The 72,089-nt window shown below is 35.9% G+C and overlaps 2 protein-coding genes, 1 long non-coding RNA gene and 1 other non-coding gene across 9 annotated transcripts in view; 2 read left to right on the top strand and 2 right to left on the bottom strand.

The window, feature by feature from the left end:
- Positions 1-13,551: 13,551 nt before the first annotated feature.
- Positions 13,552-23,077, top strand: LOC125494117 (uncharacterized). The gene is made up of 3 exons (XR_007270525.2): positions 13,552-13,953; positions 14,597-14,691; positions 22,735-23,077. It is a non-coding gene; the product is annotated as an uncharacterized LOC125494117 (long non-coding RNA).
- Positions 23,078-31,454: 8,377 nt separating this feature from the next.
- Positions 31,455-34,126, top strand: LOC104883039 (F-box/kelch-repeat protein At3g06240). The gene is made up of 2 exons (XM_010667478.4): positions 31,455-31,674; positions 32,798-34,126. The coding sequence occupies exon 2, from the start codon at positions 32,831-32,833 to the stop codon at positions 33,992-33,994; it is 1,164 nt and encodes a 387-aa protein (XP_010665780.2). The 5' UTR covers positions 31,455-31,674; positions 32,798-32,830; the 3' UTR covers positions 33,995-34,126.
- Positions 34,127-38,678: 4,552 nt separating this feature from the next.
- On the bottom strand, positions 38,679-45,322 carry LOC104883038 (F-box protein CPR1). 6 transcript variants are annotated; one of them, XM_057391230.1, is made up of 5 exons: positions 44,722-45,322; positions 42,122-43,249; positions 41,314-41,474; positions 40,520-40,586; positions 38,679-39,161 (listed from the first exon to the last, which is right to left on the bottom strand). In XM_057391230.1, exons 2-4 carry the CDS (start codon positions 43,225-43,227, stop codon positions 40,546-40,548), a joined length of 1,308 nt encoding a protein of 435 aa, XP_057247213.1. In that variant the 5' UTR covers positions 43,228-43,249; positions 44,722-45,322; the 3' UTR covers positions 38,679-39,161; positions 40,520-40,545. The 6 variants fall into 6 exon arrangements, with proteins under 6 accessions (XP_057247213.1, XP_010665778.2, XP_057247212.1 ...); XM_010667476.4 differs by having other exon boundaries at positions 41,307-41,474; positions 44,722-45,317; XM_057391229.1 differs by lacking the exon at positions 38,679-39,161 and adding an exon at positions 40,169-40,421 and having other exon boundaries at positions 44,722-45,320.
- Positions 45,323-71,186: 25,864 nt separating this feature from the next.
- Positions 71,187-72,089, bottom strand: part of LOC104883035 (hypothetical protein) — a 5,266-nt gene continuing 4,363 nt past the window's right edge. The window contains exons 2-4 of the transcript XR_008967381.1: positions 72,061-72,089; positions 71,888-71,974; positions 71,187-71,436 (exon numbers count right to left, since the gene is read on the bottom strand). The exon at positions 72,061-72,089 is cut by the window's right edge and continues 2,175 nt beyond it. This is a non-coding gene — a transcript (hypothetical protein). The remainder of the gene's footprint in view (positions 71,437-71,887; positions 71,975-72,060) is intronic.

Here is a 72,089-nt window from a genome sequence, read left to right as displayed (position 1 = left end):
GATTTTTTAAAAAATTTCGAGGCAAATATCACATATTGGACAGAAAGATACCTTAATTACAGAAAGGATTGCTAGATTACTATAACATCAGGTGAGTCACTGACTTGATGAATATTGCGGTAACAATACCACTCTGAATCAACCATTTTCTCTTCCTCTTCCGCATTGTGGGAATGTGATTTCCTCTTTTTCTCTCTTTTAGGTCCCTCACAGAGTTTTCTTGCCCCTACACTAGTGTGACAGTGTGATTGTGAGGAATAATTGTTTTTGTTGCAGGATGAAAGCAAAACAAGGGATCAGAGGCTCCTTATATAGAGCCTCAGCTAGGGTTATGTCGATTTTTCCATCGAAATCATTTTTTAATATTACTTGTTCAAAAGTAATCTTCAGGTTCACATTGAACTGATATAGGAAATATATCACAACTTGATGCACTTTTATGGAAATATATCTCCCCTGATTTTGTTAAAAACTTCATAGGGTTGTTCAAACTTTCGAATAAGTCCTACAAGGTTCCATTTGAGGGTGGAGCAAGGTAAGTATCCTCCAATTTAGGCTTCCACCCACCAAATTAAAATTTATGCATACATACATGTGTTGCTTGTTAAAATGCTAGAATTTGGTATTAAAGACGGTTGAAACTTAAAAGTCATGTGTTTTATGTCAGATGTAATATATTGATCTAGCGTCTGCTATGAACTTACATAGTCATGGTAGATTAATAGAGATGATTAGAAACTTATAATACACTTTGGATTGAAAATTACAGAAAATAAAAGATGGCAATTTTTTTAATATTGATGAGTGTTTTGTTGAGCTTTTAAGAGTTCACTAGGAGACAATGAAGCCTCTTGGAAACTTAAAGTTTGTTATGTCCTAATATTTGCTTAAGCTGGAAAATGCATGTAGGACATCTGACACAGTTATCTGAAGGAAAGCTAAGAAGAGTCAGGTAGCAGCAATTGGGAGCATCCAGAAGATATTTCAGACTAAGCGTGTGTTCATTAAGTAAGAATCGGTCAAAGAGATATTGCCACAGTAGCTCCTGCCTAAAAAATAGGACAAGACTCATGGTTGAGCAGAAAAAGGAGTCGCTCCCTCGATTTTAGGAGATAATGGCGGAAGAATAGGAATCAGTTATCAACGGGTAGATTAAGCAACGTTAAGTAGAAATTCATTTGTATAAATAGGGGGAAGAAATCATCTAAGAAAAACATAAGTTCAGATCATTTACATTCATTATATTTTTGCTATCTACAACATTCAAAAAGTACTAAGTCTAAGATGTAACTCTCTGATATAGTGGATTGGTGGACTCATTTCCACCCGCGGTTTTTCACTCTTATTCATGGGGTTTTCTGTGTCACCATCTTTGGTGTCTTGTTTTCATTGCGTTATTTATTTTGCAGCTAGCCACCCTTCCTGTTGCTAGCTAAATCTTAATTAGCTGTTGATCCTCAGCTAAGTTTTGCCTGTGCAGAATTTAGCATAAACAGTTTGGCGCCCATCGTGGGGCTCTACAGCTAAATTTCCACAAAAATCTCAAAAAGAAAATATACGCATATCATTAAAAAAAAAATGGTTGATGATTCTGTCGAAATGATGAAAGCCGCTTTGCTGAAAGCTCAGGAAGATCTTCGCCGCGTTAAATCCGAATCTCAGCAAACTATTGATAATCTCAGGAAAGAGCTGGAGTCCGTCAAAAGCAGCAAGGCGCCCAAGGATTGATCCCCCGGAACCTCAATCTCAACGATTCCAGCACCAGCAAAGACGAAGGGAACGAGGCCAGGTCCGACGAGGAGGAAGAGGAAACAGATCCTGCCGTTAAGAAGATGGCGCTCCTGGAGTCTCAGAATAGGAAGATACTCCGTATGCTGGCGAAGCTACCTGGAGCACCAACTACTATGGCTGAAGAATCCCCCAACGGCTATGTGCAGTTCCCCTTCGTTAATGAAATCACAAGAGCCAGGATCCCCAAAAAGATCAATGTATCCCAACCTCATAAGTTGTATGATGGAGCTGCAGACCCCTATGATCATGTGGCGCAGTACAAGTAGAACATGTGGACCTTATCCATTCCTGAGCACCGCCTAGAGGCAACTATGTGCAAATCGTTTGGAGCCACCTTATCTGGACCAGCTCTACAATGGTTGATCAGCCTAAAATCAGGTAATATCCCAAATTTTGCTGCTTTGATTAACAAGTTTTATCTGCAATTTGCTAGCGGCAGGGTCCTGGAGAAACACACAGGCGGCCTGTACCGGATCACTCAGAAAACAAACGAAGCTGTGAGGCAGTACCTGGACCGATTCAACAAGGAAATGATATCAGTCAAAAGCCTCGACATTCCTACTACCATTGAAGCATTAAGAAGTAAGGGGTTTAACATACATATCCAGGCTATATTATGAGCTAACAAGTACCCCTGTAGCACCTTCGAGGAAGTTAGGGCCAGAGCCATGTCCGAAATCCGCGTCAAAGAAGACGAAGTGTCTAGATATGGATGTGAGTCTAGCTATGACCGCAAGGCCCAAAGCCAAAAAAAGAACGATTGGCGTCACCAACCTTATCAAAAGCGCGAAACCAACAACGTAGCCAATAAGGCCACAGGTAAGTCAGCTGAGAATGATTATCCATCTATTGTTTCCTATTGCTTTAACGTGGACGCATGAGGCATAGTGAACTCGCTTGAAAAGTTGGGAACAATAACCAGATGGCCACACAAGAGCGATAGGCCAGATAGCGAAAAGTACACCACCAAGTGATGCAGTTACCATGGCGACCATGGTTATCGTACGGAGGACTCCAACGCCCTCAAGAAAGAAGTGGCCTGGTTGCTGAAGAAAGGTTACATAGAGCACCTCATGGGAAAGAAAGGGCAGCAGGGAGATAAGTCTGGCCCTAGCCAGATCAGTCATGTCCTCCACCTGAGCCTACACATGATAAGGTAATTAATTCTATCTCTGGTGGATCGAAAATATGTGGACTAACTTACTCTGCAGCTAAAAGATTCGCCCAAGAAGGCTCCAAAGCTGTACCAAAGCAATACATAAATGCAGAGGAAAAGAAGCTCAGAATTATGACCATCAGCTTTGACGAGGAGGATGGAGATGAAGAAGCTGATCATCATGACGGCCTTGTCGTGTCCCTCACCGTCAGCAACTGTCTAATTATGAGAGTGTTGATAGATAACGGCAGCTCAGCTAACATCATGTTCAGAAATGCCCTTGAAAGTATGGGACTGCAGGAAGCTGATATCATCAAAAGGGCAACCATCCTATACGGATTCAATGGCGAGCCAGCTAGAACGCTCGGAGAAATCAAATTGCCCACCTACGCAAAAGGAGTCAACCTGCAGACAAAATTCAGTGTGGTAGATTGTCCCTCGGCATACAACATCATCATGGGGACGCCATGGATTAATTCACCACATGCGAGCTGTGCCATCCACATATCATCAGACTATCAAATTCCCTACCAAATGGGGAGTACAAGAAATCAAAGGCGACCGGAAGCTGGCAAGAGAATGTTATAGCATATCCCTCAAAGCAAAGAAAGAAGCCAGCTAGCAATTACAGCAAGGTCTAGCACCCGCCAAGCCCATAGAGCAAGATGTAGATGAGGTAGTGCTGGACCCAGCAAGGCCAGAACAGACCGTTCAGATTGGGGCATCCCTACCAGCTGAAGAAAGAGAGCGGATCATTGAGTTCCTAAGAAAAAACATAAGCTGTTTCGTATGGAGCCATGAAGATATGGTAGGCATCGAACCTGACATCATCACTCATAAATTGAACGTCGACCCCAACTCCAAGCCTATTAAGCAAAAAAGGAGGAAATTCGCACCAGAAAGGAACCTGATAGTCAACGAAGAAGTAGAGAAGTCACTAAAAGATGGAAAGATCAGGGAAGTCAAGTACCCAGATTGGCTAGCAAATGTGGTGGTCGTTGGTAAAAAGAACGGCAAATGGCGAGTATGTATTGATTTCACCGACCTCAACAAGGCATGCCCATATGATCCTTTCCCGCTACCACATATTGATGCATTGGTGGACGCGACAACTAGGCACGAGAGATTAACTTTCCTAGATGCATATTCTGGCTACAATAAGATACTAACGGATCCGGAAGACCAAGAGAAGACAACATTCATGACAGAAAGAGGTATATATTACTATAAAGTGATGCCTTTTGGATTCAAAAATGCAGGTGCCACCTACCAGCGACTAGTTAACAAAATGTTCGAGAAGCAGCTGGGAGATACAATGGAAGTCTACATAGACGATATGCTAGTAAAAACAAAGCAAGCTGAAGATCATGTTGCCCAAATGCAAGATACTTTCGAGGTCCTAAAAAGGTATGGAATGAAACTTAAGCCCACCAAATGTTCTTTTGAGGTACCTGCAGGAAAGTTTTCTGGGGTACATTGTCACCCAGCGAGGCATAAAAGCTAGTCCCTGCCAAGTGCAAGCACTAATTAACATCCAATCGCCCCGAAACTTAAAAGAAGTCCAGAAGCTGACAAGAAGAGTAGCTGCGTTCAACCGGTTCATATCTAGATCTTCCGAAAAGTGCCATCTATTCTACCACGTGGTGATGAAGAACAATGGTTTCGACTGGACGACCGAACATGAAGCTGCATTGCAAAATCTGAAAACTTACTTGGCCCAACCGCCATTGCTCTCGAAGCCAGCTGCAGGTTAGACGCTTCAGCTTTATCTAGTTGTCGGCAGCAAAGCAGTTTGTGCAGTGCTATCTAGGGAAGCTGAAAGCCAACAACTTCAAGTGTATTACGTAAGTAAATCCTTGTTGGATGCCGAAATCAGGTACACATCACTAGAAAAGTTAGTGTTAGCTTTATATATGGCATCACGCAAGCTGAGACATTACTTTGAATCTCATCTTATTCATGTTATGACTAATTACCCTATTAAAGCTGTACTGAGAAAGCCAGAGTGCTCAGGGAGAATGGCCAAATGGGCTATATCCTTAAGCGCACACGACATCAAGTACTTACCTAGAACAACTATAAAATCCGAAGCTTTAGCTGACTTTGTGGCAGACTTCAATCCTGACCTAGCAGCCGCAGATGAAGAGGAAGTGCGTCACATCAACCAAGTAGGTAAGTCTGGAACCTGGCAGTTGTATGTGGACGGATCCTCATATTTTAGATGGGCTGGCTTGGGTATAGTCCTAAAGTCGCCACAAGGAGACATGATATTGCATGCTATATGTTGTGATTTTAAAGCTACTAACAATGAAGCTGAGTACGAAGCTTTAATTGCAGGCATGATATTAGCGTATGATTTAAAAGCTAATAACTTACATGTGTTTAGTGATTCACTACTAATAGTAAGCCAGGTAAAAGGAGAGTACGCGACCAAGGATTCCAAAACGGCGTCGTACCTGGACTTGCTCAAAGAAAAAGCCTAGTTATTCAAAGAGTTCAACTTAAGGCAGATTCCAAGGGACCAGAATACCAAAGTCGACGCCCTAGCCAACCTGGGATCAGCGCTCAGAAAATGCAACTTCAAGTCAATACCAATAGCTCACTTAGCAGAGCCAGCTATCACCAAGCAGGTAAACGCTACGCGACATGATGATAGCAGTGAAGAAAGTGCCAGCTGGACCCAGCCAATACTCGAATACTTGGAAAAAGGTATCCTACTAGAATACAAGCTGGAAGCTAGAAAATTGAGAATGAAAGCTACTAGGTATCATGTCATCTCCGGTATTCTATTCAAACGAGCTTATGTCAGCCATGACTTGCTGCAAAGATGCTTAGAGAAATACCAATGGAAGTCCACGCTCAAAGAATTTCATGAAGGAGAATGTGGATCCCACGCAGCAGGATGAATCTTGTCAAACAAGATTCTAGCTTACGGGTACTATTGGCCAACAATGCGCCTGGACGCAAAGAGGTACGTGCATAAGTGCGAAAGCTGCCAAAAGCATGCAGATATGTCCCATCAACCAGTTGAGGTATTACATCCCACCTTAACTCCCTAGCCTTTCATGAGGTGGGGCATGGACATCATGGGAAAATTACCTGACGCCCCAGGACAAAAGGTCTTTATGCAAGCATTAACAGACTACTTCTTTAAATGGATTGAAGCAGGGGCATACCAGCAGGTAAGAGACAAAGAAGTAATAGCTTTTTTACACACTAAAGCCAAGTGAGATCACCTGTGATAATGGATCACAGTTTATAAGTGATAAAATGAGGCAGTTTTGCCATGAGTGTAACATCAACCTGGTAACCTTGACACCCAGGTACCCACAAGCAAATGGGCAAGCTAAGTCCAGTAATAAGGTCATCAATGGTATCAAGAGACGATTAAAAGCCAAGAAAGGAAAATGGGTAGAAGAGTTACCTAAAGTACTATGGGCCAACAGAACAACACCAAGAGGCGCAACAGGAAGGACTCCCTTTTCCCTCGTGTATGGCTGCGAAGCTGTGTTACCTGCAGAAGTGACTATTACCACAGCTAGGTATGGCCTGCTGACTCCAGAAGCCAACAATGACGAGCTTAGTTATGACCTTCACACTATTGAGGAGCTAAGAGACAACGCGCTGGTAAGAATGGCTGCTTACGTAGCAGGTAGTGGCTCACAGCTTCAATAAAAACGTAAAAGCCAAAGTGTTTAAGGTGGGAGACTGGGCTCTTAGAAAGGTATTCCAGAACACCCAAGAACTGAATGCAGGCAAGCTAGGAATCAGCTGGGAAGGTCCTTACCTAATTGACCAAGTAGTTGGAAAGGGTGCTTATCGCCTAGTCACTAAGGAAGGAAAAACGATACCTGGAAGCTGGAATGTTTCTCACCTCAAGTTATACTATTTTTAACCTGGGGCGAGAACCAGGTTATCTACCGGCCGCAAACGCCAGAATATCAAGCAAAGGTAACCAGAGTTCCCAGCTGGGACATTGGTCCACCAGGTAAGCATAATCCTTCTACACTTATGAATTTATGCTTATATATTTTGTAAGAAAAATACTGACTTAAGCATCGGAGGGCCGTTAGTCATACCAATGGCCAACCCTGGTTTTACCCACGTGCAGATAGCGCAAGAAGGTTGCAGCACCTAGTCACAAGCTAAAGGTTGAAGCACCTGGATTTAGCTGTATGGTCGTAGCACCAAGGAAACGGGCCCAACTAAAGTAAAACTCGAGTACACTAAGTAATAATTCTAGCAAAGCTAACAATATGAATATGCATGCAAAAGAGTTATTTCTTCTAGTCAAAAGTCAAAAGTTCAAAAGCAAGCTTGTTCCTACAAGAACACTTTACCACCATAGGTAACGGTAAAAATTGTTCAAAACAAATGAAAGATATCTGCAGAAAATAACTAAGAAACTACGCTAGCATCATCTCCAGCGACCTTGTTCTTGTCACCTTGCAGCTAGGCAGCTGCATCTGGAGGTTCCGCCGTTGAAGCTTCAGCATCAGTTGACTTGCCACCGGCAGTTAAGGTTTCCAAGCTGCCATGGAATCCAACTTCTGATACCTATCAATGTAGGAATTGATGCCTTTGTCATCCAGCTTCTTAAAGCGTATTAAATATGCCAGCTTAGCAGTTTCAATGATATTCGCCTCAGCTTGGACGTCCATGACTCTTTCGTCAGCATCTTTGATAGTATTCTGAGCTGCTGCCAGTTCTTCCTTGAGGCGTTCAATTTCCTCCTTAGCATCTTTCACTTCCTTCTCAGCTGTGGCCACCTTCTGGTCCTTATCCAGCCTCTCCTTCTCAATAAGACGCACCTCTGTAGTCAGCTTATCTTCAGCATCTAGCTTTGCCTTCTTATCTCTCTCAAGATCTACTTCAAGGCTTAGATTCTCTTATTGGAGGCGGGTCACCTTAGCAGAAAGGGAAGCTACACTCTGTAAGCTGTCCTGAGCAGCAAGACAGTTTTGAGCAGCCTGATATACATTGAAACAAAGCATGATTAGTAATACAAACGTTGTAACCTGACGTCTGCCCAAAAAATAGTCAACAAGTCATGGCTTACCTACAGTGACAATTGTACTGCGTGATTCAAGGTAACCTCCGGGTCTTACCCCTTAAGCCTCTTATGCGCAGTCAAGAAAAGAAGATTTTCAGCTGAGGGCCAGATCCCACCTTCTAAACCTTCTTCGGCTAAGAATTCAGTAGGTAAGCTCACAATGAATTCATCCCTATCAACCTTGGAAGCCTCAGCTGGGATGTTGATGATAGCTGGAGTAGTAGATTAGTGTAGGTGTTTCTGAGGTGGTTTTTCAGAATGCGATTGGCTAGATGAGGCTGCTGATCTTTTCCTATTCTTAAGTCTGTCCATGGCATCTTCATCAGAGAGGTTGCTGGATCTGATTTGCGTTGTATGAAATATCTAGGTCAACCAGAGATCGGAGTAATGCCCAAAACTAGAAAGCGAATTCATAATAAATGTTTACCTGAAGACATTGAATCTGTGCGGGACGAGACTTTGGAATCTAGAGGTATAATCTCAGCAGGAGTAAGGTAAGTACGGTCTTCAAGGGGCAGCTTGAATAATCCAGCTAACCTTTCAGCTTGTTCAGGGATTTGCGAAACTATTGCACCAAGTCCTGCAAAGAAAACAAGGTAAGAACATAGTTAATTCATTTTTAGGAATAAAAGAAAATCGAACGAAAATATACCTTTGTTAGACCATCCCTCAATAAGAAAATTCCCAGCTTCGCCCAGCGAAGCTTTCACTACGAAGAAATATCTAGTCTTCCATACAAAATCAGAAGCAACAATCCCATCTATCAGCGGGGGATGGGGTGCCTTAGCCCTAAGGGTAATCTTCCCTATAGATGACTTCCTAACACTGTAAGTTGTTAGAAGCTCATTCAAAAAAAACGGAGGTTCCCATGTGTTGGTGATAGAATCTGTGACTGAGCAGGTCTTCCAAAGGGCTGACATTAGCTGACCAGGGGAAAGGTGAAGAACCTCCATAAAAGATTGAGTAAGAGGCAAAAAATTATAGTTGTAACCTAGAAGGAAAGAATGTTCCTAGAAACATATGTAATCTTCGTTCCGAGCAGGTTTCAGGTCTGCATGTGGGAGAAGGGATTATAATCTGGGCGCAATTAGGGAAATTCCCCAATCTTTTGAGTCCCTCGATGTCTTGAGCGACAATGGAGGAAGAAACATCTTCTATTGCTTTACCCATCTAAAGGTGAATCGCAGAATACTTCGAAAATTAAAAGAAAGGAAAGTAGAATTTTACCTGGGGGAGAAGTTTCAAGAAGCAAGAGAAGTGTAGCGTTTCAATGTCAATTAGGAAGCCTTAAATACTTGGAGTACAACGGCATAAATTTCTAACGGATAAAAATTTAATAGGCCTAAGAGTTTATCTTTTCGCCACTTGCGCCACATCAGGTAAAAGAAACTTATCTCCTTAAAAGAGATATCATCCCAAGGTAAAATTTCTTATCACTTGGGGCAAAGAGATATATTTTGCAAGCATAAGAGTTTTATCTTAATTTTTCTCATGAACTGATATTTTTTGCTACTAATTTACTGAAGTGTTTTTCTTCTTTTGGTAACTTGTGAATTAACTGAGTTGCGCCTAGGTTGGAATCACAAGTTAGGGGCAATTGTTATGTCCTAATATTTGCTTAAGCTGGAAAACACAGGTAGGACATCTGGCACAGTTATTTGAAGGACAGCTAAGAAGAGTCAGGTAGCAGCAATTGGGAGCATCCAGAAGATCCAGAATATATTTCAGAAAAAGCGTGTGTTCATTAAGTAAGACTCAGTCAAAGAGATATTGCCACAGTAGCTCCTACCTAAAAATAGGACGAGACTCATGGTTGAGCAGAAAAAGGAGTCACTCCTTCGATTTTAGGAGATAATGGCGGAAGAATAGGAATCAGTTATCAACGGGTAGATTAAGCAACGTTAAGTAGAAATTCATTTGTATAAATAGGGGGAAGAAATCATCTAATAAAAACACAAGCTCAAATCATTTACATTCATTATATTTTTGCTATCTACAACATTCAAAAAGTACTTAGTCTAAGCTGTAACTCTCTGATATAGTGGATTGGTGGACTCATTTCGACCCGCGATTTTTCACCCTTTTTCCTAGGGTTTTCCGCGTCACCATCTTTGGTCTCTCGTTTTCATTGCGTTATTTATTTTGCAGCTAGCCACCCTTCCTGTTGCTAGCTAAATCTTAATTAGCTGTAGATCCTCAGCTAAATTTTGCCTGTGCAGAATTAGGCATAAACAAAGTTCATATTTTATTTTGTACAATTTTCCAATTCCCATTCCAAAGTCCATTTATAGTTTCAGTCAACTCCATGAATCTGCCATAGCTATTGTAAGAGTCAGTTTTCATATCTGATCGAAACCTGACTTAGAATTACTCAGACCTAGTCGGCACCTGGCAAGATCATATTCTAACCTAACCACACAGACTTGCATTCAAACATGAAGCTAATCGTAACCCAATAGCAATCAGATTTTAATCAAAATTTGACTAGACCTTGTAAATACCCGATTTGCTTATGACCACCCCAAAATTCAACCATAATTCATGGTAACTAGATAAATCCAATCTGCTTTATTTGATCTAATTGTTTAAACCAACCTATTTGGACAACTAAACCCCACCAAATTATTAAAATTCAATTGTTATTCTATATTTACAAAATCATTTAAGTTTGTATATATTTTTGCTAGATGAATATGCATATAAATATATATAATATATATTCCTTTAAGGTATCTATAACATATGAGTAGAAGATCAAGTTACAAATGTAAAAATTGTTGTAATTAGTACTTGATCGATGAAACTCGTCTTTTTTATGTTTACATAAATTAGAATGAATTGCGATAAATTTAAAGAAATAAATTTTGGAAAATGTATCACATATGCCTCCTAATCATTATATCTCAGTAATATCCAATTGTTTTTATATCTACAAATTCTTTTAAATATATTAATTTTTTTTATTATATATATAACATATCATTCCTTTATAACTATTTATAAGTTGGTACTATTTAGAGTTATATTTTTAGATAACATATATTTCAAAATATTACAAGTGAAACATTTAAAAAATTTGAATAATACTAGTAATAGATATTTTTAAGAAAAGAAAAAAGTAAGTTTCTTACACTATTGTACTAACATACTCCCTCCGTTTCCTAAAGATCTTCCCACTTACTGTTCCTACAGATACCAAGGAAAATCAAGTTGTGTGGGGCATGGTGTGAGTAAAGTAGGAGAGAGAAATGGGTTAAGATAAATAAACAAATAAAAGGGGTTAAGGTAGGAGAGAGAAAGGGAGTAAAATTGAATTAATAATGTAATGGTGGACCATATGATAGTGACATGAGAGGGTAAATAGGGAAATTTGTTTTGCCAAATAAGGAATAAAGCAAAAGAGGGAAGATCTTTTGGAAACACCCTTAAACGGAAAGAGGGAAGATCTTTAGGAAACGGAGGGAGTACTAACATAAATCTATTAGACTTATTACTATTAAAATCAAACCAAAATGTAGTAATTACTTAAATTAAACAAAAACTTTACTCAAATTAACCAATAAATATCGCTTGAATCAACGAACTAAATCAAATTAAAATCAAAATTACAAAAAAAATAATAACAAAAATACCATCAAAAATTCACAAAGAAATCAATATTGAAATACAATAAAAATTGAATATAAATATAGAAATTAAGAACAAAATCACAACAAAAAAAAAACAAAAATACATAGAAAATATTTAAAAGTTTGAGAGACCAAATTATTCACACATACTAGAGAATGCATTCATTAAATCCACTTAATCCAAAAACGAAAAGTAAAACTGGCGCATCTTTGCATATTCATATTTATGAATTTTTGTTCCAAAAGATGAAACTAACATCACCTTCATTCCAAAACATACAAATGAAAAAATACAAGAAGAAATATCACCATTACCACTAACATCAGATCTAAAACTAAAACATACAAAAAAAAAAAAAAAAAAAAAAAGAGCACCAAACTAACAAACTGAAACTATCCATAAGAAAAAGTCGAAACTGAGAAATTAAAAACAGCTTTGTGGATGAAGACGGCAGGTATGAGACGGGGAGGTTGAAGGAGGCAACAAGTTGAATGTGCAGGTGGAGACGAACTTGGTGAACATCTTTGATAAAGGGAGGTAGGGAGGTGCGCATTTGGGCCTGCAAGTGGGCTGAACGAGAAGGTGCGAAAAACACAGCGGCTTCAGGTTTAAACGAACTGAATCTTCGACGAAGATGGTGGTTGAGTCTTCAACGAGGGACGAGCACCCAGTGAGGATGAGAGATTGTGGAGAGTCTTCGAGGAGTGACGAGCGAGAGGATGATAGATGGTGTTTGAGTCTTCGATAAGTAGTGACGGAGTGGGAAGGGGTGGTGCAGTCTTCGATGAGCAACGAGGTGGGTGGTTGAGAGTGTGGCGAAAGAGGACTTGGTGGTTGAGGCGATGGTAGGTTAAGGAGAGAGAATGAGAGAAGGAAGAGGAGTTGGGCAGATGAGAGAGAGATGGAGATTAGGGTTTTAGAGAGGAGAGATGGAAGAGAGATGAGGAAAATGGGAATTGGGAAATGGGTTTGAGAGATTGATGGTTAGATTTTGAACCTTCTCAAATCACAAGTTCTTATTCATTATCCATGATATTATTCTTTGGCCAATAGGAAAAGAGAAGGACCTAACACATGGATTGATGACCTATCACATGATTGTCAATCTTATATTCTTATAATCATACTAATTTTTGTTTTGGTTTAGTAACTTCTAACTTTAACAATTAGTCAATTATTTTATTAATTTTAAATTTTGGTTATCTTTATTGAAATTATTATGATTAGTGTTTAAGTATAGCTATCATTTATTAATTAGCATATTATAACCATTATTATTACTACTATTATTATTGTTATTGTTATTATTATGTTATTTTATTATTATTATTATGTTATTTTATTACTTCCTCCGTTCCATAATAAGTGAAACATTTCTCTAAAAAAGCTCTCACATAAAAGAGAGAAGTGTTTCACTTATTATGGAATGGAGGAAGTATTATTATTATTTCGAATCAGAATGTTTTTCATAATCGAGTCATTTATATAAAATATATAAATGCAATTTTGATCGTATATTCATAGTTAATATATAATACTCATTATTATTATCATTAGTTACACTATTAGAGCGCATTAAGATTGCGTATTTACTAGTGGAAAAAACCTTATATGTCACTTAATAACAGATTCGGTTTTGTGAAATTGCATCCGAAAATCAACATTAAAAATGGGAAGGAAAGATGAGAGGACAATCTTATGTGGTCCTCTTGTGGACCGCATCAGATTAAAAAAATCTGATGCGGTTTTTCTAAAATCTGATACGGTTTTTCTAAAATCTGATGCGGTTTGGTGGACCGCATCAGAAAAGTCGTTATTTTTCAGCTCCATTCTTCCCATTGGTAAATTGGCCCAAATCATTATCTCCAGCCCGATTAAGCCCGCTATTTTTTTTTGCCTTATTTCACAACCCAAATTATTGTTTCCCTCTCTCCTCCCAAGTCCGACCCACAAACCTTAAACACCCCACCAGATGGTGAAAGAGAGAGAAAATGAAAGAGAAAGAGGGTTAGGGTTGAACATTGATGAAGATGAAGATGAAGATGAAGATGAAGATGAAGATGACGATGATAATGACAATGATGACAATGAAGGAGGTGCTCGTGTTGGTCTTTTGCACCAGAATTTGACCTCTGCTAGTACTGCACTTCATGGTTTGCTTCGAAAGCTCGGTACTGGACTCGATGATTTGATCCCTTCGTTTATTTTACCGCTAGCGAAACCAGCAGTTTTCTGCAGTCACGCATAAGAAAAGTGCCGGCGTTAATAGATGTCTTCGCAAATATTAATTAGGCGACGACAACAGAGGAAAGATGACTTCCAGGTAAGATTTCTTTTATTTTTCTAAATTTGTTTTCCCCTCGTTCAGTATCTCTATGAATTTGTAATATCCGATTCACTTTGAATTGAAGTATACAAATTTTGAAGTATACAAATTGAAGTTAATACAATTGGTTTCGAACTCAATGTGGTATTAATTAGGAGATTTTTCCGTGTTTTTTGTTTCACATATATGCATTATGAAGGTTGGAGGGTAGACCGTTGATGATGTAATGGTGTCACATAAATCAATCCCATTCCAGATATCTTAAATAACTTACATTATGCATCAATTCTTTTCCATTATTATATCAGTAAACTTCGAGTCTTTTAGTTTCTTATGAAATCTTAGGGTTGAAATGCTTGATCAATATGAATTTGTGTTTGTAGATTTCCATTATTGAAATAATGCAGCAAAACAGGCAGGAAACTTTGTTTTTATTGTCAATATTTTACTGCTTTCTTTTAGTACTTGCCTGAAGTCAAGTATGTATTCAGTACTTAGTATAATATTTTCACTTGACATTGCTGGATTATAAGCTATTTTAGAAAATTACAGAAATTATCACAACTATGACTCAGTTAGCTTGTAATGGATCATTTACCGTAAAGTCCATAATTAATCTAACTATGAGTCTTTCCAAAAGCTCATCAAGCACCAAGCACCACTCTGTAATATGCTTTTCAATGGGCCCCCAGGACAGGAAAAACAATGGTGGCACGAGAGCTAGCTCAGAAACATGTATGACATCTTACCTCACACAGTTTATCTTTGATTTAGTCTTGATTTATTTATTGAAGTCATATAATATGATTAATAGTTTCTTGATCAAAGGTTTTCTTTTGTAGTTTGGGGAGTAACTTGTTGTTGCTTGTTATTTATCGAAGTCATAGAATATGATTAATGGTGACATCAGTCTTGAATCCTGCATTATTGATTCAGTGGTTGTGTTCTGACTTCAAGAGGGACATTTTATTTGTGTGTTAGGACATCAAGTTTGTAGATAGTGTTGCTTATTACGCTTTAGGTTTCGTTTTATTATATACTCCCTCCGTCCCAAAATATAGTTCCCATTTCCCTTTTTTCACGGTAATTTATGCAAGTTGACATAGTAAAGATTTTTTGTTTATTTAAATAAATGTTGTATGGGAAAAGATGATTTTAGGACAAAGAATGGAGATAATTGGTGAAAGAGCATTTGTTTTTATGATAAGGAGAAAGAAACTAGGCTAGTCCCTATAGTAGGACCAGCCTAAAGCATCCTTGCGGATGATGGAAAGACACGTAGGATCAGAAATATCAAACGAGCGATGAGGAGAGGAGACGGAATGCCCCTTGTGCGCCATAAAATCCGCCACTTGATTTGCTTCTCTAAAACAGTGATTGACAGCCACCGAAGAGAAACCCTTTAAAGCCGCCACTGCATCCAGGATCACATTGTTAATTTCCCAAGGAACTTCCAAATATTCTTGAGAGAATTAATACCACCAAATTCACCCTCAATAATGATATGAGAAATTCCAAGTGAAATTGCCGCTCTAATTCCTTCTCTCATCCCCCAAGCTTCTGCAGACAGGATAGAGGTACCATGATGAAGCCTACCCGCACCCAAATTCAAAACACTGCCTTGAGCATCCCTAATCACAAACCCATAAGAGCTACTGCCATTCGCCACTTTAGAACCATCAAAGTTTAATTTAAAAACATCCTGGGGGGGGGGGGTTTAACCCACCAAACCTCCCTAGTCTGAATAGACCGGACATGGCTAGTCGGGATAGAAACACGATCCTCCATACTCTGAGCATGAGACCAATTCTTCTGGAGGTTAAGAATCAGACACACTATTTTCGCAGGAAGCATTGATTCCTCTTTAAACACAATTTGGTTACGAGCAAACCATATATGCCACCAGTTTATGAAAACCTTACAAATGTCATCCTTACTCAGATTATCACGCAAACTGGCAACATAATCACTAAACGTAATATTATAATCAGGACTAGGGATACCAGGCCAGTTAAGAGAATCATGCAGTTTTGAGAAGACATTCTGGGCAAACGAACAGTCACAAAAAAGATGGGAAGCACTTTCTTTGTGGAAGTTACAAAAAACACAATCCTGCGGAATAAAAATATGACTACGCTCCAAACGATCTTTAGTCGGAAGACCATCTAGACAGATTTTCCAAATGAAGAACTTGATTTTTGGAGGGACATTAACCTTCCAGATCCACTCAAATTGCACCTTAGGAGCATGCCTCACACCATACCCTTGAAGCAGCTTGGCCCCTGATTGGACCGAATATACCCCATGAGCTTTTAATCCTCATACCAGATTATCATCAAAAGCAGACGAAGGGATGAAAAGCCCAGAAATATCCCTAACAACGTCAGCTGAGATAAAAGAAGTTAATTTGGAGGTCAGCCACATACTTTCTTGAGAGATGAACTCACTAACCTTCAAAGAGGCATTATGAGACACATTGGGATACAAATCTGCCAGCGGATAGGCATAGACCCAGTTATCAAACCAAAAAGAAATACTACGCCCATTTCCTACCTGCCATCGCAAACCTTTACTGAATAAAGGTCTAAGAGACATTAGCTTTTTCCATTGCCAGGAAGACGAAGAATCCGGGGAGTAGCTCCAAAAGTTTTCATTCTTAATGTACTTCCTGGTCACCAAATTAACCCACATATTGTTGGGATCTTTAAGAATTCTCCAAATAAGCTTCAATTGAAGGGCTACATTATTAACCTTAGCTTTACGGATGCCAAGACCCCCATAGCACTTAGGTTTACACACTTTATCCCACCCTATAAGATTTGGACTCCCACTATCCTGCTCCTTATTCCAGAGGAAATTCCTATTGATTTTATCAAGACTAGGAGAGTTAGAGGCTGGTAGAAGAAAACTCTGCATCTGGAAATTAGCCTTGGCCGATAGGTTCGCTTTTATAAGGACTGATCTTCCAGCTTGAGAAGTGAGCTAGCTTTCCATTTGGACAGTTGCTTTTGCGCTTTATCTACCACTTCTCCAAAAGTTTCTTTTGTTACTCTTTCCGTAATGACTGGGCACCCTAGATATTTACCCAGAGACAGAGAATGATCCATACCTAAAATGCGTTTAAACTCTCGACATTCAGAGGGATATATATTCTTAGTACATTGAAATGAGGATTTGTGATAGTTAACTAGTTGACCCGACATCCTGCAATATTCGTCTAGAATGTATTTGATCGTGACGCAGGATCTAGTATTAGCTTGGGCAAACAAAAGAGTATCATCAGCAAAGGTCAAGAACGGAGTCTTTACTCCCGATCTCCCAAGCTTAACCCCTAAATCCTTATTGTTTGCAAAACTCTCTTGGTGGACTCTCCGCACCAACAACTCCGCACATAAAATAAAAAGATACGGGGATAGAGGGTCCCCTTGACGCAATCCATGGGTGGGTTTAAATTGGTTGCCCGGGATTCCATTTACTAGAACAGAAAACGAAATTGTGGTGACACAACTTTGGCTACATTCTATAAAAGTTTCATGAAACCCTAACTTCCTAAGGGTCACAAAAATATAGTTCCATTCAATCCTATCATAAGCTTTTTCCATGTATAACTTAATAGCAATACAACCCTGCTTTCCTCCCTTGTTTTTAAACGAGTTGAAAACCTCATGCGCAAGGAGGATATTGTCTTGGATAATCCTTTCCGTAATAAAAGCACCCTGGAGAGGGTGAATGACCTTGCCTAAAATAATTTTTAATCTATTTGTTAAAACTTTCGCAATCACTTTATATATAGTGGAGCACAGGCTAATTGGTCGAAATTTAGAGGCCAAGTCTGGATTCTCAACTTTAAGTGTGATAAAGGTATGATTAATTTCTGACAACATCCTCCTAGAGTGGAAAAAAGCCTGAACTCCCCTGATAACTGAGTTACCCACAAGCGACCAATATTTTTGGAAGAAAAAAGGAGGAAAACCATCCGGGCCGGGAGCTTTATCAGGAGCAAGATCAAAAACGGCAGTTTTGACTTCTTCTGCCGAAACATGTCTAATTAACTCACAATTCTCTTGATCCGAAATAATTGGAGATATTAATTCGAAATCAACGTTTTCATCAAACCAACACTCTTCATTAGTTACAAAACGTAGCTTAAATTCCGAAGTTATAGCTTCTGCAATTCGTGCGGCTGAGTTATGACCTCACCTGCCGAGAATTTATAAAGCTTAATGGAATTCCTATTTTTTCTAATAGACGTTGTGGTGTGATAGAAAGAAGTATTAGAGTCACCTTTTAGCCAGAAATTGTTACGACTCCTTTGCTTCCAGTACATTGTCTGGAAAGAGAATAAATCTCGGCGTTTATTAAGCAGACGATCTTGCTTAGCATTAGCTATTGAGCATTCAGGATTTTGGATAAGATAATTTTGAACTACTAGAAGTTGGGCATCAACTTTCTCAATTTGCCTAAATATATTGCCAAATCTGGAACGATCCCACTCTTTAGCTTTTTCTTTTAATAACCGCATCTTTTTAACAAGGTAAAACATCATAGAACCTTGAAATTGATTACACCAAGTTTTTTTAACGAGAACATTAAAATCCTTTCGAAGTGTCCACATTTTTTCAAACCTAAAAGGTGGGGCTTTAAAAAACGATGTTTTAGCTAAATCAAGGGAAACTTGACAATGGTCTGATGATGTGAAAACATGATTTCGAAGCTTAGCTAGGGGAAACAGATGAAACCAGCAGGGGCTAGCTATTGCTTTATCAATTCTTTCTAGAGTATTATCACTACCCCCCCCCCCCTTTTCTTTCGCCACGAAAATTGTTGACCATAAAAATTAAGTTCTATACACTTAGTATCAACTAGTATTTTATTAAATCTTTTAAGCCTCGCATACTTAAAAACAGCTCCCCCCAATTTGTCTTCTTTGGAACTAAGTTCATTCAAATCTCCCAGAATAATAAAAGGCTCGGAAAGCCCTCCTACATAATGAACAAGGTCATACCAAAATTCTTCCTTATCTTTCTCATGAGCAGGAGCATAAATAAACAAGATAATGAAAGAAATATCATCATTTAAGTACGTAATTTTGCAGGCTAAAAAACGAGAAAACTTAGCTACAATAGTTAGTGAAAACGGGAAGTTCAGATCATCCTTCCAAAGCAACCAAATGCCACCAGCTAGCCCTTGGGTAGGGATACAATCAAAATACGAGAAACCAGACCTCCTTAAAGAAGCACTCGAGGGGGGAGGGAGGATTTGGTTTCACATAGCATTACAATAGATAGTCTATTTACATTACAAAAAACTTTAACTTCTTCTAATGCGTTTCTTCTCTTGCATCCACGAATATTCCAAAAGCCCAAGGACATGTTAAAACATTAAGGCATCAAAAAACATACTAGACATACCATCCTTACAGCCTTGTTCTCTTCAGAGCTGAAGAGGCTGTGTCGTCCTCACCATTTCCTTTCCTTCGCTTTGAAGCACTGGATAGGGAAGTGGGTTCAGTTAGGGGCTCTTGCTCAACACCCAAAGCCCCAATGTGCCTGATTATGGAGCTTTCAATGGGTTTAATCGAGTGAAAAGAATGCTCTGGGTGAGTATGGAACTCCCCCAAGGACTTATCTTCATCATGAATAATCATAGTTGCATTCTCAACACCAGATTCAAAATGGCATACATCACCATAGTTAGGTTCATTTAATTGAGCTAGGGGACGAAACTGATTCCCATCCATATAGTCATTAGGATAGATAACTTGTAGAGGGATGGGGACATCAGCATATCCCCAGCTTTGGGTGGAGCATCAGCCAACCTAAAACACTCACTAGCCTCACAGTGGCTACAGTCAAGCAAAGCTGCCTGAAAACATTCATCAGAGGAGAAATGAATAGGACCAACCATAGAGGCAGCATCATCATCAGAGTCAGACCCAACAAAACCAGTAGGAGCAGCAAACAAAATGGCCTTACCTTTGCCTTTACCATAAACAGAAGCTGGAGACTTTTTAACATGAACTTGCACATTTTCCTTAAAAACAATACCAACCTCTTTTTTCTTATTAGTAAGAGAATCAAACTTGCCAGAGGGACTCACAGATTGAAATTTCTTTTTAGGAAAATTTCTAGGGGTTGGCTTAGGCTTAGCTTGCACGACATTGGCCTTCTCAGCCCTGGTGTCAAGCTGATCTTGCCTAGCAACCAAAGAAGGAATCTCAACCATACTCTTTTGTTTCGGACTTTTCAGAAGAGAAATAGAAATAGCCTTTTTCGGAGCATTAAGTAATGGACAAGCATCAATAGAGTGATCCTTAGAACCACAAAAAGAGCACCCAGTTGAAAAATCCTCATACCAAATATTATACCCACACACCTTACCTCCAGCACGAATGAGTTCAGCATACTCAAGAAGAGGCTCAGTAATATCCACACGAACACATGCTCTTGCAAACCTTATCTTATGTTTTACCAAAGAGGTAGAATCCAACTTAATCAAAACCCCAACATTGTTAGCAGCAAACAGAATTGCAATAGAGTCAAAATTTAGGAGTTCAGTAGGAAACCTAGGGATACGAACCTAAAGGTCAACCCACTTGATCTCCTCAAGGAAGGGATCAAAGTTAGGCTTCCAGGATTGAAGCACAAACAGCTCTCCCTGGACATGCCAGGGTCTTTCAGACCAGACTAGGAATAGATCATTAGGATTAGAGAATTTAAGAAGAAGCCAGTGGTTACCCATTTCTAGAAAGTCAATCTCACCCTTAACAAATTTCCATTCAGCTTTTGTGCGAGAAACAATGGTTCGCACATCTAATGGTTCCCCCAACATCTTACCAAGGAGACATGACTTGGAGAGTTCCTCGATATCTTGCTGCACTTGAGAAAGCTCGTCTAGCACAACAGCCTCATGGAATGCAGCATCAGGAGGGGGATTATGCGCACACACAGTAGGTATAGCATTAGAGAGATCAACAGAGGGGGGCACACACGTTTGAAGAAGACTTTCCTTAAAATAAATTTTTGGATCATCTTCTAAGTGAGGGCCAGAAGACGAAGTTACATCTTTGAAAGACATTTTTGAAGAAAAGGAGCTAAAAAACCTTACTAACAGCACAAAAGAAAAGAAATTTATACTTAAGCAACCAAACTCAAAGCGAAAGCTAAGCAAGAGTGAGTAAAAAACACTGACCTTCAGCCCCCTTTTATAGAGGGAGTTATAATGCACACAAACTAAATTTCCAGCATATGTCGAAATACCTTTATGGGAGAGACTTACCATCATCATAAATACTAGGGTTTTGTTCTGATACTTTCCTCTGCACATCGTCTTGATCGCAGGCCAAGAAACGAAGAGTTTTAAAGAGAAACTCTTCCAGAAATTGAATGACACTTCAAAACCTAAACCCACTCTCTCACTCAACACTCGAGCTCTCTGCCACATAATAAATGCACCCAAATCCAGCACCCAATCAAAAGCCCCAAAGCTCAAAGAAAACCCTAGCATAGAAGGATTAATCTGGATTTTGTGGACCATAAATGTATAACCAGCCTGTAATTGCCCCTGAGCTATCTCAATAACTAGCTTTAATTAAGAACTAATCCTACGAATATAGGGTAGACTGAAATTGTGAAAGCTATGAACCCTAGCTTTACCAACTAAAAGCCAGTTTACGCTAGGCGAAAACCAACACGAAAAGATAATTGTACTTATACTCTTGCAAGATGAAATGGCTTTAACAATTAGCAGGAATTTGCAGAGGCTGATTGAGATTAAACGGAAGAAATTCAAGGGATTTGAAAAGGCTAGGGTTTCTCGGGAATAAATTTGGGGCTTTTCCCCTCTTTCTTTGTCTTTCTCTTTCTAGCTCTCTCTCATCTTTTTTTGGATAGTCAAATTTGGTGAAAGAGCATTGATTATAACATTTTGGTTGAATAAACAAAGGAAAAAATAAAATTCAAGAAGCAAATAAATGATGGGACACGATTTTTCTAGACAAATTACGGAAAAATGTGGAACTAAATATAGAAATGGAAACTATATTTTGGGATACCCAAAATGGAAATGGGAACTATATTTTCGGACGGAGGGAGTATCAGATATATGCTTTAGAAAAAAGGGAGATAGTAGTAGACAGGATGTTTCCGAAACTTCTAGCATCGTAGAACTTTATGGCATTTATGAATTTTTTTTCCTGATCATAATTCTGGTTTGTGTGTTATTAGGAATTCTATTATGCATTAATGACAATAGGAGATGTTGCAACACGAGGTGCACAAGCATTAATGCTAGTATGTTTGTGTATCTATATATCCTTCCTCTATTACTAACAAACACATTGATTCATTTTCTTTAATCCGAAAACCGCTTCGCATTTTATCCAATTCCACCTCGTGATTCACTTTTTTTTGTATCTCAAATTTTAAAGTGCAATATGCTCATATATTATATTTCCACAATACTAGCAGATGCGTAGGATTGTCTACTAGCTGATGCAAGATATTTGATGAGTATGAAAAGTTCATTTTTCAGCTGGTTGTGTGCTCTTGATACTCTCAGTGTACTCACTTGTATGTTTGTTTGGTTTGTGATAATAGTCTAATTGTTTTGTTCATTGACTAGCTAGACTATGATGAATGTTAAACCTTAATTTTTATGGGTTTTGCTAAATTACGCCCTAAAGTTTCCTAGTATCGCCCTAAATACTGTATTTTTATAGTGTATTTGTATATTTTTCTTTTTTCTCTTTCACCCTTTCCTTTCTCATTCCCCTACCAGGCTACCACCACCACCAGAGCTGCCGCTGCCACCACCACCAGCGTTGCCGCTGCCACCACCACCATCACAAGAACGTCGGCGCCGCCACCATGACCAATGCTTGAGATTTCAATTTTCACCCTCCCACCTTCACGCCATCACCAGGGTATATACGCCATCACCTTCACTAGTCTGCCATCACCATCCCACCTTCACAGCATCATCACCATCCCACCTTCACAGCATCATCACCTTCATGCCATCGCTCGATTTTTTAAAAAAAAAAAGAAAGAAAGAGGGAGGTGTCTGCGATGGACGCCCCACCACCGAGGTAGGCGTCCATGGCAGGTGTTCTACCACAGGAAGAGGCCCCTACCATGGACGCCTACCCCGGTGGTGGGGCGGCCATGGTAGACGCCTCCCTTTTTTTGATTTTTTTTTTTTAGAAAAAAAGGGAGGTGTCCATATCATGGACGCCCCACCATCGGTGGAGGCGTCCATGGCAGGCGCCTCTTCCTATGGTAGAGCGCCTGCCATGAACGCCTCCACCGTTGGTGGGGCGTCCATGGTGGACGCTTCCCTTTTTTTTAAAAAAAAAAAATTCAATGTAAATTCAAAACAAAAAATTGCAAGGAGTTTCTTCTGCGACCCTTTCAATCGTTTTTGTATGGAGTCCCCAAAAGTTTCATGAATGGCCCAGTTCCAATACTCTTTTGGACTGGTTCGAATCTCCGAATGCTCACTTCTTCAAAATCAATGTTCCAGGTTATTTTATTTTTCTGCTTTAGATTTCACCTTTTAGTGCATGATTTGTTTCCAATTGATTATTGTACACTTTTGCTCAGAACTTTTCTACTTCTATATAATTAGCAAGATGAAAGTACACTATAAAATGTAACTTTCGCATATGAGATTTAGTGGGAGTATATTATGTTTGATGTATGTCTAATTCGAGAATTATCTAATGCTTTTTTTATAAAAAAAATGAGGAAAAAATTGGTGGTGGTGGTCAGTGGGGTACGGTGGTGGTGGTGGTGGTCTGTCGGAGGTACGATGGTGGTGGTGGTCTGTCGGAGGTACGGTGGTGGTGGTGGTGGTGATGATGGTGTGGCGGGAAGTGAACTTTTGAAATTGGAGGAGGGGTTAGAGAAGTAAGTCAAGGGGAGGAGACAGAAAAGGAATGCAAGTATATAAATACGGTATAATACTATATTTAGGGCGTTAGTGGGAAATCCTAGGGCGTTAGTGGGAAATCCTAGGACGTCGTTTAGCAACCCAAATTTTTATTACTTCTCTGATTTAAGGTCACAAATGATCGAACTAAAATCCTTCATTTTGGTCTATTCAAACCCACAAATATTCCCTTCTGTGACGTGGTGTTTTTGGTGCTACTGGGGGCCGCCGTCACCAATCTGCAGTGATTGTTGTTGCTCCTTTGATGCAGTTGCTGAAGTAATTCTTGCTCTAGTGCAGCAGCAGTTCTTCCTTGGAGATTATCATTATTCAACTCGCATTACTTTTCTGAACTATTGCAAGGAGCTCAAGATCTAAAGAAACTAGACTGTAAAGATCAATAAGGAAGTTATTGGAATATATACTTATGTATATATATAGTTATAGTTGAGTATGATACTAAAAACATAGTAAATATTATTATGTATCTAATTATTTATGTTTATGCTTCAATTGAGCATAATATGCTTAACAAAATATTTATTGATATACTTCCTCCGTTTCTAAATAAGTGCAACATTTCTTGTTTGCACGTTTGCCAATGCATTATTTTAACCATTAATATCTTCAATTATCAATAAGTAAAAATTATAAAAAGTTGATATTAAAAAAATCCACATTCAGACGAATCTAACAAGATCCCACATGACTATGTTTTTCCTAAAATGTAAATCACCAAAGCTAATTAAAGTTGATATTTAGAAACGGAGGAAGTATATTATTGATTTTGTATTGATTAATAATGAAAAAATGCAAAAAAAAAAAAAAAAAAAAATTGGTTTTTGGGATGGTCAACCGCTGCGGTTTTGACCCAAAACCGCAGCAGTTAATCATTTACCGCTGCAGTTTTCGGTCAAAACCGCAGCAGTTAATAGATTAAATGATGCAGTTTTCCTTCAGAACTGCATCAGTAAATCATTTACTGGTCTGATTTTGGACCAAATCAGTAAATAAATAGGATTTGCTGCGAGCCCACCTAATGTGGACCAAAACCGCATTAGTAAGCTCGATTTTGACCGCATCAGATGGGTTTTTTTCCACTGGTGATTAGCTAGAATGGTTCCAATATTATTATATCGTACTAAAATATTTAAGCCTACTGATAAAATAGTTTGTTTATAGTTACATACATATAAAAAGATAAGAGAAGACCATAAACATTATACTTCACTAGTATTAAACTATAGTATAGCATAAAGACAATGAACTTAAATAATCTTATAACTTATAAAGACAAGGGAATTATATGCTTTATTTTAAAAGTGAATCGCCAACAAGTTCAACGGACACATGATACAACTCAGCTGTGTGCCAGAACTTGTTCGCAATTCATGAATTATATGCTTTAGTTCTGTTTTAGTTCCTGCTATTTCCCCATTGTCAAAAAAATATACTTCCTCCGTTTTTTTTAGATGTTAAACTTTTCAAATCACAGACTCCTAGGTAATTTTTGGAGAGGAGAGAGATAGAGAGAATGAAAAACAAAAGGGTCCATGTGAACATGTGATAGGAGAGAGATAGAGAGAAATTATTACCCAAAATAAAAGTGTAACATCTAATTCAAAATTTCCTAAAATAGAAAGTGTAACATCTAAAAAAAACGGAGGAAGTATATATGAAGACAAGGGAGTAACTGACTAAGTGTTAAGTTACTATATGGTTGTTAACAAGTTAGTATCTTGTAACTAGTTAGTACTTGTTAACTAATAAATTAGTTATGGTTGTTACTTGTTAATAGTTAACTTATACTTTCTCCATTTCATTTTAATTGTTATACTTACAGTATTCACAAATTTCACTTTGACCATCATTTGTGATTTATACGCGGATGAAAATATAGTCATGTGGGATCTTGTTAGATTCATTATAACAAGTATTTTATTATTATGTACTTTTTATAATTTTACAAATACAAAACTAAAGATATATATCCTCAAAGTTTTGCATTGACATGCATGAAAAGTATAAGTGTGTAGATTAAAATGAAACGGAGGGAGTAGATTTTACTTTTAAATAACTTATGATTAGCCTTTGTAGAGGAGAATAATTTGGGGGTATAATTTATTATTATTATTATTATTATTATTATTATTATTATTATTATTATTATTATTATTATTATTATTATTATTATTATTATTATTATTATTGTGCAACATATTAACCTTCGTTATAACCACTTATGCCTCATATGAATCGTCGTTGTAAACATATGAATGTATGATTGTCATTTGATATAATATTATAACATATCAAGAGTCGTTATACTAATTTATAATCAATAGAGTATTAGATTGACTTTACAATTATTTTAATACCAATTTTCTACTAAAATGATTAAACATATTGATAAAATAGTTTGTTTATACTTTACATATTAGTCCCAATATAATACATATATATCGCGTTATGTTTGTTATTATTATTGTTATTATTGGCATTGTTGCTACTATTACTATTATTTATATTGTGATTGTTATTGTTGGTATTCTGTCCTTTTTGTATTGCTATTGTTAACATTGTTAATATTACGTTATCATTTAAATTTTTTTTATTTATTATCATCATCGCTTTATGTTTATTGTTATTATCATTCTCATTATAAATCATCATAGTTATTTACAAACTTATATATCAATAATAATGCTTATAATAATAAATCATTTATATAAACTTTGGAATTGATCGTTTATTTGTTATTATTGTCGTTGACTATCTCTATTATATAAGTCAAGGGGGGAGCAATGATGTCCCCTTGTCAATTTGCATATTCACCCTTCCACAACAACTCATTAAACTCATAAACTTGCCAAAAATAATTCAATCAAATCTCTATTAAACCCAATCAACTCATATAATTGTCAATCATATAAACTTGCCAATAAAAAAGATTCAATCAAATTAAATTCACATCCAATCAATTAAAAAAATTCATTTACCAAAAATTAATACCATAAACAATAACAAAAATACACGGTATTCTCATTATAGAGACACCTCATATTCAATACCAGAAAATGAGAAATAGCGTGAATTTTTTTGACTTTAAAGTGCAAAAGTCAAAGCTAAATTTCTAGTGAAAAAAAATATATGGAACCTTTGGAAGTGAGCACAAAGCTCAAAAACGTTAATTTTCAAAGATTTGTGGACTACCCAATTTCTATAATCGAGGAAAAATTAGCAAAAAAAAAAAAAAAGAATAAGAAATTAAAAATTGAAGTTTGAAAATTTGTGCACTTAATAAGAAAAAAGAAATAAGGATGGAGAAAAGTTAAAGAATAATATTTGACAAAAAAAAAGTAATGAGCGAATTTTTGCGCGAGTTTGGGTAATTTTTGGTGTGTGTGTATTTGTACAGACTATAAAGTCATGGACCTCTCTTTCTAAAATTTATATGAAACATTATATGGTTATTGAAGGTGTATTAAGAGAAAAAGATACATTTATTTTTATGATTTATGAAATATTATTATATGATTATTAGTTTTTTTTATGGAGTTATTAAGAAAATTGTTAATCGCATGTTGGAAGTAACTCAAGATATGGCACTACTAGTGATACATATACACGCGTATCATATAACATAAATACGAATGCAACTTTTTGTTTGTATACTAAATTTTGCAATAAAATTTTTATGTAATCCACCCAAATATTTTACGATTAAACTATAACATATTTAAAGTATAAAGCCTACAATAAGAACTTTCATTTTAATTTTGTTTTATTACTAAGAAATAATTATGCTCAAAATGTTGCCGCACGCGTAGCGTGCATAAAAGACTAGTAATATATAATATTATAACATATGAAGAGTCGTTCTACTCCTTTACACATTACAGTGGTTTTACACGGTTGACTAATCGAAATAAGAGTTGACTAAGAGAATATGCTAAACATCACAGTAAACAATATAGTGTTTTTATTAGTTTTTCGTTATCATCCATATATTTATTGCACACACACATATGTATATATGTCGATTTTAATAATATGATTCGTTTACAAAATCCATAACAAAATTAGAATGACCAGATTAGGAGTTAACCGAAGTTGAATTGATGTTCAATAGCGAATGAGCCCGATGCTTCACAATGATCGAACTAATTAAGGTCATTAGTGACACTTGACTCTACCCAGGGCCTGTTCTCCCCAACTTATTTTCAGTTCAATTCAGTTCAGCTCAGTTCAATTCAATTCAGCTATGGACAATACTTTTACCGTCACATATCACTATTCGTTTCAGTTCAATTCAATTTAGTTCAATTCAGTTCAATTCAGTCAGTTCAGTTCAGCTGTTTTATGCCGAGTAGAACAAGCCCCCAATCCTACATGAATCCCAAATATGACTTGTGCAAACTCGGTTAAAAAATTTCTACGGGGGTGATCATACCCGGGAATGGATCGACTTGTAAATGGAACGCTAGTAAATTATAAGATACATTAATGCTTATTATCCATATTTTACACTTTCTTAAAAACCGTGTCCAAATCTATTATTGTTGTAATAGAAAAAGGATGGAGGAAATTGATTTGGAAAAATTCACACGCGAGGGGGTTCAACTATTACCCATTTTCTTTTATAAGCCCCAACTATGGATTATTCCCTGTAGGTCTCAAGTTTACTATCTTGTGATTTTCATAGGTCATGAGTATAAGTTATTCATAAGTCATGAGTATAAGTTATAACCGGTTTATAAGGTAAGATTTTTCAATGTTTACCATCTTCGACACTTTCAGCAAGTGACAAAGTTCTATAATTTGGGACCAACATTTAAAAATCTTACCTCTTAAACCGACTTTAAGTAATATAAGTCAGGCCTTATAAAAATCACAAGATGATGAACTTGGGATCTATAGGGAATAATTCACATTTGGGACTTACTAGTCTTCTTTGCACGCGAAGCGTGGATGGATTATTTTGGCGATTATTATTGAATTTCATTTAAATGTAATTTTGAAAAATGTAATATACAATCATATTTAGTTCTAATTAAATATCATGTCGTGTAAATATAAAAATTACTTGATGAAGAAGTTGTTTTCTTAATGTTTTTATTACTTGTTAATGGATGTTGGTATTAGGGGTGAGCACAAACGGGTACCCGGTAGAATTTCATAGACCCAGATCCGGACCCAGTGGGTATTAAAAATCTGGAATTGGAACTGGTCCAACCGGATCCTAAATTTTTGGACCCAGACCCAGACCTAGAACCGGTGGGTACCAAGTCCACAACTGGGTACTCAGTTGTAAGTTTAACAACATATTGAGATGGGCCAATTGAGCTATAAATTTTTTTTAAAAAAATAAATGGGCCTAAAAGTCTACTAAGTACTAACTTTTTACTTAACAACTATTATCCTATTAACAATTCTATATGAGTATATGAAAAAAAAAAACCAATTCTAAGTATCGGGTACCCGAACTCAGACCCGCTCTAACCGGGTACCCAGAGTCGGAACCGGTCAAACCGAGTGCTCACCATGTACCGGGGTCGACAAAATTCTACCCATAATTGGAACAGGATGCAACCGGGTCCCATACCCAGTTGGACCGGATCCAATTCAGTCCATACTGGGTCTGGGTACCCGAAATTTCTGCTCACCCCTAGTTGGTATTGTTATTGCATCTCAAAGTTTAGGTAAAATTAAAATTGTATGTCTTTGGTTTTGTAATTGATTTGAAAACCACTAGTAGAATAAATGTTATTTGCTGCGGTTAAAAACTGCCCTATTGCTGCGGTTTCGGGCGCGCAGCAATTAAGGGCGCAGCAATAGGTAATTAATATATTGCTGCGGTTTTAAACCGTAGCAATATCTGACATATATTGCTGCGGTTTTAGGTAAAAACTGCAGGAATAGTACAACATATTGCTGCGGTTTTAAGGGAAAACCGCAACAATATCCTGTATTTAATAATAAAAAATACGTATATTGCTGCGGTTTTTACCTAAAACCGCAGCAATATACGCTGGGCAGAATTTTTTTTTTTTTTTATTTTGACATCAGATTTGGAAAATAAAAAGGTTGGAATAAAATAAAACATTACTTATTGAAACTAATGACAAGTTATTATATAAAATTCAAAAAATCTGCTATGTAACTTCAAAAAATAAAAGAACAAATTTATACTATAAATATAATAAGATAATACAATAAAACACTAGATCTGAAAATATTACAACAACAATAACCAAAATAACAACAATTACAAAAAAGCAATAGAGAATAATAATAGAAAAAGAACACAAAATTCTGAAAAAGTAATATAAAAAAGAAACCGAAAGCCCAAGAAGGCCGTCGACTAGCGCGAGGTTGGGGCTTTGTCTCGATCTGAATGGCCGACGAGGGATTGACTTCGACCGACGAAGCAATCGAACAGCCGACGACGGAACGACTTCGACCGACGAAGAAATCAAACAGGCGACGAGGGGACGACTTCGACCGACGAAGAAATCGAACAGCCGACGAAGGAACGACTTCGACCGAGAAGAATTCGAACAGCCGACGAAGATTTCGGAAAGCCGATGAAGAAATTGAACAGCCCACAATGAAAACGACGAAGAATGGAAAAGCCGACGAAAAAGAAATCGAACATCCGACGAAGAAAACGAGAGAGATCTCATAAAATCACCCAATTTGAGAATTGATGTGTTGATTCATTCGAAGAATTGAGATGAGAGGGGAGAGAGAGGCGTGAGAGGAGAGAGAGAGGAGAGAGAGTTGAAAAACGGCCGAGAAAAAAAATAAAAGAGTTTGAGAGATAAGGAACCCTAACAGCATACTTTTAATATTTGACAACATAAAGCCCAAACCCGCGCGTCCTTTTTTTTAAAAAAAAAAGCATACAATATTGCTGCGGTTTTGGGCGGGAAACCGCAGCAACATATTTTAAAAATATTTTTTTTTATATTGTTGCGGTTTCCCGCCCAAAACCGCGACAATATTAGTCTTTCCAGGCCCCACATTTTTTTCAAAATGTATCCGTTGAACAATATTGCTGCGGTTTTGGGGGGGGGGGAATCGCAGCAATATAGTTATTTTCTATTTTTTCTTTTCTTTTTGCGTGTAATATTGCTGCGTATAGGTAAAACCGCAACAATATCACCGCAGCAATATCACCGCAGCAAATAACATTTATTCTACTAGTGAACTGTTTTAATTATGTTGATTTGTTCTTCAATCATAAAGTTTTTCTTTCACTACACATATTTTTATGAAAGTTTTATTTTAGCTACTTTGAAGTTCTTTTGATATACATATTTTAAATTAGGAAGGGCTATAGTTGAGAAAAATCTCAAAATCTTAATAGGTCAATATTTTTTATTAAACGAAGGGTTAAAAAATATTTCGAAGAGGGACACCGTAACTTTCCCCTCGACTTATATAATAGATATAAAAGAAAATGAGCAATAATTTAACTCTATCTTATGAATTTTTCCAATTAATTTTTAATACGAAACTAGGAAAGACTTAAACCTAGCTATAGTGAAAGAAAGGACCGCAGTCCCAAGACGGCGAGAGCGCTTATGCATATATTTAAATAATTTGGTGGGCGGTGGTGGTGGGAGATCTTCAGTTTATAGTTAACACAAATGCACAATTCTTTCTGCCGGCTCTTTTCTTTACACTTTTGAATCAACAACAGTCACAGAGTCAACTGCTACAATTAACACAGCATAAGCGGCCGCGGATTTTTGTTTCTAAAGAGCAAATATGCATTAAAAGGTATGGTTATCTGTTATATCCATTTCTTTATTCTTCATATGTTTTGACACCATCGCTATTCTTTGCAATTCAATTAATGGCTTAGTAACTTGTTAGTTGTTATTATGTTTGGTATATTAATTGAATTCGACGGCTTATTATTGATTTCTTTTCCAGAGGTATAAATTGAAATAAAGTTGAACGTAAGTCAGTATCTAATTAAAAGGTCTAATGATTTATTAATGATTATGTGGTACTTTTATAGTTTTATCTTACGGGTGATTTAACATAGAACTAGTTATTAAGCCCCGGCTATGCTTCTGGTCACGATTCCAGTTGACGATTCATGTTAGCCGACCCCAAATCACCTTGGGAATAAGGCTTAGTTGTTATTGTTGTTGTTGTATAATACTTTATGATAATAACACTAAATATAATTAGTCGAGTGGTTAAGACTGTAGTATATTTAATAAACACATCTACCCGTGAGATGTTTATTATCCATCTGATGTTATGTTGTAGAATTATAAACTCAATTACCATTTACCAACAGTTTTTGTACGCTTAGAAGATAATAACATGAATCCATCATTAAATTAAATATTGTTTTTGTCTATGTAAAAATAATATTTGTGTATGTAAATATATTGTTTGTATTATTTTCCTCTTATTTGTTATATAAAACACAAACAATAGTTTTAGTTTTTTACATAGACAAACAATATTTATGATATACACAAACAATATTTATGATACACACAAACAATACAAAAACTTGTGTTAGATATATCTAACTGATGGGATACCGAACCCATCTACAAGTCCACCTCACGTAGCTAAGCCCATTATAACTTATGTTAGGCGTAACAAATAGATCTTTAATTATTAAATATATGTTTAGTAGAATTAGTAGATTAGTCTATCTTTTAATTATCCTATTATAAATAGGTATCCTATTCTATCTTAGTTAGGAATACAGTAGGTATATAAGGACTTCTGTTATGTTCTGAATTAATAAGCATTAATAAAGTTATTATTTGGTAGTTGAATCTCTAATCAAAAGATTCATTGGTTGTTCGATCTCAAATCAAAAGATCAAAGTTCTCAATATATAAGGACTTGATGCTTTGCCATTGATATATAGGAGGTGAATGTGAGAAAAGGGAGTAGCAACAAGATGATCTTCTTCTTTCCAAACGAAGTGGTGGCACAAATATTGCGAAATTTGCCACCAAATTCTATTTTACGGTTGAAACTAGTTTGCAAACAATGGAAGTTACTTATCGAATCCCGTTACTTTGTGGAATACTATCACAAACATCCCGAAGATGAAGAAACCACCAACAACCGACTTTTTTGTTTGACAAAGAGTAATGATATCTACGAAATAGACCTTGAAAAGCTTGATTTTAGGTCTTTCGATGGTATGAGATTTCCTGAGACGGCAATGCATAAGTGTTTATCGCCTAAGCATATGTTTGGGTCTACTTCAAGAAATTTCGATTTAATTGGTTCTTGTAATGGTGTCCATTGCATCAAAGACAAACAGGGTAATGTGTATCTGTACAACCCATCAACAGAAGCGCATCAAAGAATCCCAAACCCACCCTTTTACACTCAATGTGTCAAAAACCCATGGAAAAGATCTCCATGTAGAGTGTATGGCTTTGGCTATGACTATAGAACGTACGATTACAAGCTTGTATGGATCACTTGGTTTTACCCTACACAAGTTGAGGTTTATAGTTTCAAAACAAATTCGTGGAAGACCCTCGGATTTTGCCCTTACAATAAAAGAAGTTTATCTGTAATTAATCCTCCTTGGCTTGGGGGAAATCATGGCGTATATGTTAGCAACTCATTACATTGGCTTGGTGAAGAAGGAAGGATTGTATGTTTCGATCTATTTTCAGAGAAATTCACCATGTTTCCATATTTTGATAAACTTGAAATGACTTTTGCGTTTTTGGACGTCTTAAACGGATGCTTGAGTGCTTGTTGTACGAATGGCGGCTCAACTAATATAGATATATGGGTTATGGAAAAGTACGGTTTACACGGGTCTTGGACTAAATTGTTAACTGTTGACGCAGTTGACGCTAGTGCTCTGGATATAAAGCTAATCACTCTCTCAAAGGATGGATGCGCTTTGTTGTTGGCTAAGCTCAATCGTTGGTCGTTCAATCAGTGCACTAGTATTTGTTGGTATGATATTCATACGAGCAAAATGATGTGTGAAGTGAAAATGGAAATTAGAACAGAGGTGAATCGTTTGGCCACTTCATCGCAGAACAAATTAACTCTTACACTCCAGAAACTTAATAAGGAGAAGAAAACTTAGAAAAAAGGGTAAAGTACTGTAAGGCTTTATTTTATTGCCTTATTTTTATTATATTTTGGGGAGAATTGGTGATTGTTTATGTAGTATTTGTGGCTTGTTACTATTATTAAAGAATTTGGATTTTTCTTGATATTTAAGTGCTTGAATGATGAATCTATATGTAGTTTAGAACTTAGCGTGTTCACTGTTTGACTCTGAAAAGTTAATAATGAAGTATTTCATTTTCAAAAGACTTGTTGGGTCATGCATTCTATTAACAAATGGTGTTTATGATAGAAATTTGCAAGCGAACGCAGAAGTTTTGATGGACCTTTATAATATAACAAAGTTGCATTTGCATTTGCATTGATTTCATTAATAAGAATTGTACAACTATATTGGTGCAACCCTTCCTTGTTTTCATTCTCTGAAATATTTTGTAGGAGCTCTTTTGATTTCCTCACTCCTCTCAACTAATGTACATACAACATATTTATATAGTTGTATTATATCTTCTAAATTTTCCCACACTTGTCTAATATTATTATATATTTTTACATCACATATTTTTTACAATATATTTCTAAGTATATCATCACTTCAATTTTCTAACTACATATCCTATATTTTTCATTAAACATCTAGATTTTTCTAAATTAACCTCTAATAGTTTATTGCTTTGCTAGTTCAATGCACAAAAATTTAGAAGGATTGTATAATGTAGAGCTAATAGAATCTAATACAAGAGTAAAAGGCTAATAGGAAGGTATTGGTTCTTTCAAAAAAAAAAAAAAAAAGTATTGGTTGAAGTTCGGGACTCAACATGAAGGTATTGGAATTTTAAATGCGGTAAACATAACTCGATCAAGAATGTTTCCCAAACTATGTCAGAATGATCGAATTCCTAATAAATATCTATTTGATTCAACAAATACAAGGGGGCTGCGCTATATTGCTCGATTAGGTTCATTTTAGTTTCTTCAAAGACGAATTTGATTTAACCTTGTTTTATTGTATCTTGTTTTTCTTTAATATCTATTTATAAATGTCGTTTGGCCTTCAATAAATGAAATATCACTTAAAAAAAAAGTGATTCTATAGCTTGGTTACCCATGATATCCCCTGCAAAATGTTCGCATCGAGTTAAGTACATCATCATATATTCATATATTGCATAACTCGAACTTTAAGAAGTGATCAACTTGGTAAAATTAAACATATTGATAGGAAGTCAGGAATACTCAAGAGAAGCACCATTGTACCTCTGGCCTTTTAGAATAAACTTCGATGCTTTTATTTATCTCAAAAATGGGTGTCGTGTCGTGTCGTATGCGACACAATACTTTACTTAGATACTTCATTTTAAACTAAAAACTTGACTTTTTTATGTAAAATAGCCGAGCCGGACACTTGGACACTCGTATCCGAGTAAATACTCAATTCGTGTCTGAATAACCCAACTTTTAAATACATAATGTGATTTTTGAGGCTTATTATTGGATGTGGTATTCTTATTTCTCTTCTTCATTTGTGTTTTACTTTAACACTTCAGGTTAAAAGCTTAAATCGATACCTGGAACATAAGGGTTGGACGACTTGGACCAAATGATTATTTCCTGTCTGCAAGGAAAAAAATATACTGATTTTTTTCTCATTTTGTCCTGATCATTCCCTAATATGGATGATTCTATACTTTATTAAGCATGCCAGACTATTCGATAAAAACAAAAAAAAAAAAAAAAAAAAAAAAGCCGGTAAACCATGTATCTTAAAAGTTCTTAATTTTTATCACAAACAAGCCTAGATAATCTAAACCGAGAATATTTATAGTACACCTGAGTGTACCATGCTCATGGTACACCCAAGATTATTTTCTCCAAATGAGCAAAATGAACGAATGAGCAAATGAGCAAAATGAACAAATGAGCAAACATTTCTATTCATTTAAGAAAATGAGCACACATTTATTACAAAATGAGCAAAATGAGCAAATGAGCAAAATGCCCATATGAACAAATTTGGTGTCAAATGAGCACCTGAAATTCTAATTTATTACAAAAATACCCCTGGGTGTACCATGAGCATGGTACACCCGGGTGTACCATGAGCATGGTACACCCGGGTGTACCATGAGTGAACTCAATCTAAACCCCCATATCTCATACTCCTGTTAAGGTTCAAACCCTTGCAACTTAGGTGAAAGGGAAAGTTGGTGAACTTTAAAATTTAACTTATTATTAGGCTAAATTTATATTATAACCTGGGTATACCGCACGTCTAACTATATAAGGCATGTTCTTCCCAACTTATTTTCATATTGTTGAGTTAATATAGTTTTGATGATGACAAACTAAAGTAATAACTAACAAGGTTTACAAGTTTTATGTGTGCAAAGTTCATGAATTAACAATGGTGCTTTATAAAGATAATAAGTGAAGTTTCTAAGTTGTAACACCAAGAGAAGAATGAAGTTCTTGTGTTGGAACTCCAAGAGAAGAAGAGCTTAGCTTTTTTCTATAAGGGTGTAATTAGGTTTCTTATGTAAGAAACAAATATCTTCATAAGGTAATGAATTGGAACCAATGTTGTTAAAATCGAGATTCTAGTTTGAATCGAAAACAACCTTTAGAATCGAATCGTAGAATCGTGAGATTCTACAAACATATATAATCAAGATATTGCTTCATTGAATATGCTAAAATTATAAGTTAAAAGACCTAAAAATTGGAAAAAATAGTTGTTTACCCACTATATTGGCAATAACTAACAATATATATCTCTTATTTTCTTTGTTAGCATGATTTAAACATGCAAGGTTTTCGCTAGTCAACAGAAATATATAGAATCGTCTAGAATCGCGAATCGAATCGTCTACCATATTTTGAATCGTAAAATCGTAAGATTTTAAGATTTGAATCGCGATTTTAATAACTTTGATTGGAACTATGAAATTGTTCCTGTGAATAAAGGAACTGTTCCTATGGAACTAGTGTAGGAAACATGTGTCTAAAACGATGAACTGACTAAAATTATAAGATAGTGTTTATCAGTTCCTTACAAAGAAACTGATGAACTGGCACTGTTAAGGAACTAATGAAATTAAATAAACTAGACAAGTATTATATGGTGCAACAGTTATACTATGTCGGTTAAATTGTTAAAGGCTAAAATTTAGGAAACTGTTTTGTGTTTGTTAAAAATCTGATTTTAAAGAAAATATTTTTAAAGGAAAGATTTTATCTTTATTGAAAATAAAATCTTTTTCGATTTTTAGATAAAATATTTTAAAAGATATTATTTTGATAAAAGGATTTAATTTTGGTTTTATTAAAGGATTTAATTTTGGTTTTATTAATTAAAATACTTTTTAATTAAATCAGATTTTTGGTTTACTGCATAAGTGGTTGCTATAATTAAGGAAGCAGTAGAATTTCCATAACACACGTTTAACGTAGATCATGGAGATCATGGGTGTCAAAAGGAACGTGTTCCTCTAGTTGAGGAACATCATGGGAAAATGTTTTTACCCACAAACACATGATCTAAACCACGTTCATTAAACTTACTACTATTTAAGACAAGCACTTAACTGAGTTCAAAGTGTGTCTGACAAAGTGATAATTAATCTACAAATGTATTAATTTGAGTATCACTTTTATTGAGTCAGTACCACCAAAGTTCAAAGTTCCAAGTTCCAGGTTTCATTACCATATGAGTTCATTGTTTCATTAGTACTTTCTATCATTCTACTATTTTGTATTTCGAGTTGAGAAAAGAGTTGAGAAGAACTCTTATTGTTTGAGTTTGGGGAAAGGGTTTGAGTGAATCCTGTAAAGTGTGAGGCTTTGAGTGAAGCAAAGAAAGAGAAAGGAACTTCGAGTGAAGTTCGAGAGGAACAACAGTTAGAGGGAACTGTTGTTGGGACTTGACTTTGTAGAGGAACTCAAGGAGTGGCTCGAGAGATAATAGGTTTGTAACAAAGGTGTTTTGGCCTATTATAGTGAAAGAGTTGAGTTTAAAATCCCTAGTGGTCAAGGTTGTTTCTTCATGTTGGGCCCAAAAAGTTTTTCCTTGTAAAATCTCTTGTGTCTTTCTCTTGTTCCTTTCATTGTTTTATAATTCCGCGAAAAGTTACATTTATTTCTCACACATACAATTCAGCCCCTCTTGTAGTGTTCCTATAGAAATAACACAGTTCAGTTCAGTTCAATTCAGGTCAGTTCAGTTCTGGACAATACTTTTACTCTCACATATCACAATTCATTTCAGTTCAGTTCAGCTCTGGACAATACTTTTACTCTCACATATCACTATTCATTTCAATTCAGTTCAGTTCAATTCAGTTGTTTTATGCCGAATAAAACATGCCCTAAGACTATTTGTTTACTTTCTTCAAATGAGCAATAAATAAAATATAATCTTTGTTGCACGGATAGGTTTTGTTGATTAGGTACTAGTACATACTATGTGAAACAAATCTACATGTGAAAGCAATCTATATATCCATTTCAGTCATTGGTGCGAATATGATTTTCTAACTATAAAATGACAAAATGTGCTTAGCATGTAGCATAACTCCACCAAATTGATTAGATCATATGTAAATATGTTACTCGTTTGATCAAGGCACCTAAACTACATAAAATAAACACAATGAAGAAGAAGAATAGGAACATGGTTCGTAAAATATCAAATCAGTGAATTACCTGAAGATTTCATCTAAAACGCCAAAGGTAGATTCCCTACCTGTCTTTATGATTCTAGTCTTTGACGTTGTTTAGATTTCTTTATCTTCTATTTTCCGAGTTTCTCCTATCACATACTATTATACAATGCTACATGTCTCTACGTTGTGACCATTACTGACCAACATATATACATGAATTTGCATAGGGATCATGTCTATTATCCAAGAAGCATGTTACTGCTGTCAAGGAAAGTTGTTCATCTCCCCGCTTAACATGCCACATTATCCTTGGTAATGCTTTTTGGTGATTAACAGGAATACAGGATACCTCTCTGACTTTATTCTTAGTTTACCTTGCGGAGGAAGAATTTCTTATGCAGCAGCAGCATCTTCCTCCTTTTTATCATTTTTTCGGCATATCTGCTTGCTCTGTGGCATGGGAAGCCTAGCACTTTTCCTTCGTTCAGGTACTGCGGCGTCAAGACTCAAGAATAATGATTTCTGCAAGTAGTATTATGTATGAAAAACGACATTAGATAGCTAATTGTTTTATAGAGAACGGAGTGTACATTGATATTACTGTCACCTTATGGCTTATTTCTTTTTGTTAGTAAAGTCAGCGAAGTCAATAAACCTTCTCCATATCAATAATAATGTAAAACAGTATAAGCAAACACTTAATTATATTGTCAGACTTGATCGTTTCATTGCATTTGTTCATATATCAACTTCTTATCGCAATCCGTATATAGAGATGTTCATAGAATCATAGTCACTGGTGTGCATAAGAAAGAGGGAAGAATTTTGCACCAAACTATAAGAGAACCTCTTAATTTAAAGTCTATTGCTTTTCCCTGAATAAAACAAAAATCTACTGTTTTCATAGTGCATCTGGAGGAAGCTTTCACTACTCACTACACCAATACTCTATACTAATGAAATTGGTTGGTCTGCTTCTATCTCCAAGAAAATAACCAGTGATCTGTTCTTAATTTGCATGATTTGCAAGTCCTTATGTCGTTCATGCACAATTCAAAAGTCAGTTCTTCTCCTACAAGAAATCTGTGTCAAATATAAGCTTCTGCTTTTATAACAATTAGGGACGGTAGGTGCTTATTCCGGTTTCATCAAGCATTCTACATTGAAATGATGTTAGTTTGAGTTACATTGTAGTGGCTTTTACTTAGCCTACAGAATTTGAGTAGACTTAAATTGAGGTTGGTTTAACCGAAAACATTTTCAGCTGGAAATGATTTTTCATATTTCGTTGAACATAAAATTTACTTCATTTGTTTGAATGGGATTACTCTATCCTTCTTGAAATCACTTTCATTCATTAGATCCAGCCGAAGCCAAGCAATAAAAAACAAGAAAACCTGTTTTGCTAGAGCCTAGAAGATACTTTCCTTCCCAACAAAAATAACCTTACAAAGACATCAAATTCAGACCACTACATATGAAACCTGGACTGAACAGAAATCATGAGAAAAAGTTGAGTGCAAACCAGCTAAAACTGAAAAGGAAACAACATGAACATAATCTCAGAAGAGACAGTAAACTGTTAGTTGCTTAGCCAACAGCAAGGAACTCCGGCCTAGCATACAGAAGTTACAAAAACATCAGAGATATTAGGGATTTAAACAGCAGTCTGCATGATTTAAGATAAAGTCGGAAAGCAGAGGTATCCATGTTATCCGACATGACGTTTCCCAAAATTCTCCAGAGCCCTCTTCGAGGTCACCATCCTCCAAATAGCCCATTCTAAACACCAAAAATACAAACGAAAAATAGAATACATATACATAGGATAATAGTTGTATGAATGTACATAACAAGCCAATCAAAATGAGTATAATTACCTTAGCAAATGAGCGTCCTTAAAGCTTCAGTTTGAATCCCTTTGACAGGAAGCCCTCCAAATTATCCCTTAAAATCACCAAGAAAATCTCTATAAGTGCAGTCTCATCTTTTCTAACTCAAATAAACACTTCAAGTATCATTCTTATGCTTTTCTGTCATAACTGCGCATGGGCATGAGGCATGAGGCATGAGGCATGATGGTGAGCCATGGGGTGTGCATCATGGTTTTAGATTTTGGTTGCATTACCGTATTGTAAAGATTCTTGAGTTTATGGCAACTTTGGTTTAGGGCCTTGAAACCGCAATCATCCACATTTCCCATAAATGTGGTCATGTGATGACCCTAATCGCAATCATAACCACATCACAGATTCAATACTATGTCGTGCATAGACATCAGTTTTCAAATTGAACATGAGCACAACAGGCATGCTGGCCCGCTAATTTTTAACCTAAAAAAGGTACATTTCTCATGCGGTGTGGAAAAGTTGTATGAGCCCAACAGGCCAGCAGGATATGTTTCATCCGAAATACTGTATATAACATGAATGCAATGATGAAATTTCCCTTTATCCAAAACAAAATTTAAGATTAAGATCTGTGAAAAAAATACAATAATTCATCAATATTGTATTCAGGTATCACAACATATTAACACACACACATAAAAGGAGAAAATAAGAAAATTGCAAAGATAAGGATACACATAAGGACATAATCTAGGGTCCCATGCACAATGAGACCACAAAGAGCCAGCAAAACACACATCAGAATCCAGTATCTTACCTCTTACCCTTCTTTCTGATATTCTGATTTCCATCTAGTGCTTCCTGATTCTTTTTTAAATTTCCAGTAACATTGTCAAAATCAGGAGTTCTTCCAGAAACGACGTGTGTTGTAGACGAATTTGGCAGGGCAGCAATATTGGCGCTGGCCAGTCGCCTTCTCTCATTACTGCTATTCATCAACAACAGAAGTATGAAAGCCACAAAAAGCTCAAAATCTTGACATTCAACAGGAGAACAGGTAAAACTCATATGACAACCTATAAACCATGTCTTTTACTCAGAGACTATGAAAAAGTTCTTCAAAATATCCACACAATCAGTCCTAGATGTACAAGCTTGATTGTAAAAATATAACCATGCAAACCTGATTACATTAATTCATCCTAACAACTTTCCATTTCGACCCTCATATAGGTAATAGGAACATGATCACAATTCACAACCAAATCTGTAGAAGTGTTATGTGAGCTTGTGCCCTACTTCAGTCAGCCAAATATAAAGGAGGAAAGAGATCAGTTGACAGCAATCTGGAACGTTCCTTCAAATTCACTAGACTTTCATTCATTCATGAAACTCAGAACTAAATAGAAAGGTTATGGCGCTATCAACTAAGATAACAATCTGAAAAACAGGAACCTCTCAAGCATATAACTTGCAAATAATACAAAAGAAAAGAAAAGTAATTTCAAAACAATCAAGCCTACTTCTAGAGTACCTATTAAAGAAAAGTAATAAACGAGAGATGGAAATATAACATTAACATACATATAAGCAAAAAATCTGAGGGAGAATATAAACAAAAGACAAAAATACCTCTTCTTGTTGTGGTGTGTCTTACGACTACCAAGAACCAGGCTTTCCACCAGCATTCCTGCTTCTGGATGTGATGGCATACCGCAGATATTCACTCTCTCTGCTCTCTGCGTTTCCACATCAAACCAAATAAACTTTGAAAGATCTTGTTCGAGAAGCACCTTAGACCCATCCTTTGAGAAGGCAATAGGCCTCACATATTCAAAAGGTCCAATAGTATCTCCCTGCATGACTGCAAACAACTTCGTCCAAGATTCCTGCACACCATACTCCTTCATGACCCACACCTCACTCCGAATGGTGGGATAATTGATTAATAAACATAAGTGTTGGTCCAAGACTTCAATAGTCAAGTGAACTTCACCAGCTGAATAATTTGGCAGCGGCACAACCTTACAATCTTCAGAAGTTAAATCAAATGCCACGATCAATTTTGACTTATCTGAGTCGGGCTTCAAGATTACCATCCAATGCAGACATCCATTCACATAAACACCACTTTGTCTTTTGAAAGAAAGGTAATATTCAGGAGGAAAGTCCTGAACCCTTCTCCAAGAACTCGTCTTCAAACTAAAGACCTTAACTTCGCTATCATAGAAATCAGGGATGTCATTATAAAACTGTATAATCCTAACCACTTTATAATCATCATTAGCCAGATCATAACCAAATCCGTATACTAAACGCTCAGGGCATGTGAAGTACTCAGGGTAATTGATCTTCGAAACAGGCAATTCCCTGCGTTTTTTAGTTGCCGGATTGTAAACAATGGTGCCTTCTTTACCCCTACCTTCCCCATTTGACAAACAAAGCAACCCATTACAAGAACCCACAACAAGAGTACTAAGAGAATCATACTTCAAAGGATGGTCCATTACAACTGCCTCATCAAGTGCAGGGAAGTTCACCAAATAAAGATAGCTGCTTCTGATGACCATGGCATGATTGGTGGTGTTCGCCAGGGAATGTTGCAGATGGAGATTAATTAAATCACTGTCGTCGATTAAGTACTTCCATGATTTTGATACGCAACGAAAGCGCAGAAGAACTATGACAGGAAGCCTTGACAGAATATCCATGATCAACACCATTGGAAGATCCATCATTTTCACTTCACCCACAAAACAACTGAAAATATCAACAACTATATCTCTATTATATAAGCCAAGGGAAGCTATGGCGTCCCCTTTGAAAAGACTTTTTAACCCTTCATTCAATAAAAATACTTACCTATTAAGATTTTGAGATTTTCTTCAATTATAGAATTTCCTAATTTAAAATATGTATATCAAAAGAAGTTCAAAGTAGCTAAAATAATATTTCATAAAAATATGTGTAGTGAAAGAAAAAATTTATGATTGAAGAACAAATTAACATAACTAAAACAATTTATAAATCAACTACAAAAACAAAGACATAAAATTTTAATCTTGCCTACTTTGAAATGCAATACCAATACCAATATCCATTAACAAGTAATAGAAATACCAAGAAAACAACTCCTTCATCAAGTAATTTTTATATTTTGTATTTACACCACATGATATTTAATTAGATTTAATGATAATTGTAATAAATTTAATAATAATTGCCAAAATAATCCACGCACGCATCGCGTTCAAAGAAGGCTAGTATATATATAGCAAAACCCTAGATAATCTTGCATCGACTATTAACATAACAAGACTTTAAATTTATCAAATATCACCAAAAGTGGGAAATCCCAGATTTTGAGTTTATCTCGTCATTTACTCTTTTAAGACCCACTTTCAAATTTAAACAAAGATTACAGAGGTCATGAGAATCAAGAATTACACAGAACACATGAAGAAAGAAATGCATAGCAAACCAACTAGCAATTCAGATTATTATAGAAAATTTGATTGATTGCAACAATTGTTAAAAATATAAAATCAAATAAATTTCTTTTTGTAATTTATTGCAGTAAATCTATCATTCAACATTAATAAATGTAAAAGTTCACGGAGCTATAAGTTCTATACATTTGACTTTCTTAACCCTAAACATTAAAACATCACGTCGTTACCAATAAATTTTGTGAAAGCTTAAATCTTTAAAGTACCCTTAGCCTCAAAAAAAAAAAACATACTCCCTCCATCTCTTTTTGTATCCCAAAATATTGCGCTTGTTTTCCTTTTTATTAATTTGCTTGGACTAAATTATCTTCAATTCCTATCCAAATTTTTCAAAATATCCTTACTTTTCATTCAAAATATGCACCCCTATTTATTGGTTTACACTATTCCAACAAACTTTCATTGATTTTTTATAAGGAAAAATAAAATAAAGAGTTAGTTCCAAGACAAAAATACCAAATAGACACTTTTAAAATAATTTTTTTTGAGAAATCTTACCAATACTATTTTCCTTAATCTCGTGAAAAAAGAGAGGTTAACACTATATTATGAGAACAAGGAGTAGGACAAATTATGAACAACCATCCAAATAATAACTCAGAACAACCAAAAAAATGATAAAAATAAAAATATAAAGAAAATTACAGTGACCAATATCATTAATTGGAAACTTTATGCAAAAGCATTAATATAAGATCATGATTATAAAGGGAGATAAAGTACCTAAAATGTGATTTCAGCGTGGAGTGGAGAAGGAAGTGGAATTGTGGGAATTGTGGATATTGTGTCTTGTGATCTTGGATGGGTTAAATTTGGCCATGTGCGGAGAAAATGTTTGTAGCTAATATTAGCCGTTTCGGCCTATTTTGGAGGAACCACCCTTCAAAATTTCAAAATCTTAAAAAAAAAAAAAAACCAACGTTTGTAGGTTGTTAGGGTCTGTTCTCCCCAGCTTATTTTCAGTTCAGTTCAGTTCAGTTCAATTCAGTTCAGTTCAATTCAATTCAGTTCAGTTCAGTTCAATTCAGTTCAGTTCAGATCAGTTCAGTTCAGTTCAGACCAGTTCAGTTCAGTTCAGTTCAGTTCAGCTCTTGACAATACTTTTACTCTCACATATCACTATTCATTTCAGTTCAGTTCAGTTCAGTTCAGTTCAGATCAGTTCAGTTCAATTCAGTTCAATTCAGTTCAATTCAGTTCAGTTCAATTCAGTTCAGTTCAGTTCAATTCAGTTCAGTTCAGTTCAGTTCAATTCAGTTCAGTTCAGTTCAGTTCAGCTGTTTTATGCCGAAGAGAACAGGCCCTTAATGGCATAAAATAGGGGATAATGAGTCTGACTTTGTTTGCAAACAGTTTAGGATCGGCTCGGTCAATGATAGGTCAAAACTCGGCTCGTGGTAATTCGAATTCAAATTCGGCTTGAAACCTCGTGAACAAGGTTGATTATACTTTTGTATAGAAAAATAATATATTTAAATATATAAACCTAGACATCAACACAATTATAAATTAATAGTTTCATTATCTAAAAGAAAAACTATAAAACTAGGGGGATAAAGAGTCAAGTTTGTTCGTGGACTGTTCGAGCTCGACTCGTTTGACATTTGTGTAAGTTCGGCTCGAACAAAGTTATGCTTGTTAAGTTCAGTCCCGACCTTGGGGGTTGTTTTGAAGAGCAACCGCCCAGGCCCAATAACATAAATTAGATAACAGGTTCAAATCCCTTAAGGGCCAAAAGTTTTTTTTATTTTTTACATTAACTACGTGATCCTATCACCCTTGTTGCGGTAAGATTTTTGACAGACCAAAATCAACTATATTTGCTTGAAGACTTCCATTCAGTATAATATTTGGGGTTCACATCTCTGGCAAGTATTCCAGTCCTACAATTGGTTACCCGTCCCCCTAAAATAAAAATAAAAGTCATACTAAAATAAACAAGTCATCTTGATTTTACAGTAAGCTATTGTAATTCTGCCTCGAAATTTTGCGTAGAAATATGAGTCATACCTAAGATATTGGTTTGCTATGAAAATATATACTTAAAAGAAAACATATTTTCTCCGTTCTTTTAATTGCCTACTTTGACTCTAATACTATTCAGATATATATACATAACTTTGACTATCTATTTTGATGTGTACTTAAGAAAAAACATAGTGTACTTATTTTGTTGTGTAAGTCTAAAAAAAAAGTACTACTTAGTAGCGAAAAATCTAACTCTACCACCAGATGTAAGAGGCCCTAAGCTTCAGTTTTGCCCCGGACCCATAAAATGTCAAGAACGGCCCTGGTTAAGTTTCAAACTCGACTCGTGCTCTAATAAACTTAAACAAACACAAGTCGAGTATACCACAGTTCGAGCTCGGCTCGTCTAATTAACAAGCAGCCCTAGGCATAATGCTTGAACTTCTTTCCATTTGATCATACTTCCACGTAGTATAGATAACATAACGAAGTTGTCCCAATTTATACCGACTACAATCTTGTATACACACAAAGCGTACGAAATCAAATAAAATACACAATTGTGTTATTACATCTAATAACCTCATATAGTAAAAAAAAAAAAAAATTCACAAAGTTCAAGTAAAAAGATTTTGAGGCATCCATTCCTGTACAACAAACGTCAAATTATCGCGTGCATTTATAGTAAAATTCATTGATTAAAGAATGTCAGTAATTTTTTTAAAGAACTTAATTTAACTATCATGTGACTAAGGGAATTTTAGTATTTTTACGTGGACACCAACCGTCTCAAGTTGCCTTATACAATAGATATTCCTAATATGTGATTAGTATTTCGGCTCCACTTTGCATTAATTTGGAGCAATTCCTAAAATGACGTAAAAAAAATTACGGTTATTTCACCAAATACCCATAACAAAAAATTTATTCACTAAATACCCTCACTTTTTTCAAAATTCACCAAATACCCCTAACCTTTAAAAAAAATCACCAAATATCCTTTTGTTGATGGACGTTAGTCCTCCGTTAACGTTTATATATAAGTTAGCCCTAAGTCAACCTAATTAACCCTAAGTCAACCCAATTAATCCTAACTAACCCTAAACCCCCCTCTCTCCCCTAACCCACAAGCCCCCCAGCCCACCGCCCCCTCCTGCCTAAACAACCCTAGCCCTACCAGCCCCCAGCCCCACCTGCCCCCTTCGCCTCCTCCCCACCACCCCAGCCTGAATCCCCCCTCCTCCCCCCACCCCTTCGAACTCACAGCCCCCCCCCCTCCACCCCTTCAAACTCGTTGCTCCCCCTCCCCCGCCGCAAAATCGTGAATCCTGATCCCCCCACCCTTTCGAACTCAGTCACAGTGTTTCAGATCTTCGACAACGGCAGATTTCTTCAGATCTACCACTGGCGGTTTCGGAAATGCAGGAGGAAGGATTGGAAGGGGATGGGGTTGCGGGAAGCCAGCGGGAATGAGGGAGGGGGAGAGGGACAAGTGCACCGACGAGAGTGAGGGAAGGGGAGGCACATGGGGGATTAGTAGGGGAAGGGGTGCTAGTGAGGGAGGCACAAAAGAGGCAGAGGGGGGAGGCGTGAGGGAGGTCGATCGAGGGGAGGGGGTTGCCGTCAAAGAAGGTCTATGTGGGGGCAATCGGGGAGGGGGAGGGGGTGGGGATGGTGGGGCTGGCATTGGGTGGTGGGGCTGGTGGGTCTAGGGTTTGGGGGGTTGGGTTAAAGAGAGTTTAGGGTTTACTTAGGGTTTACTTAGGTTTAATTAGGTTTATTTAGGGTTTTTAGGTTTAATTAGTTAATTGGTTAACAGAGCACTAACATCCGTTAGTCAAAAGAGTATTTTGGATAATTTTTTAAAGCTTAGGAGTAATCAGTTAGTTTGCTCTGCAATTTTCAGCTTTTATATCTAATTTCTAGCTACAATTATCAAATCTGATTGTAATTGGGTTTGTTTCCTTCTATATAGTTGTTATCTTCAAGTGTGGGTTTAGTTCAGTTGTCTTTAGTTGGTAGCATGGATAATATGTATGCCTACTTATTCTACTTAGTTATCATGTTAATTGTTGGAGGAAGCTTTTTGTCTAAATTTGTTGGTAATGCTCTGCATGATTTGTTAGGAAAGTTCTTCGCTTCTTTTCAGTGGAACAAGAGTTGTTTTAAGTTGTATGAGGAATGGATGGTGTCGGTGATTTTGAGTTGTTGTTGCAGGTAATATCATTTCACAAGAGGAAAAAATCTTCTATTGCATATAGTTGATTTTCTTTCCCAATCTCTAGAGAGAGATCTTACCAAGATTCTAGAGTGGGCTACTTGAATTATGAGACAAAGAATTTCTCAGTTTCAAGGTTGAGTAGGGGAAATGGTTCTAAAGTATTGTACCAAAATGAAAGTACTACCTTGAAATCTAAAAGTGGAAGTTGAAAGAGGGGACCCTAGGATAGTTATGGATCCTCCAGTAACTTTGTTAATTGTGAGTGAGCATGGAAGAGGAGGGGTGAGGTGTTCATGGTTGGGATTGCTTTTCTCCTATTTAGTAACACTAGGGGAAAAAAAAGGAAGGGTTGCGGAGGAAGGGCTGCGCTTTTGTACAAAAGCGCAGCCCTACACAACAGAAGGGTTGCGCTTTTATAAAAGGCACAGCCCTTATGACTAAGTAGGGCTGCGCTTTTGAAGAAAAGCGCAGCCCTTCTTTAAAAAATTTGAAAAATTCATCTTCGCGGGCTTCAAATATTAAGCGGGATTCGTCAAATATATGATCCCTCATTCTCTCTCCTCTCTCACGTCCCTCATTATTCCTTTCCTCCTTCTCTCTCATCCTCTCTTCTCTCTCATCCTCTCTTCTCTCTCAAAAACTCCCATAAACGTTTGCGACAAAAACCCTGAAATGATTTGCACTAAACATGCCGACGGAGTCCGATTGCCTATTGTGATACCTTTTCGAAAGCGGAACGGGCCAACGAGTCAAACACATGGCTACGGCGTGATGTTTAGGCTTTTTAAGCCATCCGAGTTCGTTTAAGCCTCCAAATAGTCATTTTAAGTTTTTCCGAATTTTTTTTCCCTTAAATTATATATTAGGGTTTTGTTTTATGTATTTAAAATTATTAGGTTAATGTTTGGAGGTAGTTCTTGTATTTTCAGATCTATAATGTTCTTGTATACTTCTCTTTGTTTATTTTGATTAATGTTCTTGTATACTTCTCTTTGTTTTGATTAATGTTCTTGTATACTTCTCTTTGTTTTGATTGATGTTCTTGTATTTTCATCTTTGTTTTGATTAATGTTCTTGTATTTCCAGATCTATAATTTCTTCTCTTTTGTATATTAGTTTTTGTTCCTTTTTTTCATTTTCGTTTCATTCTTTTTTTTTGTTTTGGGTTTAGTATTTTCGTTTCGTTTCTCTTCTCTTCCGTTTAATTTCAGAAAATGTGAGATTATGAGTAAAAAAATGTCAAAAAATTTTATTTTATTTTATTTATTTTTTGGTAGGAAGGGTTGCGCTAGTTTGGAAAATGTGCAGCCCTTCTAGCTCAGAAGGGCTGCGCTTTTTCCTAACTAGCGCAGCCCTTCTAAGCTAGAAGGGCTGCGCTTTTTCCTAACTAGCGCATCCCTTCTAGCTTAAGGGCTGCGCTTTTCTAGCGCAACCCTACTTAAAAAGTGAAGGGCTGCTACTGAAAGGGCTACTGTCAAAAAGCGCAGCCCTACAGGCCTTTTTCAGCGCAGCCCTTCTTCATTTTTCCACTAGTGTAAATCGGATGCTCATTCGAGATCTACCAATGTAGATATCTCAATTTCGCTTGGTGATGATATTGTCTATCATTAACTTGAAAACTATATATCTCAAGACGGCTTTCCAGTTGGAATATTTGATCTTGTACCAAAGGGAGCAATCCAACATACCCAGTCAAGAGGGTATTGAGTCACAAAAGGTCACTGGGATTGCTCATATTGCGAGTTTCATATCTCACTTGTTCATTGTCCCCATTGTAGAAGAAGTGCACTCCTCTCACTACTTCCATCAGGTTTGTGGTACCCTTTTCATGCAGGTTATTTTGCTTAAGGAATCCACCAAGTCTCATCCATTCCTTATCCTATGATATGGCAATCGTCCACCACCAAAGAAGAGTAAAATTGAAGTTCACCAACAATAATAGCTTTTGACTCAAGTTATTTCTTTCAAGTTTGAGCTTAAGTTTAAGTTATGATATTTGGTGTGTAAGAGCTTATAATGCTTAGTGTGATGCTTGTTTGTTGTTCTTTTGGTGTATTTGAACTCTGCAATATTTTCCCCTTGTCAAAAAAAAAATTAAAATAAATAACTCTATCCCAAAAGCTAATATTTTTAGGTTTTTTAAACTACTAATTCAACCACTAAAATTACTCCAACCACTAGTTTTACCATTAGGAAAATTTTGTCTTTATCCAAACTTTACAAGCTACTTCAAAAATTGTTGACAAACAAGCATAAAGTATGTAAAAATAAATATCTTTAGTGGTTTATACATGTATGTATTAATGAAAAATATAAAATATTTTCACTTTGAATAATGTATGCATTAAGATAGATTTAAGGACATTTCACAATATGTATTTTCATCACATTGGTGAGTTTTGCATAATACTTTCAAGTACTCACTCCGTTCCATAATATACTACTTACTTCTCATTTTTTACGGAAATTAAGGTAAGTGGAAGGAGTAGTAGGATTTTCCAAAAAAATATTTAATGAAGTGTATTTTTATACTTTTATCTTGGAACTAGTTTTTTATTCTCTTTTTCCTTTAAAAATATCAAAAAACAATAAATGTTCCTCAAAATGGTGTAAACTAATAAATAAGGGCAAATATTTTTTAAAAAAAAGTGTAGGGGTATTTTAGAAAGTTTGTGTAACACCCCAGAATTTCAAAGCGGAAAAGAAAGAAATAATAATAGTATTAATAGGACGATGGCGGAAACATCGTCTTCTGGGAATATCACTACTACAAGAAATGCGTTTAAATAACTAAGTGATAAACGAACATAAGTAAATGGTATAAATAAATTAAATTAATTAGAGTAATATCTAAAAGAAAAAAAATGACTCTTAATAAAAATTCTAGGCCTAAAACATCTAGCTTTTTAATGCTCACAACTCAACCCAAGCCCAAAACCATCAACATAACTTGCAAGATATACAACAAACATCCACAATCAGTGGGGAGTAACTAGTAGTTCTCCTAGCCCAAATAGGAACAAAAAATAAACTTAAAGAAATTAGAAGCAACGCCAAAGACATACATCACCAAGATAACATGCTCTCAACGAGGTACAACAAGTCACAAGCAACAAGCATGCCTAATAAGAAAGCTCAACGCTCAAAACCAAGTCAATCCATGCAACAAACACAATCAAACACACCATCAAGATCAAACACAACAGACCATGCCGTCTATGAGTAGACTCATTGGACCATGCCGCCCAAGGCCTACGTTGCATATTCGAGGACCATGCCGCCCTTTCCGAATAGCAAAACTCAACGGATCATACCACCCGTGAGTGAACCATTGGACCATACCGCCCAAGGTTAAGTAACCAATTCCTAGGACCATACTGCCCTTAGGATAATCAAACCCAAATTCCTATGACCATATCGTCCATAGGATCAATCAAACACAAAGACATAACTAGAGATGGAAATGGATCGGGTTCGGGGCGGGTGGACCATCACCCGCATCCATCACCCACCTCCATCCATCCCACCCGATCCATCCATCACTCGGTCAAACATCCACCCGAATCCATCCATCCATCACCCACGGGTGAAACGAATGGATCGGGTGATAATCGGATGAACTATGTTAAAAGCAAAATAATAAAAAATATCAATAACATCAAATAATTAAATCCAAATCCAAACTTCAATTAATTAAATTACACCGACACAAAGTTCAACATTCAACAACATCAAATAATTAAAGAGTCAAATAAAGTTTAGCCTACATATGGCAATATCTTAATTCATTATAAAAGTCTGAAAATAAAATCTGTAGCAAGTAGCAACATAACAATACAGTAGCAGTAGCACAACACAGCATCACAGCCATAACAACAAGACAGCGGCAGCACAACACCACCAAGGCACCAATAATCACAGCAGCAGCGAACAAGGCCCTCCACTACAAGTCATCTTCATCTTCATCATATATTTTCATCTTCATCTCCCTACCAATAATTAAACAAACAAATGATTAAGATAAGAATAATATTTAGAAAAGTAATAAGTTAGGAAGTAGGAACTTAGTACATAAAATTATTACCGAGTCTATATCAACAACTTCACTCCCTGCATTACCACTTGCATCATCATCCACGGTATCAAAATCATCCAGTATTATAGAACATGCTTGAGCATTGTCCAAAGAAGTATCTAAACAAATACATAAGATTTTGCATTAATTTTACCTATGTCAAAGTAACAAATACATCAAACATGTAATCCCCCACATTTTTAAAGGATTTTTCATAAATATATTAAGTTATTTATGTAATTATATTAAATCCAAATGAGTTTGGAAAATGATTTGACTTTTAAAAAAGGTTGACTATTTTAAAAGTCAACTAAAAATAATTTTTCTAAGCTTAATAAAGTTTGTAATATTTTAATTAAGCGTGTTTTAAATAAGAGTTTAATTATTAAAAGTATATTTGAAAAGAAACTTAATGGAATCGAAAGCCCAAAAGAAATAAAAAGGGAAAGGATAATTTGATGACTAAAGTCCTAACAAGCCCATCTTGTTAGTCATCAAAAGTTTTAATTATTGAATTCCTTTTCCTAAGCCCAATAGGATTAGCCTATTGTTTTAATTATTGAATTCTTCCTTTTTCCTAAGCCCAATAGGATTAGCCTATTTAAATATCCTAAAACCCGAATTTTTGCCCTACACCTTATTTTCTCTCTCCTCACTTGCACGTGACTTTGAGTCTCTCTCTCTCACTCGACATTTTCTTTTCTTCCCTTCACTCGTTTTTTTCTCTCACCCGAATCTGATTGGCCAGATTTCTCATAGTTCCGTTTATTTTTAGCCAAAACTTCCTTCTTGAAAGTTGTAGATCTCGAAAAGTTATTGAATTTAGGCTCAAGAATCACTCAATTCCGAATTCTATTCTATTAGTTATGGCCTCTGCAAGTTTCGCAATTCTGCTGCCATATTTCCTCGCGATTTCGGTATTTCTCTTTTTTCTCCTTTTCTTTTGATTCTTTTCCTCGTTTTCTTATATATTGACTTCATATATATTATATATTGAATATTAATATTTTCGATTTGTTATTATTTTTAGATTGAAGTTTTAATCATTAAAGCATGGATTTTTAGAGTTTTAATTACTATAAAACCATAGTAGCATATTAGATACTATGAGATTGATTTAGATTTATTTTAAACATGTTTATATACGTTTAAAGAAGGTTTTATGATTTTAAAAGTTGCTGGAATTTTAGAAAGAGTTTTATTAATGGAGTTTTAAGATTTTTAATTACTAGTTGTAGTACTATGCTAGGAATTAAAAGTTATTGAAGTTTTGATATTAAATAAGCTTTTGAATATATTTAAAGGATTTTAAATATTTTAAAGTTGCCGTATTTTTAATTAAGAGTATTGATTTTAGTTTATATTAATTTTTAGGCGGAGAAGCTTTCGTAGGAGACTTTTAACGTTTTAAAAGTGGCCTACAGGCTAGTATATAAAGGTACGTACATAGTCTACGTGCTAAATGGTTTAGAACATGCCTTAGGGATGATTTTTATTTATTAGTATCATGTATAGGACCTTGTTCATGTATATGATTTACTATAATTACTTTACATGTTACTTGCTGTGTGCTACATGTAAATTGAGAATATGTATGTATGACTTGTTTGTATGGAAGTTTGATGCAAGCAATAAGTTCAGTTTGGTATTAATTCGTAAGTGGATTAATTTAAGTAAGTTGGAATCATGTGTTACATAGATTCTTGGAGATTATTTATTTATCTTATAAGAACCGTGGATCTTATTTGGTAAGTATGGATTATACCTATGTAAAGGTACGGATTTCTGTTGGCTGGGTTCAACAAAGGATAAAAAGAAATAAAAGGAGTCTTGATTGATAAGTTGTGAACACTTGTTAATCCACAGATAAAAAGAATTTGTTATCATTATGTGATTGCGAATTGTGTGTTATTTGGTTGTTGTGGTGTCAACACAAATATTAAAAATGAATGCAACGTAAAGTGAAACGAGAATAAGTTATAGACTTTAGACTGGTGCACGTCTAGAGTTGGACATAAGGGTTGGGGTTATGGTGAGCGTGCCATAGCTTTTCTAGGAATGGGTTGATCACCATCCCTTTTTATTCAAAGGTTCCTCGATATCGCAGGTCACTCTGAAATGCGGAGTCGCGCCCCCATTTCATTTTTTAATGGCAGGACAACTCGTCTAATAACTATTCCATTAAAGTGATAAAAGCTAATTTAAGTTTAGTTCAGTAAAAGTCGTCTGCAGAGTATTACTTATTTATGTTATTATTTATCCCTGCAAATTTTTGTGTAGTATCATGTTTAGGATTATTTTTGTCTGATATGTAGTACTCAGCTTTGCTGATTACGTGCTTGTCTGTGTTTGTGATCATGGCTTTGCCTATTGATCCTGTGGTGATCCTTCGGGGGAGCAGAGTCAATAAAGCATTGACATTACAGGTTCGAAGATGCATACATTGGGGAATCTGGAATGGAGAGGCTTTTGTGATAGTAGTATTTAAGTTGTTTCTAGGAGTTTATATTTCCAGACTTTAGCTTTGAGTTGGTGTGTTTCAGTTCAAACATTGTTTGACTCTTATTTCATAAGTTCAATAAAGTTGGTTTTGTTTTAGTAAGTTTTCCGCTGCAAAATTCAGAGTAAGCCGAAACGTTTTCACACGGGCGATAATGCCTGGGTAATTCTCTAAGTTTTATATTATAAAGTATTTTCTAGAAAGAGAGAATTATCGGGGTGTTACAAAGTGGTATCAGAGCTTTAGGTTAGTTTAAGACTTATAGGCGCCTAACTAACTAGCTTATTAAGTGACTTTAGCTTCTTAAGTACCTAGCTTACTGGTTATTTGAAGGAAACCTTAGTATGCTCCTACGTTTCATTTCGAAAAGCGAAACAAAATATTTGAGGATCAAAAAATTTTTTTTAGAAAACCGAAATTTTTCGGAAATTTGGGTTGAAAATTGCGTTTCCGAAATTGGAGGAGTTCGGAATTTTGTCGTCTTTCGGAATTTTTTTTTTTTTAAGTCCGAATTAAAAAAAAAAAAATTTGTCGAATGTCTTCAAGTTCGAAATTTTTTTTTTTAGAAAATTTATTTGGGTACAAAAGTAATGTTATTTATAAAAAGTGTCTGCATTTTTTTCATGCCTTTAAGGGTTTATAGCATGACATTGTGAGAATGGGTAGTATAGAAGGGCATATAGGATAGAAATATTATATGCCTGCATTGAAAATTAGTTCAGCATCATCATTATTTTCTTCCCTGCAAATAAGTGCATTATTATTTTACTTCCCTGCTATGATGCATGAATGTTTTTCTTCCCTGCTAACTGTTATATCCTTTTTGCCTGCTAAGGTGTTATATTTTACATGCTTTTGTTGTTGCCTACCTTTTTGTTATTTGTGGGAACACGTTAGAAAGAGTGCTAAACCATTATGGTTTATTTGTTGTAGATCCCTAACCATGTCTGCCAGACAAGTTAATAGAATTGTCAGGCAAAGTTAATAGAGTAGGAAGCTATCATAACCCAATTATATTGAGTGATGATGAGAATGTTCGATGTCATGAGCCTGGAAGTTATAGTTACATTAGCTTGGAGATCATTATGCATTATGGGTTAAAAGTAGGTATCCCTGTTAGCGATATATGAAGTAATTCAAGAGTTTGATTGTACTAGAGTGCAAACTTGAAAGGACATCTACAATGTTATTTGGAGACTTTATCTGAGCGATGTGAGTGTTTTAGAGATGGATGAAAATGGATATCATCCCAAAAGTATTTGAAGATCTACTAGATCTAGGAACTCAAGTTATTATTGTTATTATTATTATTATTATAGTGATTACCCTGGAGACTTTGAAGATGAAATGTTTACTCCGTATAAAGGAAACAAGGATGAGAATGATGGTGTAATTCCATAGAGTATTTAATTATGTTTAAGATTAGTTGTTGGAAAGTAGTCAAGCTATAATGGTTTAAATTTCCTTATTCTATATTGTTGAGGAATAAGTTGGTTATTTTGGATTGGAAAAATATTCTTATTATCGATTGAGGAATAAAAGTTATTATTTATTTATATGAGTGAGTAAGAATTTATTCTGGGCACGTGATGGGAATATTTTTTTATTTATTATTCTTTTCATCATGTGATTATATTCTTGCTTGCTTGTTTCTACTTGCACGTTGATGTGAATATATTTTACATGAACGATTATGTGATTATTAGAGAACATTTCATGTTGGAACTTAGTGGAAATTGTATGTTGATGCGATCTTTAATGATCAAATCAAATGTTGCCTTCTAGAATGGCAAGTAAGTCTAAATCGAAACCAAAGTAGAGTTACGTTAAGTTTCGGTTGCGAAGTAGAGTGTCAAACAATAATGATGCCCTAGCTTCTGTTATTCGCCTATTGGCAGAGAATTTGACTCGAAAAAGTTGAGTGTCCCGATTCTGCTGGGACATGTTGGAGAGACTAGCTAAGAATAAAATGTCGTACCTTAAGGGGTAAACTGACCCTATCCTCTTAGAGAGTCGGATTAGGGCTTTAAAAGATTTTTGGGGCTGTGAACTGTCCTGAGAGTGTGAAAGTAGGTCAAGTTATATGTATCTGAAAGATGAGACTGACTTATAGTAGAAAGAGAATGAGACTAGACTCAGTATTATGAAAGAGTTTATTTGGGAATCCTTTATTGCTGCTTTAAGAGAAAAGTTTTACCCTTTTTATGAGGAAAACCTAGAGTTTATAAACCTTAGGATGAGAAGTATGACTATCTCTAAGTATTATAGCAAGTTCATAGTTGTCTAGATTTGCATTGAGGTAATAGCCACTGAGGAGTTAAAGGCTCAGTGATTTGAGCGAAGTTTGATTGAGGAAATTCAATTGGGTATAGTAGATTTTGAAGTGATTGATTTGCCTATTAGCATACCTATTGGAGAAATCATAAGGTGTACCAGTTTTAGAAACTGCCTTTGAAGATAGGAGGCTTTGTATTTCATCCTGACTTAATAGTTAATTAGGAGACCTAGATGTGATTCTTGGGATGAACTGGTTGAGTCATTTACAAGGCCAACGAATTGTGAAGTTCAAGAGTAGTGTTGAGAAACCCTTGGGAAAATTGACCTCATATAGACGATTTGGGAAACCAAAGAATTTGGAGTGATCTTCTATGCAAGTGCAGAATAGTGAAGAAAGGGGTGTGAGTTTTTCTGTAGTGTGCAAGATGTGAGTAAGGAAGCTGAGTTAAAACTTGAGGATGTTCCAATAGTGAATGAGTTTATGGACGTATTTCCGAGTGAAATTTCAGGTATGCCGCCTGCAAGAGCTGTTGAGTTTACCATAGACTTAGTTCCTGGAACTGCACCTATATCTAAGGCACCTTATAGAATGGCACCTCCTGAGATGAGTGAGTTAAAGACGCAATTGCAAGAACTTTTGGATAAGGGTTATATCAGACCTAGTGCATCGCCTTGGGGAGCTCCTGTTTTGTTCGTGAAGAAAAAGGATGGGAGTATGAGGTTATGTATCGACTATAGGGAGTTGAATAATGTTACCATTAAGAACAAGTACCCTTTGCCTAGAATAGATGACCTATTCGATCAATTGAAGGAGCTAGTGTGTTCTCGAAGATTGACTTACGTTCAGGATATCACCATTGAGGGTAGCTGATAAGGATGTACCTAAGACTGCCTTTAGAACGCGTTATGGTCACTACGAGTTCACTGTAATGCCATTTGGGTTAACAATGCTCCTGCTATATTTATGGATTGATGAATAGAATCTTTCATGAGTTTTTAGATAAGTTCGTAGTGGTTTTCATTGATGACATTTTGATTATTCGAGGAATGAAACCGAACAGATGAACATTTGAGGATTATTTGGAAACCTTGAGAAGAACCAACTATATGCCAAGTTCTCTAAGTGTGATTTCGTTTGGAGAAAGTAGCATTCTTGGGTCATTTTGTGTCTAAGGAAGGAGTCTCTGTAGATCCTGCTAAGATTCAAGCTGTGAGTGAGTGGCCAACTCCAAAGAGTGTGACTGACATTAGAAGTTTCTTGGGTTTAGCTGGCTATTATAGGAGATTTGTGAGATTTCTCGAAGATAGCAAGACCTATGACTAATTTGATGAAAAAGGAGTCCAAGTTTGAGTGGAATGAGAAGTGTGAGGAAGCTTTCCAGATCTTGAAGATCGTTTAACCACTGCACCTGTCTTAACCCTACCTGATGGGAATGAGGGATTTGAGGTCTATAGTGATGCTTCGAAGAATGGTTTGGGTTGTGTTTGCAACAGAATGGAAGGTAATAGCTTATGCATCGCGTCAACTGAAACCTTATGAGGCTAATTACCCTACCCATGATCTAGAGTTAGCTGCCATTGTATTGCATTGAAGATTTGGAGACATTATCTTTATGGGCAACTTGCAAGATATTCACAGACCATAAGAGCTTGAAATACATATTTACCCAAAAAGACTTGAATATGAGACAAAGGAGATGGCTAGAGTTGATTAAGGATTACGATCTAGACATCCAGTATCATGAAGGGAAAGCCAATGTGGTGGCTGACGCCTTGAGTAGGAAATCGAGTCATAGCTTGAGTCTTTGATAGTCCTGAGGAGTTGTGTAGAGATATGCAAAGGTTGAACCTAGAAATTTTAAATCCTGGGGAAAGTGAGGCTAGACTCAGTAATCTTTCTTTGGGAGTGTCATTTTCGATGAGATCATTGAGGGTCAAGTTGGGGATGAGCATCTAGATAAGATAAAAGAGAAAATGAAGCAAGGTAAGGAAGTAGACTTCAAGATTCATGAGATGGGAGTCTAAGGTTTAAAGGGAGGTGGTGTGTACCACAGAAGTGTAACGACCTAAAGAGACGTCTTATGGATGAGGGGCATAAACTCCATATTCTGTGCACCCTGGGGGTGACAAGTTGTATAAGGATCTTAAGGTGATATATGGTGGCCGAACATGAAACGAGAGGTAGCGAGTATGTGTCTAAGTGTCTAACCTGTCAGAAAGTGAAGATAGACCATAAGAGGCCCATGGGGACAGTCCAACCACTAGAGGTTCCTGGATGGAAGTGGGATTCGATTTCTATGGACTTTGTGACTGCCTTACCCAAGTCGAGGAGTGGAAATGATACCATTTGGGTTATAGTGGATAGACTGACCAAGTCCGCTTTTTCATACCTATTAAGGAGACATGGAAGAAGAAGCAACTCGCTACAACCTATATCAAGCATGTAGTGAGATTGCACGGAGTCCCAAAGGACATTATTTCAGACCGTGACTCTAGATTTCTATCTAAGTTTTGGAAAAGGTCAAGCAAACCTTGGGACAACATTAAAGATGAGTACCGCCTTTCACCCTGCGACCGATGGTCAGACTGAGAGGACTAACCAAACTATGGAAGACATGTTGCGAGCTTGTGCTATAGATTTTCAAGGAAGTTGGGAGGACCAATTAGATTTGATTGAGTTCTCTTACAATAATAGTTACCATGCGAGTATCAAGATGGCACCTTTTGAGGCGTTATATGGACGGAAGTGTAGAAGTCCCATTTGCTGGAAGACTATAGTGAGAATGTAGTTTTGGGGACAGAATTCATTGAGGAGACCGTCAAGAACGTTAGATTGATTCAGGCTAGAATTCAAGCTGCGCAAGATAGGCAGAAGAGTTATGCAGACTTAAAACGGCGCGAAGATGAGTTCGCTGTAGGTGATAAAGTATTCCTGAAAGTATCACCCACCAAAGGCGTTATGGATTTGGGAAAAAGGGCAAGCTGAGTGCTAAATATGTAGGCCCATATGAAATTTTGGAGCGCATTGGGAAAGTAGCTTATAGATTGGCATTGCCAATGGAGTTTGAAAAGATGCACGATGTGTTTCACATATCCCAATTGAAGCGCTATATCCCTGATGAGCGCCATGTGTTAGAGCCTGAACGAGTGCAGATAGATAGTAGCCTCACTTATGAGGAAAGACCTGTCAAGATTCTCGACAGGAAAGTGCGTAGTACGCGTAACAAGGATGTCATATTGTCAAAGTTCTTTGGTCTAACCACGAGTCAGAAGAGGCAACGTGGGAAGCCGAAGAGGATATGAAGAAAAAGTATCCAGACCTATTCCTTGAGGTGAGTTACGAGGGCGTAACTCGTTTTCTTTAAGGGGGGTAGAATGCGATAAATTTCGCGCTTTTTGTCTATTTTTATGACATTTTCATGTATATGTATGCCTATGTTGGGCAATTTGCACATGTTAGTGCAAAAGAAGTAGAGTCTCCGCATAAGAAAAGTGTTCGAAGTAACACAAGTGTTTAAAAATGGGAAAGTGCACAGAGGCACTACTTTTCTTCAAAGATTTTCGAAATGATGAGTTCAAACTTTCGAAACAAGAGGGTTTTGTGTTAAGTTTCGGGACGAAACTTCTTTTAAGGGGGGTAGACTGTAATCCCCCACATTTTTAAAGGATTTTCATAAATATATTAAGTTATTTATGTAATATATATTAAATCCAAATGAGTTTGGAAAATGATTTGACTTTTAAAAAGGGTTGACTATTTTAAAAGTCAACTAAAATATTTTTCTAAGCTTAATAAAGTTTGTAATATTTTAATTAAGTGTGTTTAAATAAGAGTTTAATTATTAAAAGTATATTTGAAAAGAAACTTAATGGAATCGAAAGCCCAAAAGAAATAAAAAGGGAAAGGATAATTTGATGACTAAAGTCCTAACAAGCCCATCTTGTTAGTCATCAAAAGTTTTAATTATTGAATTCCTTTTCCTAAGCCCAATAGGATTAGCCTATTGTTTTAATTATTGAATTCTTCCTTTTTCCTAAGCCCAATAGGATTAGCCTATTAAAATATCCTAAAACCCGAATTTTTGCCCTACACCTTATTTTCTCTCTCCTCACTTGCACGTGACTTTGAGTCTCTCTCTCACTCGACATTTTCTTTTCTTCCCTTCACTCGTTTTTTTCTCTCACCCGAATCTGATTGGCCAGATTTCTCATAGTTCCGTTTATTTTTAGCCAAAACTTCCTTCTTGAAAGTTGTAGATCTCGAAAAGTTATTGAATTTAGGCTCAAGAATCACTCAATTCCGATTCATATTCTATCAGTTATGGCCTATGCAAGTTTCGCAATTCTGCTGCCATATTTCACTCGCGATTTCGGTATTTCTCTATTTTTCTCCGTTTTCCTTTTTGATTCTTTTCCTCGTTTTCTTATATATTGACTTCATATATATTATATATTGAATATTAATATTTTCGATTTGTTATTATTTTTAGATTGAAGTTTTAATCATTAAAGCATGGATTTTTAGAGTTTTAATTACTATAAAACCATAGTAGCATATTAGATACTATGAGATTGATTTAGATTATTATTTTAAACATGTTTATATACGTTTAAAGAAGGTTTTATGATTTTAAAAGTTGCTGGAATTTTAGAAAGAGTTTTATTAATGGAGTTTTAAGATTTTTAACTACTAGTATTGTAGTACTATGCTAGGAATTAAAAGTTATTGAAGTTTTGATACTAAACTAAGCTTTTGAATATATTTAAATGGGATTTTAAATATTTTAAAGTTGCCGTATTTTTAATTAAGAGTATTGATTTTAGTTTATATTAATTTTTAGGCGGAGAAGCTTTCGTAGGAGACTTTTAACGTTTTAAAAGTGGCCTACAGGCTAGTATATAAAGGTACGTACATAGTCTACGTGCTAAATGGTTTAGAACATGCCTTAGGGATGATTTTTATTTATTAGTATCATGTATAGGACCTTGTTGTCATGTATATGATTTACTATAATTACTTTACATGTTACTTGCCTGTGTGCTACATGTAGATTGAGAATATGTATGTGTATGAATTGTTTGTATGGAAGTTTGATGCAAGCAATAAGTTCAGTTTGGTATTAATTCGTAAGTGGATTAATTTAAGTAAGTTGGAATCATGTGTTACATAGATTCTTGGAGATTATTTATTTATCTTATAAGAACCGTGGATCTTATTTGGTAAGTATGGATTATACCTATGTAAAGGTACGGATTTCTGTTGGCTGGGTTCAACAAAGGATAAAAAGGAAATAAAAGGAGTCTTGATTGATAAGTTGTGAACACTTGTTAATCCAAAGATAAAAAGAATTTGTTATGATTATGTGATTGCGAATTGTGTGTTATTTGGTTGTTATGGTGTCAACACAAATATTAAAATGAATGCAACGTAAAGTGAAACGAGAATAAGTTATAGACTTTAGACTGGTGCACGTCTAGAGTTGGACATAAGGGTTGGGGTTATGGTGAGCGTGCCATAGCTTTTCTAGGAATGGGTTGATCACCATCCCTTTTTATTCAAAGGTTCCTCGATATCGCAGGTTACTCTGAAATGCGGAGTCGCGCCCCCATTTCATTTTTTAATGGCAGGACAACTCGTCTAATAACTATTCCATTAAAGTGATAAAAAGCTAATTTAAGTTTAGTTCAGTAAAAGTCGTCTGCAGAGTATTACTTATTTATGTTATTATTTATCCCTGCAAATTTTTGTGTAGTATCATGTTTAGGATTATTTTTGTCTGATATGTAGTACTCAGCTTTGCTGATTACGTGCTTGTCTGTGTTTGTGATCATGGCTTTGCCTATTGATCCTGTGGTGATCCTTCGGGGAGCAGAGTCAATAAAGCATTGACATTACAGGTTCGAAGATGCATACATTGGGGAATCTGGAATGGAGAGGCTTTTGTGATAGTAGTATTTAAGTTGTTTCTAGGAGTTTATATTTCCAGACTTTAGCTTTGAGTTGGTGTGTTTCAGTTCAAACATTGTTTGACTCTTATTTCATAAGTTCAATAAAGTTGGTTTTGTTTATTAAGTTTTCCGCTGCAAAATTCTGAGTAAGCCGAAACGTTTTCACACGGGCGATAATGCCTGGGTAATTCTCTAAGTTTTATATTATAAAGTATTTTCTAGAAAGAGAGAATTATCGGGGTGTTACAAAACATTAAAAGAATAAAATGTTACATGAGTACTCTCCAAGTATCCAATTTTGCATACACATTAAAGCTTCCACTGTATTAGCTGCAAGTCGGGAACGATGAGGGCTAATAAATCTTCCTCCCATACTAAATGCGCTCTCCGATGCGACAGTAGATGCTGGAATTGCTAATAAGTCTTTAGCAATCTTTTGTAATGTTGGATATTTTAGCTCTATATTCCAGTACCTCAAGATTTCAAATCCACCACTCTCCGGCAAGGCATCTTCCTCTAAATAATGGTCCAATTCTGACTTCACATTAACCTTCCTCTTTTTTGTTTTCTTCATTTTACTCCACTTATCATCTCCCTCATCTCCACCAACATTCATACCATCAAATGCAGATTGATTCCCACTACCATCAGCCCAAGAATGAGAGTCATTTGCATACACTTTATCTTGATACTCATATAAGAGGTCATACAGAGAGTTTTTCACCCTCTGAATTTCAAAGTCAGCCTCATCCCCATAAATTTCATTGAAATAAAATTCAACACATTCCAACTTATTTCTAGGATCTAAAATGGCAGCAATAGCTAAAAGTTCATTAATATTACTCCAATACTTATCAAATTTATCAACCATTTTTTGTGCCATATCCTTAATAACTTGTACGTCACTTGCCAACCATGATGTCAATGCAAGTTTTTTCACAAATTTGACGAAAAAACAAGTTGGAAGTTGGATACTTTCTCCCCGAAAATAACTCAGTCACTTTGTGAAATCTTTTCAGTTTTCCGCAAACAAGTGAACACAAATTCCCAATCTTGATTGGTGGGGAGTGTGAATTTCAACCTAGGAGTTTGACGCTTAATACTTGCAAACACATCTTTGTAAGGTAAAACATATTGCAACATCAAATAGGTTGAGTTCCATCTAGTTTTACAATCAAGTACTAGTTGTCTACCTTCCTCACCTTTCATAGATTTCACTTTGTTTGCAAAAATCTCTCTTCTTTTAGGGGTTCCTGACCAAAAAGCAACACAATCTCGAACTCTTTCAATCCCTTCACCAATGACATCTAATCCATCTTGCACAATTAGATTCAAGATATGTGCACTACATCTCATATGCACAAATCTACCATTTAAAATCAAAGAATCTTCACTAAGCCTTAGTTTCAAAACATCCATCATAGCATCATTTGTAGTACAGTTATCAACTGCCACAGATGAAATCTTTTCAGCAATATTATAAATATTCAATGTATCCAGGAGAACTTGCGCTAGTGAGTCTTTTGTGTGTGTGGACAAGGTACATAAGCAAACCTATTTCATTAAAAAAATATCACTCAGACAAGTAGCATCAAAAGAGACAAACAGTAGCATTAACATAGCAAAACAGTTGCATTAAAGCCCAAAAATAGGAGTATTAAAAGTTTAAAACAGAAAAATAGCATCATTGTAACAAAAAACAGCAAAAACAGCTCTAAAACAGCAACAACAACAGCATTAAAATAGCAAAAACAACACTACAACAGCATTACAATAGAAAAACAGCAGCATTGTAACAAAAAAAACAGCAAAAATAGCTCTAAATCAGCAACAACAGCAGCATTAAAATAGCAAAAACAGCACTACAGCAGCATTACAACAGAAAAACAGAAGCATTGTAACAAAAAAAACTGCAACAATAGCTCTAAAACAGTAACAATAGCAGCATTAAAGTAGCAAAACAGCATTATTAAAACAGAAAAATAGAAGTATTAAAAGTTCAGAACAAAAAAACAGCAAGGAATGAAGTATACCTCAGAGTTTTGTTACGTAAAACCCAATATTGATATATATAATGTGTGGTAACAGCCATGTACCCCTTTTTCTGATTTGAAGCAGTCCACATGTCCATTGTTATTGCAATTTTAGATTCCGCATTTTTCAATAGCTTTTTTAACCCTCCCTTCTCACTTGCAAACATCTTCATTATATCAGATCTCAAGGTAGGACGTGATATGATCTTGAAGCTTGGATTCAAGCTACTTACAAATCTTCTAAAACCAACATGATCCACAATAGCCAACGGGTACTCATGCATGATGACCATATTAGCCAACTCCTTCCTAGACACTTCTTGGTTAAAATTAGTTGCACCAATAGAACATGTTCCATTAGATTTTCGGCTAACATTCAATAGCTTTTGGCGGATATCAACCTTCAAGTTCTTTTTAGAGCATCTTCGAGTCAAGTGATCCTTAAGGTGGGAAGTCCCGTTAGTGGTGTTGGCCGACAATATCTTGTCACAGTGAATACATTGTGCCTTTGCTTCTCCATCCACATCAAATGGATTAAAATGATCCCACACAGGAGATGTGCGTTTTCTACTTTTACGAGACCCCGAAACTCCCTGACTTGGGTCACTTTCAGTGTCTTCACCAATCCGAGATGGTGTTTTCAGTTCAAAAGCCTTTCTTTGTGATGAAGATGGGTGCAAGGGTGGTCGACATTTCGAGGGAGGAGGTGGTGGAGCTTGCATATTTGGTGTGGGGGAAGGAGAAACACTAGAAGGTGTTGAAGGAGGACATGATGAATCATATCCAGATTCATTACCATCATTTCCCATTTATCTACATCACAATTCACATAACAATCCAATTAAAAATCAAGCAAACTCCTAACTCCTAATCAAATTTTGACACAAAAAGATAAATGGTTAGGATATCAGAAAGATTAGGAGTTTGTCGAGAACACAAAAAGATTAGGAGTTTGCCGAGAACACAAAATTTGACTCATAATCTTTTTGTGTCATTCCTAACTCCTAATCAGAAGAGAACACAAATAGTTTGCCAGAAGTTAGGAGTAAAGGGTTTTAATCCAGAAGTTAGGAGTTTGCCGAGAACACAAAATTTGACTCCTAATCTTTTTGTGTTCTCCTAACTCCTAATCTTTTTAGAGCATCTTTTTGTTACATATCAGAAATTTTGACACAAAAAGTTAAACTCCTAACTCCTAACTCCCCCTTAAGAAAATGCATATCAGAAGAGAACACAAATTTTGACGAGGATTAAAATTTGAATTAAAAAAAAAAAACTGAATTTGAGTTTATAATCTTACTTGAGTTGAGAAGAATCCTCCGGTGAAGCTATGGCAGTCCGGCAGTAAGGCAGTCCGGCAGGCGGCAGTATGGTAATGGTGAGCACTGAGAACTTGCTTGAGTTGAGAGTTGAGACTCAGTGAGGGTCTGCGAGAAGCTGCGCCCTAGGTTAAAGTTTAATTGCTTTGTTTGGGGTCTTTGGGCCTTAGTGGAGTACTGGAGTAAGTGGACTAAATGACCCCAAAATAACAAAAATATATATTTAACTTTAAACGGGTGATGGGTCGGGTGGTAAACGGGTGATGGATGAAAAAATATCACCCGAACCCGACCCGATTCCGTCACCCGGTTATCCGTCACCCGGCTATCATCCGTTTAAACCGGGTTTTCCATCCGTTTAATAGTGCGGGTGGAGCGGGTGGTCGGATCATCCACTGGATATTTCCATCTCTAGACATAACGTATACACGACAAGGTATACAAAGGAATCCAACAACGCTCAAACATGGGTATACACAACAAGGTATACACAAAATCCATCTAACCAACCTTCAAATGTATACACGACAAGGTATACAAGCAAAGCAAATCCAACTAACCAACAAGGTTCAAACGTGAGTATACGCGACAAGGTATAGGTCCTCAACACACTCCAAACCAAACAACCATAGGCTACCCAACAAAGTAGGGTACATACCCTTAATATAATAACTCAAACCAACCCCAACGTACTCAAACATGCTTAACATACATGCATAAACCAAACACCCAACATATAAACATGTTGTAAGCTCAAAGGGAAATTAATCAACAAAACACAACCAAGGAGGGCAGTCCCTTGTCGCGAGGTGCGACCATGGGCGTCGCGGGTCGTGAGCGATCACTGCTCGCGGCTTGCGGGCTGTGCTCGTACGCCCTTGCTTCGTCCACAAAGCATACGTTCAATCTCAAGCATCCAACCCAAAACCATTTCACATCTAACACAACCAAACAAACACCCTAGCATGAGACTAATCATCAAATCCCAACAATTCCTCAATTTCCCTAACAAACACAAAATCATGCTACACCAAAACCATCACAATAACCAGCATCAAACTTAACAACAACCAACTAGCAAAACCAACAACGTGATCACAACAACATGCTCAATACATGAAAAAAGACCACAAAACAACATCCTAATCATGATACTACGTTAAACGATAAGCATACAATCACCTAAGTTCCACCTAGCATGTACCTAAGTTCTCTAACGCGATTCTAACACCCTAAATTCAAAATCTATTCCCTATCGAACTAGAATAACGCTAGTTACCTGGAATGTCGGGAGGAGAGCTGAGTCTAAAGGGATTAGAAAAAAATATGCGAGCAATCCAATTCCTCCATGAACGATAATTGTAGCAACAAGTCACTAGGCATTTTCTTCTTGAGCGTTGAAAACTCTTATTTCGCACTGCTCTGTTCCGACCATGATTTCCAGTGATCAAAAGCTCGGATTCTAAATCGCTCCAGTAAAAGTTAAGAGCAAGATGTTATATCTGTCCAAAATTGAAGACGATCCAATGGTTAGATCTCCGGCTACGGTTATTTTTGTGAAGGTGTGACAGGAAAAATCGGGTTGAACGTTTCTATTCTTTTCCTCTTCCTTTTCTCTCTCTCTTTTCTTGAAAACGGTGTGGGTTAAATGAGAATGATGCTGAACTTCTCTTAATAAAAATCAGAATTTTATGTCAAGGAAAAATGAAGAGTTTAGGAGAATGATAATGAGGGATTAAATGAGCGGTTACAAGAGATTCAAAGGTTAGCTTAATAAGCACCAAAACTCTTCATCCTCCACTCCATAATTGCTGATTTTTGGCCAGCATGACACGCCATATGTGATGCAACATTTCATCACCCAAGTCGATCCAACAACGTTACAAAAACGCTATGCGACAAAACTGAATCCTAAACGCCTAAATAAATAACGAAACTAATATAACAACTTAAAATAAGTATCTAACAACTTAAAATAAATATATATAAATATATCACAACATATAAAAATGTATACACATTTTCACAACACGTTCCAAAATAATTTAAATAATAAATTATTTATTTTTACAAAAAATATCATTTTAATATAAACAAACACCAAAAATAAAGGGTTAAAATTACGGGGTGTTACACTTTGTCTAGAAAATTAAAGATAATTTAGTCCAACAAATTGATCAAAAAATAAAATAGACACAATATTTTGAAACACCCAAAATGAAATGTGAGCACTATATTACAGGACGGAGCAAGTACATAACTTTGAGAAAAACAAATAATTAGTATATTATCGAACAAATATAGTACTATAATCATTAAGTTATCGAGAAATAAAACTACAACTACTCTCTAAACAAATTGTTAAAGCCCCCCTCCCCCCCCCCCCCTCTCATAAAAATCTAATGTAATAAATATATACTCAATTTTTGTCATATGTAAATGGTAAAAATATTAGATAATAGAGAGGGAAAATTAAAGACTTATAGTATATAAAGTATGCACATTTAAATTCCTTTGTGCTTGCCAATACCACAAGTTGCTATACGTCTAAGGATTCTTTGTCCCAATGGTATGACTTCCTATCTCCCACATGAGATACCAAGTTTCAAATTTTAGTGGAAGCAAATTTTAATATTATTGTGAGTAGAGATTTGGGACTTGTTAGGTCTCTGGTTGAGTGACCATATATACAAGGTAACTCAAATAACTTTCTTCTTAACAAGGTGCTCTCGAAAGGGGACCCCAAAAAAAATTGCGGTACAATGTAAGATTTTGTTATCTTTCTAAAGCAGCATGTTTTACTGAATAATAACTTTTAAAATATAAATTGGTATTATCTACAATCTCATTAATACGCGAAATCTGACTGATTATATCTGTGTGAGGTGTCAGTTTAGTAGGGTCATTCATCTTACCAACATTATAAAAAAATATTGCGTTATTATTTTTTGTTGAACACAAAAATATGATTTTTTATTATTTAGAAACTATTTCTAGAAATCAACAATAGGAACCACAATCCAGGCCTATACAAACACCAAATTGCGAAAATTATGATGGTTTGTAGGTTGTTACACCAAAAATTATAGAGTAACATCCAAAATTTTGTGTTTTTTATGAGTCAGTTCCCATTAAAAGTTCAATATATAAGATAGTTAACAACAAATTTGCCTTGGAAGTAAAGTTGGAGTTTAAATTTAGTGTGAAAAAAGGGTAATTGAGTTGAAACTCTTTGGTACCAACTACCAAGACTACCAATAAGGCCATGTTTAAGAATCCGTCCACATTTTTCAGCATAATTTTTAGAGGTGAAAAAAGAAAGGCCAAAAACTCGTTCGAAATGAGATTCTTTTTCTTTCAGCTATATATTGACATTCAAAATATAATAAAATAAAATAAAATAGAAATACAGCAACTCATGACAACATAAAGGGGTCGTTTGGTTCAATATATGAAATGGAAAGGGAATGGATACAAATAGAGGAGGGGAATGGTAACAAAAATGGTTACCTTTATTGAGTGCTTGGTTCAAGCCAAGTAATGTAAATGAAGGGTAACCATTACCTTCAAGTTCAAGCCAAGTAATGGAAATGAAGGGTAAGGAATTGATGTGGAGTTGAACCAAACAAGAAGAAAGAGAATCGGTAATTGATTCCGTTTCTTGAAACCCAAAAATAACGAACCAAACGACCCCAAAGAGTGGAAAAAGAGAACAATCGCAGGCATAGGCATGGACCTGATTGTAGATTGCAATTATTTAGATTTTTAGAGCTGGGATTTCTTTTTAAATTAAAACAAAGTTGAAAGCAAGTGTCTTTTAACCAACATATCGAATCAACTAGCTAAGGTAAAAAACTAATATGAACTTGGTGCACACTAACTTAGTGTATACCTTATTCATCTCACGTGAGTTTTAATTATTACAACTTTCCGTTTTTGCCGCGTTCAATCTTCCGCTCTTTTCTCTCTCCTGATAACTTCTCTCTTCTTTGATAACTTCACTCTCCTGCTAGTGTATTTTTAAAATAATATAGTTCCTATAAAATATATATATATATATATATATATATATATATATATATATATATATAATGTATTTTGAAATAATATAATATATTTTAAAATGATATAGTGTATTTAAATTCATAGTGTTTTGCTGAGTTTTTTGCATGATAGTATTGCATGTTATAGTGTATATTGACATGATATGGTGTATTTTGAAATGATATAGTATATTTTGATGTTTTGCTATGTTTTTTGACATGATAGTGTTGCATGATATAGTGTGTTTTGACATAATATAGTGTATTTTAAGGATGAGGAGCTATAGCTCATGTGGTAGAGCATTCCCCTCTGATCCTTGAGGTCAGGGGTTCGATCCTTACTCCCAGCATTATGTTGGGGTATTTTCTTAGCATGCTTTACCAGCCAATGTGCTGGTAGTTCCTACAAGGCTAGTAGCCTTGGTAGGGGTTAGTCCTTGGGCTGACTTAATTTCCCAATCAAAAAAAATAAAATAAAAAATAATATAGTGTATTTTGAAATGTTATAGTGTAGTTTATTTGTATATTACACAAAATTATCATAATAAATCATTATAGTGTTTGACATGATAATGTATTTTGAAATGATATAGTGTATTTTTAAATGATATAGTGTATGTTTGTTCTGAACAACTGTTTTTGTTAAAATTTTAGGGCGAGATAATCTTATTGAAGAGAGAGAATATTGCACGAATTTCGGAAAGCGAGAGTGACTAGTTTGTAGTAGCCAGTGGGGCACGTGTCTAGGCTTCGTCCACACTATTTTTAACGTGAACCGGGTCCACACAAAATGGATTTAACGATGGCATAAGAACACATTCACTAATATTGTATAATAGAAGTTATGAACAGATAAATGCAAAATATCAACGGCAAACCTACCTTTAGTTAAGTAAATCTTTGTTCAAAGCCTTCGCAAAGATAAAAAAAATTAAAGAGACAAAGAACTTGGCCTGTTTCACGAGAGATCTTTCCAGTTCCTCAAAAAGCTTTTCTGGACTCTTTGAGCAGCAACATAAGAAAAAGGCTTTTCTGGACTCTTTGAGCAGCAACCTAAGAAAAAGGCGTAGATAACTTAGCATCAAAGAAGATAATTGGTATGGAATATATATAATGCAAATCAAATCCTTCGAAAAGATGGTCGAGGATCATACCGTTAATTTGTTAAACAACTAACAATAACAATTGCAAAAGGTAGGTTAAAAGCTACATAGCTGTAACAAAATCTTCAACACACATATAGTTGCATAAAAATAAATATCAAAATTACGAACAAAATTTAAAGGTCAAGTAGTCCGATAAAAAAATCAGATCGTATGACTGAATACAAGCTCATCCTACATGATACACAATATATATGCAGGGAATAGAAACTAACAAATGAAAAGAGTTTCTATTAGCACCAAAAAGACAATGGCAGTTTCTACCATTATTTTGACATGGTTGGTTTTATTTGAGAAGTGAAAGTTGCTTTGATATGAGTCAACCAGATATAATTTCTAACCTTGGTATCAGTTTTTACCCATTTTCTTGTGTCCTCCATCAAAGCTTTAGCTTAAATCCCTTTGCTAGAAAACCATCCAAATCTCCCCTAAAAAGTACAAACAAAATCAGAACTCAGCAAAAAAGGAAAGAAAACAACATCAAAATTTACAATATAAGAAAAGAACATTATACCTCAAATTATCCCTGCTATTCTGAGATGT

This window comes from Beta vulgaris, chromosome 8 (assembly GCF_026745355.1).
Source record: "Beta vulgaris subsp. vulgaris cultivar EL10 chromosome 8, EL10.2, whole genome shotgun sequence".
NCBI lineage: Eukaryota > Viridiplantae > Streptophyta > Magnoliopsida > Caryophyllales > Amaranthaceae > Beta > Beta vulgaris.
The sequence above is the reverse complement of the archived record's forward strand: the minus strand, read 5'-3'. Positions and strand labels throughout refer to the sequence as shown.

What these genes read in the sequence shown, in the direction of transcription:
- LOC104883039 (XM_010667478.4), top strand. Translation starts at nt 32,831, where the DNA reads ATGATCTTCTTCTTTCCAAACGAAGTGGTGGCACAAATATTGCGAAAT.
- LOC104883038 (XM_010667476.4), bottom strand. Translation starts at nt 43,227, where the DNA reads ATGATGGATCTTCCAATGGTGTTGATCATGGATATTCTGTCAAGGCTT. An exon ending in ACACACCACAACAAGAAGAG is followed by an intron (nt 41,475 to 42,121) that starts GTATTTTTGTCT and finishes GATGAATAGCAG; the next exon opens with TAATGAGAGAAGGCGACTGG. An exon ending in ATCAGAAAGAAGGGTAAGAG is followed by an intron (nt 40,587 to 41,306) that starts GTAAGATACTGG and finishes GGTGATTTTAAG; the next exon opens with GGATAATTTGGAGGGCTTCC.